This window comes from Melospiza georgiana, chromosome 23 (genome assembly GCF_028018845.1).
Source record: "Melospiza georgiana isolate bMelGeo1 chromosome 23, bMelGeo1.pri, whole genome shotgun sequence".
In the NCBI taxonomy this organism is placed as follows: Eukaryota; Metazoa; Chordata; class Aves; order Passeriformes; family Passerellidae; genus Melospiza; species Melospiza georgiana.
Genome location: NC_080452.1, coordinates 8344161 through 8413121, shown reverse-complemented (window position 1 = coordinate 8413121; position 68961 = coordinate 8344161). Strand labels below are relative to the sequence as shown.

Here is a 68961-nt window from a genome sequence, read left to right as displayed (position 1 = left end):
GCGGGGTAGGCTTTATGGGTGACGTGTGGGGACATTGTGACAGAGGTGGGGGAAAGTTGGGCCAAGAATGAGCAGAAATGGGCAAGGGTGAAGTGAAGATTTGGGGGTTTCTGGGTGTGAAGATTTGGGGTTTTCTGGGTGTGAAGATTTGGGGGTTTCTGGGTGTGAAGATTTGGGGGTTTCTGGGTGTGAAGATTAGGGGTTTTCTGGGTGTTTTTTGCCCCTCTTCTGACCCACCTGAGGTGTCACACACCAGGTCTGAGAGGGGATGCAGGGTGGGCTTGGTTGGTGCCATGTGGGGACATTGTGACACAGATGGGAGGAAGTTGGGCCAAGAATGAGCAGAAATGGGCAAGGGTGAAGTGAAGATTTGGGGTTTTCTGGGTGTGAAGATTTGGGGGTTTTCTGGGAGTGAAGATCTGGGATTTTCTGGGTGTGAAGATTTGGGGTTTTCTGGGTGTGAAGATTTGGGGTTTTCTGGGTGTGAAGATTTGGGGGTTTCTGGGTGTGAAGATTTGGGATTTTCTGGGTATGAAGATTTGGGGTTTTCTGGGTGTGAAGATTTGGGATTTTCTGGGTGTGAAGATTTGGGGTTTTCTGGGTATGAAGATTTGGGGGTTTCTGGGTGTGAAGATTTGGGATTTTCTGGGTGTGAAGATTTGGGATTTTCTGGGTGTTTCTGCCCCTCCTCCAACCCACCTGAGGTGTCACACACCAGGTCTGAGGGGGGATGCAGGGTAGGCTTGGTGACATGTGGGGACATTGTGACAGAGGTGGGGGAAGTTGGGCCAAGAATGAGCAGAAATGAGCAAGGATGAAGTGAGGATTTGGGGTTTTCTGGGTATGAAGATTTGGGGTTTTCTGGGTATGAAGATTTGGGGTTTTCTGGGTGTTTTTTGCCCCTCTTCTGACCCACCTGAGGTGTCACACACCAGGTCTGAGGGGGGATGCAGGGTGGGCTTGGTTGGTGCCATGTGGGGACATTGTGACACAGATGGGGGGAAGTTGGGCCAAGATTGAGCAGAAATGGGCAAATGTGGAAGTGGCAGAGTGGGAAAAGGGCGTTCCCAAGGGGAGGGACTCCCAGCCAGGTGTGAGGGGACCATGGGACAGCAAAGGACATTTTTCACCCCACAGAGCTGCAGATTCTCCAACCCAACATAGGAGCGAGCAGGAGGGAGCTCAGGGAGCCAGGACGGAGAACATTGGCAGGAGAAGAAAGAGAGGAGGGGAGAAAAAAATTCTATCAGAGGGTGAGAAATGACCAACTGTGGACAAAGCAGTGAATGTGGCCTTCCTCCCTCCTTCCTCCAACTTTACACTGTGAGTAATTCCCGACCAGCACCGTGACAGCAGCCACCACGTGTGGGTGAGCATCTCCTGAAGGAGCAGGAGGGGAAAACACGGGGAAAACAGGGAAATGAGTGCTGATCCATAAAGGAACAACTCAGGCAAACCAGGGAGATGGGTGCTGCTCCAGGAGGGAAAAACACAGGAAAATACAGGAGCTGAGTGCTGCTCCACAAAGGAACAACTGAGGAAAATACAGGGAACAACTCAGGCAAACCAGGGAGATGGGTGCTGCTCCAGGAGGGAAAAACACAGGAAAATACAGGAGCTGAGTGCTGCTCTAGGAGGGAAAAATGCAGGAAAATACAGGAGATGAGTGCTGCTCCAGGAGGGAAAAACACAGGAAAATACAGGAGATGAGTGCTGCTCTAGGAGGGAAAAACACAGGAAAATACAGGAGATGAGTGCTGCTCTAGGAGGGAACAGCACAGGAAAATACAGGAGCTGAGTGCTGCTCTAGGAGATAACAAACCAAGGAGAGGAATCCTGCTCTAGGAGGGAACAGCACAGGAAAACACAGGGAACAACTCAGGCAAACCCAGGATCTCAGTGCGGCCCCAGGAGGGAACAGCTCACCCAAACCAGGGAGCTGAATGCTGGAAGCTCTCATCCGGATGAGTAACATTCTTGGGAAAGCTGGGAAATGATAAAAAAAAGAGAAGAAGTGAGGAAATCCCGCAGGCAAAGCACGGCACGTGCTGGCGGGGACGGGGAGCCTCCTGCCCCGTGTGCCCGGGTGCTGGTGGCACAGCCGGGCTTGGCAGGGCTCAGGGAATTCCATCCTGGCTGGGTCATTGCTGCCTGCAGCTCCTTGCTGCCCTGGGACGGGGCTCTGCGGGCACAGAGGGGCGTTGGGGACTGTCTGGGCACCCCCGAACTGCCCAGACATCCCGGTGCCCCTGTGTGGGGGCAGCACTCCCAGGCTCCGGGGGTTTCCCTCCCTCACCCATCCCCTCCAGCTCCACAAAACCTGGCCGAGTCCAGCCCTCAATGGGGGAAACTGAGGCACGGCACAGCCACCAGCCAGGGGCGTGAGGCGGTGAAAGCTCCCTCAAAAGCCACGCTGAGCTCTGAGCTGAGCCCACATTGCCGATGATCCCCTTGCTCCGCGCAGCTCCGGCGCTGTGGGGATGCCCTTGCTCGGGGGGATTCTGCCCGGGGGTGCCGCGGTGCCGCTGGCTGGAGCAGGGGAGCGGTGCCAGCCCCGGGACAGGCAGCAGCCTGCGGCTTTCCCGGGCAGCCAGGAGCCTCTCATCGCTTACAGGAACTCCTGCATCATCCCCTGCCCTTGCGCAAGAGCCCGGCGGGGTCCAAGAGCTGCAGAGCCGGATTGCTCCGTGTGCTCGGCTCCTGGAGCCTCCCCTGCCTGCACCGACCCTCGGGGGGCTCTGTGGGACCCCCCCAGCCTCCCCAGCGCTGGGCTGGCCGGGGGTGCAGCCCCCAGAGCCGTGGGGCTCCCAGGGATGGGCTGGTCCTGCTCCCTGCTCTGCTCGGTGCCCTGGAGGGGCCGGGATGGGTCCTGGGATGGACCCTGGGATGGACTCGGGGATGGACCCGGGGATGGAGCCTGGGATGGAGCCTGGGATGGAGCCGGGGATGGAGCCTGGGATGGGCCCTGGGATGGAGCCTGGGATGGAGCCTGGGATGGAGCCTGGGATGGACCTGGGATGGAGCAGGGATGGACCCGGGGATGGACCCGGGGATGGAGCCCGGGGATGGAGCCTGGGATGGAGCCTGGGATGGAGCCTGGGATGGAGCCTGGGATGGAGCCTGGGATGGAGCCTGGGATGGAGCCTGGGATGGAGCCGGGGATGGAGCCTGGGATGGAGCCTGGGATGGAGCCTGGGATGGACCCGGGGATGGACCCGGGGATGGAGCCTGGGATGGAGCCTGGGATGGAGCCTGGGATGGACATGGGGATGGAGCCTGGGATGGAGCCTGGGATGGACCCTGGGATGGAGCCTGGGATGGAGCCTGGGATGGACATGGGGATGGGCCCTGGGATGGGCCCTGGGATGGAGCCTGGGATGGAGCCTGGGATGGAGCCTGGGATGGACCCAGGATGGAGCCTGGGATGGACCCGGGGATGGAGCCTGGGATGGAGCCTGGGATGGAGCCTGGGATGGAGCCTGGGATGGAGCCTGGGATGGGCCCTGGGATGGACCTGGGATGGACCTGGGATGGAGCCTGGGATGGAGCTTGGGATGGAGCCTGGGATGGACCTGGGATGGACCTGGGATGGAGCCTGGGATGGACCCTGGGATGGAGCCTGGGATGGAGCCTGGGATGGAGCCTGGGATGGAGCCTGGGATGGAGCCTGGGATGGACCCTGGGATGGAGCCTGGGATGGAGCCTGGGATGGACCTGGGATGGAGCCTGGGATGGACCCTGGGATGGAGCCTGGGATGGAGCCTGGGATGGAGCCTGGGATGGAGCCTGGGATGGAGCCTGGGATGGACCCTGGGATGGAGCCTGGGATGGAGCCTGGGATGGGCCCTGGGATGGAGCCTGGGATGGACCCTGGGATGGAGCCTGGGATGGAGCCTGGGATGGAGCCTGGGATGGAGCCTGGGATGGAGCCTGGGATGGACCCGGGGATGGACCCTGGGATGGACCCTGGGATGGACCCTGGGATGCTCAGGAAGGAGAGGAGCAGGCGTGGGGGCATTTCTGGGTATCACGGGGTGCTGGGGTGAAAATGGATGCTGTAATTTGGGTGGAAAGTCAGATTTTGCTGCTTATCAGTTGGAATTTCCTCCGTGGAAGGGATGGGGATTTGGAGTTTAGCTGTGTCAATGCATAACCCCCTCCCCAAAACACTGCTTTCTTCCCTCATTCTCTCCATTTTCCCATCCCTAATTATCTTTTTCTTCATATTTCCAGGTGCTTTTTTTCTTTATTTCGCCTTGGAAGCAGGAGAGAGAGAATCCAGGACGGGGCAGGAAGCAGAGGAGTTCAGGGCGACTTGCTCCCATCACCAAACACTGATTTTTCAAGCGAGCACATTCAGAAAGCTCACATTTTGTTTCTGAAGTTGCTCTTCCCACAGAATAAAAAAGAGAAACCAAAGGAGATGTTCTCCACTACCTGTTTGCCACAAATGCCAGCCCAGGAGCAAACAGGCTTTGGGTTCATCCTGGAGAGAACTTTCCTGGAGGGATGAGGATGCTTCAGGTGAGGTGACTCAGAGCTGCTTTTCCTTAGGTGGGATTCAGGACAAACCCAAATTCACCTTTTCCATGGAAGATTTCAGCTCTCTGTCAGCCTCCCAGCAAACTGGGATTGTTCCCATTCCGGGCAAGCACGGGATCACCTTCCTTTGGCCGAAAATGTTCAGGTTTTAAAGGTTTTCAAAATCCTGGTTGTGAGATCAGACAGTCCCTGGGGGAGAGAAAGCCCAACTTTGTAAGGAAGAGCTTCCCCCAGCTGGGAATTCAGGAGAGGATTGCAGATGCTGAGAGCGAGGATGAGCTGGGAAGAGGAGGAAGGTGGAGTTTTCCTGGAAGAGCTGAAGGGCTCTGGGGCTGGGGCTGATCCCTCACCCTGCTCTGACTTTACATCCACACAAAATGTTTCATCCCACAGCTCCAAATCCTCCTGCCTCTGCTGGACCCTCTGGAGCTGACCCAAGCCCGAGGTGAAGAACCAAAGGAAGGTTTTTTTTTCCCCTTCCTTTTCTCCCTGTAGTCTCTCTTTTGGGAGCTCAGCGCTGCTGCTCTCCTTGCTGGGAATCTCCTCATCCCTGACATCCCCACTGCTTTCCCAGCAGCCAGGTGACCCCTCAGAGACCAAACCCCAGCAGGGAAGGAGCTGAACCAGCCCTGTCTGACCCTGATCCAGCTGTGTCCCCTCTCCCAGACCCCTCATCCCTGCCCTGCCTCATTTCCAGGCTGGCACAAAGAGGGATTTGGGGCCAGGCTGGATTCACAGGCTGCCCACGTGCAGCTCCTTCCCCCTCTGATGATGTTGGATGTCTTCAAAAGGGAAAAGAGGGCAGGCACAGCCTGGACCAGGCTTATCACTCAGAGCTGGTTTTTCACCCAGAAAAGTGCCACTTTGGGGTGGAATAAAAGCGGGCATCGTGTTTGTCGTGCACTGATGGGTGGGGGCAGAAATCACAAAGATCTCAGAGCTTCCAGCACTCCCAGGGTTTGGAGAGTGTCAGGAGGGATCTGGGCTGGACTGGGGGGTTGAAGATGCTGCATTCCCATCTGGGGACCCCCTAAAACGGGGTGGGGTGTCCCACAGCTCTGAGCCCTGAGCACGGAGGGGATTGAACCACCAAGGCTTGGTCCAAGGGCTGCATCTGCCCTGCCATGCTGGGAGAGCTGGGAATGCTCAGCCTGGACAAGTGAAGGTTCCTTAGGCCTGAAGGTGCTCCAGGAGAGCTGGAAAGGGATTTGGACAAGGCCTGGAGTGAAGGAAGTGGCTGCTCCATCCCTGGGAGTGCTCAAGGCCAGGCTGGATGGAGCTGGAGCGGGATGGGATGGGATGGGATGGGATGGGAGGCAGATCCAGGGATATTTCCTAGGGCCATCAGAATGTCGTTGTAGAAAACCAGCTTTCCCATCTCACAGAAATTCCCGAACTTTTCATTCAATACTAGATTATTAAAAAAACAAAACAAAACAAAACAAAAACAAACCGACCATAAACAGTCTTCCTGTAAAAAATTAAATTATAGGGGGAAGAAAAATCCAGGTGGGTTGAAATGCTTTTCATTCCAATTTCACCTCTTAAAATGGAAATTTCAGAAGAGCCACTTTTGAATGTTAAAAAAGAGAACAGAGTGGCCGCTCTTTGGTGCCATCAGGATGTCAGTGGCTTTGGAAAACCTCTGCCTGTGGGAGTGGGATCATCCATCCCCAGTGTGCAGGTGCCTGGGGCAGGTGGGAATTCAGCCCCAAACTGAGGCAGTGGCGAGGCTGGGACGCTGATCCCTGCCCTGCTCCGGCTGTGTCACCCTGACCCGTGTCCCCAGCGCTGGGAGAGGGTTTGGGGGTAGCACCCGCCTGCTGGGCTGGGTCTCGGAGTTTTGGGGCCTCTCTGCAGATGATTGGGTGCAATAACGGGGTGCTGGTTGGGGTGCTGCCCCCTGACACAGCTCTGTTCCCCCAGGGGCTCTGCGGATTCTGTCCCTGCGGTGGGATGGGATGTTGGGGTGTCACGGGGGTGTCACGGGGGTGTCACAGGCCGGATTTGGAGGTGTTGGGGTCACCAGCTCAGCCTCTCGCTGTTCCCACCTAAAAATGGGGCTCAGCGCCCCTGTCCTGCCTCTGCCCCGCGCGTTGAACTCGGCGTTCCGAGCGCCCTTTCCCCACCCGGAGCGCCCCTGTGCGTGTCCCCAATATCCCCCCGTGCCTCAGTTTCCCCGCCGCTCCCCCCCTTTTCCCCAACCCCACAGCTTCGCTGCGCGCCGGGGACCGACCGCGGCAGAAACCAATTAGCGCAGGCATTAATGAGCAAAACGCGGGGGGGCCCAAAGAACGGGGAGGGGGGGGAAGGGAGGAGAGTGTGCACCAACCAGCGAGGGGAGACCCCCCAAAAAACACCAAAAAAAACCAAAACAACTCCGGGGAGCGAGCGGGGGGCGCGGGGGGGGATGCTCGGGCGGGGAAAGCGGCTGCACCTGCTTTAGAGGAACTATGGTAGGGCGGCCGGCGCCCGCCCCGCGCCGCCGCCGCGCCCGCGCCGCCGCCGCGCCGAGCCGGACCTGAGAGCGCGGCCACGGCCCGGCCGGCCCCGGCTGCCCGCGCCCAGCCCCGCTCGGAGCTCCGCGGCACGGAGCCCCCCGGCCCGGCCATGCCGCGCCGCCCCTGAGCCCCGGCCCCGCCGCGCCCGCCCCGTCCAAGTTTGGGGAAGGTGCCGGTGCGGGGAGGGCAGCGCTGGGCTGGCGGGGGAAGCAGCGGCGGCGGCGGCGGCGCGGCTCATGCCCGCCCCGGAGCCCGGCGAGCGGCGCGACCAGGTGGGTGCGAGCGGCGCGGGGTCCCGTCCCGTCCCGTCCCGTCCCATCCCGTCTGTGGGTGTCCCCCCGGGGTGCGACCCCCCGGCAGGTGCGGGGGGCTCGGGCTGTGGTGTGCCCCCTCCCCGGTGTCCCCTCGCTGCCCCCCGGGCGGGCCGTGCCCCGCGCTCGGCCGCGCCGCGCTCGGAAGTTTTGTTGCGGCGCCCGGACAAAGGGAGCGGGGCCGGCGCCGGGGGAGCCGGGGCTCGGCGGGCGCTGAGCGTTCCCCGGGGGGGTCCCGGTGCGTGCGGGGGTCCCGGTGCGTGCGGGGGTCCCGGTGCGTGCGGGGCTGCCCCGCTCCGGGCGGGCGCGGGGGTCGCTGCCGCCCCCGAGGCGTTTTGGGCGGCCGGTAACCGGGAGGGGAAGGGGGGGGGGGTCGCAGCCCCCTCGGTAAGGAGGGGTCGGGCCCCGGGAAAGTTGCGCTGCCGCCGGCACAGCCGCGCTGCCGGTGCCGGATCCGGACCCGCCTCCGCTTCGGGGGTCCCGCACCCCCCGAGGGGGCAGCGCTCCGGGGTAGCGGGGGGGGGGCCCGGCCGCCCCTGCCCTGCAGCCGCCCCAGCGCTGCTCCCTTTGTTGGTGCTTCCCATTTCCTCCCCATCTCTTCCTTTCTCTCCGGCAGTTTTGGTTGAATTCCGGCTGCTGGAGGGGCTCCGGTGGGTTTTTCCCCCCCTTTTTTTTTCCTCCCCCTCCTCCATCACTTTTTAACTCAGCCTCGACCCGCCGCCGCTTGGGCCCGGGGGTGGTGTGATTCCCTCCTCGGAGAGAAATCCGTAAGTCTGCCCCAAGTTTTGCAATTCCTGCGAGAAGCAGCAGCCGCCGCCGTCCCCGACAACCTGCAGCCTGCCCGGCCGTCGCTCCCGCAGCGCCCTGGGAAAAAATCCAGCGTCCAAACCCTAACCCAGAGCGCAAGGTGAGGGAGAGGAGGACGAGGCACGGCTTCGGATGGAGCTGGAGAATATTCCCGAGAAAGCCCCGCAGGTTTGGATTCCGGAGGGGCTGACGGCAGCCGCCTGCCCCGCGGCTCACCCGCGCCTGCCTTTCGCCCGCTTGTAAAGTTTGCGGGGGTTCCGTGCGCCTTTGTTTGGACGGGGAGAGAGGCTGGGGAGGCTTTTCCAAGGATTTTGGGGGGGTCTCTTTAACCGGGACACGATGCCCGGTGCCGCGGGGGCTCAGCGGGGACGCTGCCGGTGATACCGGCAGCGATAACGTGCTCGGGAAGAGTTTTTATTACGGAGCATCGTCTTGTGGGAGTTCCGAAATTCCCGGGCAGGCAGCGTGTGCTGGCTCACCAGGAGCCCTGGATCAGCCTCCGGCAACATCCCCTTCCCAGCGCGGTGTCCGCCGTCGTTGCGATGCTCTCCCGGCGCTGGCAAAGTTCAGGGATTTTCTATTCTCCCCCGCTCCTCCGTGGGATAAACAAACGCGCCTCTGTCTGCTCTGCCCTCTCCCCCTCTCCGGGAGGAAAGGGCACTTCGGGAAGTGCCGAGGGTGGCTCTGGATGTTTCTTTGGGTGTAGGAAATCTGGTTTGAGTTGGCAGGCGCGTTCGGAGGTGTGGATGGGAGAGAACAAGTGGAGCGTAATTGGGTTTTCTTTTTCCGCTCGGGAGCGGTGCTGGTTTCTCTTTCCCCGTTTAAAACGCTAACATGCCAAGGGCCGTGTGTTTTCCCCCTCTCTCCCTCCTGTGCACTTTTTAATACAAATGAAAAATGTGCAGAGGAGAAAGTGGGAATAATTCACCAACCCCACTTTGCCGGGAGTCGTGGTTGGGAAGTGCCCGCTCGGAAAACTTGCGCTGAGATTATTATTTTTTTCTTTCCTGCTGCTCTTAATGTAGTCCTGGAGGAATTCATGTCCGAATTCCTGCCTGGGATCTTTCCTCAGCTTCAGGCAGCTCTTCCCTCCCCATCACTTGATACCCCAAGATTTTCCTTTTCCCACCCTCCACCCCAACTTCCATCGGATTGAGACCTCACTTCTCCGCGAGCGTCGTAAAGCTGCGGGGCAGACAATAAAATTGTTATTAGTTTCTGTATTAAAAGGTTGGGTTGTTTTTAACCCAAACCAGAAGGAGGATTTACTTTTACAAATTTCTGCTGGTGCGTTAAAAATTTACACGGGGAATACGTTCCGTGGAGAGCAGGGATTTGATGTTAAATCAACCCAACATGTGGCTCAGGCAGGCGGCGTGACCCGGTCCCGAGTGTCGGCAGGGATGTGTTCCCTTTCATGCCTCCCCATATCCTCGATTAAAACACAGCAAAGTCTCAGGGTTTTCCAGAATCTTAACTCTAAATTAAGGATTTTAAATTTTTTTTTTTTTAATTGCCGCCCCACCTTAAAGTCCATCAGACATAAATCTAACAAGCTCCAGGAGCGGGTGGGTGGAGGAAATAATCAGGTTTGGAAAAATTACTCTGCTCTCCCCCTTTTTATTTCATTTTTTTTTCTCTTTCAGATTGCTTAAATCAAACTGGAAAAGGGGAAAATGTGGGGGAGAAGGGGCAGAATTCCCCGTGCCAAACCAGGGAGCTTTGTCAGGGCTGTGGAGCCCTGGGAGGCTCCGGCTTCTCCTGCCCTTTGTGGTGTGGGATTGGGGGCAGTGGAGAAGATCCCGGAGCCCTCTGCTCCCAGCATCTCCCAGAAATAACGCTGGGAACTGCTGCTTTGAGCTGCTCCCCGTTTGTTTTCATGTATAATTTTAATTTATTATTTGCTAGGAGTGTTTTTTTTTTTTTGTGGATCTCCCCCATCCCAAAGCCCCTTTTTAACGGGATTCTCACTGTGGGGATGGGGTGCGTCCGTTCCCGGCCGGATCGAGCAGCGCGGGCAGGTAAAATATAAAATCCAAAGTGGCACCAAAGTTGGATTTGGTGGGGGGAAAAGTGCAGAAGAACGGGATCAGTGTGGAAAATGCCCCCCTCTCCATCCCCTGCACCCCGGGATGTGTCGCCCAGCGGGGTCAGGGAAGGAGGAGGTGAGGGGGGAAAGGCTGAGCAAACGGAGCGAGGTGGAATAAAACGGATTAAAGTTGCTGCTGGGGGAGGTGGGGAAGGGGCTGGAGAAACAGATAATATCCAGAATATCTCTAAAATCCGTATCCAGCCCCGCTGTCCTGCCTGGAAACCAAGCAGCTGCAGGTTTTGCATCCCATTTGGAAAGGGAAGAGCAGGGAGCATTTGGAAAAAAACAACAACAACAACAACAACAACAAAAAAAATCAGTGCGATGTATAAAACCAAGTGACACTAAAATATCTCCTCGGGCCCTCGGCCTTTCTCTCCTAATAACCCGGCAGGAATGCGAGTGCACTCAGTTGTGAAGTTGCTGCCCGGAGAGCCCGGCAGCTTTTCTTTTCCGCCGCTGGCTCGGGGGATGCTTTGAGTCTGCTGATGTTTGTGTCTCGCTGTGGGGCTGGGGAGGGGCCGGGGGGCTTTGCCTTTCAGCGTTTTCTCTCCTTTGATATTTTTTTTTTTTTCACCCCCCCTTCCATCCTTTTTTTCTCCTTTCTTGTCGGTCCGGCGGGGAGCGGGGTCGGAGGGGGAGAGTTGTGGGGCTGGGATTGCCTTTGTGGCAGCAAGGTGGGGGGCAACGGGAGCAGGCTCATTCTTCCCACCGGGGAAAGGCGGGAGGAGAAGCCTGGAGGTCCCTGGGTTTGTAACTCATGCACATTTATGGCTCCTTGCCTTCCCCCTCTCTGTGGGCTTTGGGAGCATGAAGGATTTGGGGAAATTCGCTTATTTCGGGAAGGGCTGTGATGGGTTTATTTCCCCTTCATCCCCGTGGGTTTGAAGCCCAGCAGAGCGCTGGGATGGGGCTGGCAAGGTGGGTTTGGGGTCTCCAGGGGTTGTTCCCCATTTCTGGGTGTGGGGAGGGATCCCACCTCCTCCTCCAGTGCCACCCTTGGTTTTGCTCTGCTCCCGAAATCACCCCGCTGCTGCCTCGGTGTCACCTGCCACTTCTGCAAGTGGGAACTTGAAATTTCCTGTCCCTTCCTCTCTGCTTCTGTCCCTTCCTCTGTGTTTCTGTCCCTTCCTCTGTGTTTCTGTCCCTTCCTCTCTGCTTTGCAGCTCCCGCAGCTCAGACAGGGAGATTCTGCAGCGTGGGGAGCTCAGTCCTGCTGCTCCGTGGGCATCTCCCCACACAGGGATGAGCTCTGGTAGCACGAGAGGGAAGGAAAAAGAGAGAAAATAAAACCACTCCGAGCCTGGAATTTCCGTGTGTTTGCCTCGGAAGGTGTAAAAATCCTCAGTGAGCCACTCGTGGATGCACCTGATTGAAACTCAGGGGGAGCAGCTGGCTCTGAAACAAGCCCAGGGGCTGGGACGTGGCCCTGCACGGAGCTGGTGACACTTGGGGTGTCCCCAGAGCCCCCTGAGTGGCCATGGGGCTGTGACCAGCAGCACTGGCTCCTGGGCCAGCTCAGGGCAAGGACTTGCACCCATTTCACCCATTTCATCTCTTACAAAACCTCCTTGTGCTGCACCTTTTCAAGTCAAACAGAACTTGTAGATCAAGATGGGGCCGGGCACAGCTTGAAAAACTTCCTAATCTTTTTTCTTCTTTTTTTTTTTTTTTTTTTTTTTCTCTTTCCTCCCCCCCCCTCTCCAAGTGTTTGGGAGGTGAAATCCAGCCAAGACGCTGCTCGAGGGTTTGTTTTTGTTTTTTACAAACTTTTCCTAATTTAAACGGCTCTTGGCACGGCTCAGCACGAAATGTGTTGTGGTGATCCGGCCGCCCGTGACAGAAACGTGCTTGGAAGTGGAATGGCATCAGGGAAAAGGGAGAGGCAGGAGAATCAGAGGAGGCAAGGAGGGATCCAAAGCCATGATTTATTTTGTGGGGATCGTGCTGGAGCTGCAGGGAAGTCATTGACGGATTCCTGCGCCACGGGCACGGGGTTGGCACCGGGATGCGCAGGGAAAGGAGCCCGGCGTGAGTCTGGATCCTTTCTCCCGGGGTTTATTTGGTTTTTAAGGAGAAGCCGGGCTGTGTTTGCAGCCCGTCGTGCCCAGGTCTCTCTGGGGTGGAGCGCTGTGGCGTTGCCAGCCCCGGTGACACTTTGCCGGCGGCTCCGTGCCCTGGCAGGTTGGCAGCAGCTGTTGGCAGCGCGTTCCTGGGGAAGCTGTGCCTCCTCCTGCATTGTGGAGCCAGGCTGGCAGCAAAACCAGGGGTTTTTCACCTGGGAGGATGAAGGAGCAGAGGGTGGATGTGGAGGAAATCTCGCCTTGCTCCGCTCAGGGCTCCGCGCTGGGTTTGTCGGAGGGAGAAGTCGGGGTGATAAAATGGTTTGGTGGAAGATTCCTTTAAAAACTGTGGGAAAGTGCACAAAATAATTTAAGGGGATAGAGGAGGAAAAAAAATCCCACGGGGCAGGGGTGGTTTGGAGGTGATTTGAAAGTGGATTTTTCTGCCTCATTGGGAAAACTCCGGAGCTGCAATGGGCAGATGGGGCTGGGGAGCACCGGGACAGCCCCGGCTGGAGCAGGAGGAGGAGGAGGAGGAGGAAAGGGAAGAGGAGGAAGGCCCAGGGGGATGGGTTTGTGCTCGGGGTGCTGTCAGGGTGTGTTGGGCAGCTCGGGGAGATGCTGCTCCTGTTGTTCCCACATGGAGCCATGGCCAGGAGGAGCTGCTCACCTGGAGCAGGGGCTCAGGATCGACTCCTTGGAGCAGCCCTTGGCCAGAGCTGGGCTCATCCACGGGGATTTCAGTGCTCCAGGGCTGATAAAGGCACAAAATCAGTGCCATTCCAGGTTCCTGGCTGAGCATCCCAGTGCCAGCTTCCCCCGGGATCTGTCAGCTCTGATCCCAAACCCTTCCCTCGCTTTCTCCGAGCCCTGCTTTATTCCACAACCTGTAGATTTTAGGTGAGTGATTTTCTCTCTGCTGTTTGTTGTGAGTCTGAGAGCTGCATGTGGATGGGACCACCATGGATTGGGAAAAGATGCCTTGGGAAAGAAGAGGGAAGAGTGGAGGAGGGCTGGAGGTTGGAGGCTTAATGCAGAATACAAGGCCAGGGTTGTGCTGTGGAGCCAGGGATGAGCTGTGATCCCGAGTTCCCAGCAGTTCCTTCCATCTGGAGGCCCCTTGGGTTCACATTCCTGCCTCTCCCGAGTGTCTGCCATGCTTGGGAGTGGGGATTTGCCCTTCTGCAGGTGCTCCACGGCCCAGGGAGGGCTCATGGCACATCCCTTGGGATGGGGGTTCCAGCACGGGGCACCCCAGCTTGCCCACACCATCCTGGAGCTGCTGGGAGGATGCTCCTGGAGCAGGGGGGACCCCACAGCCTGCAGGGACCTGGGCCTTCCTCAGCTCCTGGAGAAGGGAATGCCTGGCTGGGATGGCAGGGAATGGCAGGGGACATCCCAGGATGGGGCACAGTGCCCCACTGCAGGCTCAGGAAAAGCTTTTGGGGCTCAGGGTGGGCACAGCGGGGTTGGAGGAGCCACAGCTTGTGGAGGAAATAACCTGGCAGAGCTGAAATTCTTGTTGAGAATCCAGGGTTTTGGGCTGATCTGGGCAGGAATATTGGGCGGAGACAATTCTGGGCAGGGAGAAAAGCTCCCGTGTGTCCCCTCTGTGTCCCTTGTCCCAGCAGTGGGAGGGAAATTCCCTGAGCGTGGGGCAGCTTGGATGGGCAAGAGAAGCTCGGCATCACCAGGCCTGTTAGAAACAGAGGAGCAGCAAATAAAGGCACGGGGGGAAGCGTCCTGTAAGTTTTGAGGCAGGAAATGTTAATTTCGGAAATGAACGAAATGCTGGGCCGGGCAGAGCTGCAAAGCCCTGGGTTTTTAGCGAGGTGGATTCGGGTGGGATTATAAAGTCTCCAGCTTTGCCTTTCTCTGGGATTATTTCCTGAAAATTTACATTTCTCCTTTACACCCCAGCCTGCTTTCCCTGCAGCTTCCTGGGTGGATTTTTGTCCTGCTGGGATGGGGTTGGGTTTGTGGGCAGGGCAGGGTCCCCCATCCCCATCCCCTGCTGCCCTGCCCTGTGCTCAGCCCCTGCAGGGTTTGGGGTGTCAGGCTGCCACAGATGTTCCCCATTAATAAATCAAACCCTCAAAGTCAACAAGAATTCTCAATTTGGAGCACAAAAGGGGCTCTTGTCACCTGCTGGATGGGTAAAGCTGGGGAATGAGGAGGAGGGTGATGCTCCTGTTCATCCCTTTGCTCCCAGCTTGTCTCAGCCTCTTGGAACTCACAGCGTGGGGTTCTCATCCTCAGTTCTGCCTCTCTGGCAGGACCCGTTCTTGCCCCTCTGTCCCCAAGGCACTCAGGGTTTGTAGGGGGTCTGGGTTTGGCAGCAGAGCCCTTGTTGTCCCATGGAGGTGAAGGAGAGGAAGAACTGGGGCAGATCTCTGTAATTTTGGCTTTTTGTGCATGTTGGGGAAGAGAGACTCCCTCAATTTGCTCTCAAGAGAAACAAGTGAAGGGAAATGTCCAAAAATCCATCCTGGGAGAGGTGGGAGCATGAGTGTGTCAGAGAAACCCTGGGAAGGGAATTCTGGCTGAGCTCTGCTCCCGCACACAGCACACCCTTCACTCCATCCCCTTTCCCCAAAGTGACAGCAGTGGGATTTGGGCTGGAACCAGGATTTGACTTTCCCAAAGTCAGACCCAGAGGTGCCGGGGGCTGCAGGGCCCAGCTCAGCCATTCCCATGGGACAGATCTCAGGGCTGGGCTCTGCATCCCGAGGGATGCTCAGGACCCTCTGGATGCAGCCACAGCCCTGTGTGGGCTATTCCCACTTCTCCTTTGAACCCAGGTTTTATTTATAAAATAATACAGGGCAGGGCTGTTCCTAAATCCATTGAAATCTTTCCCTTGATTCTGGTGGGCTCCCACTGAACAAATTCCCTTTTCCCTGGGAAGTGGAGCCGTGGCTCCAAATCTGGGTCAGACTTTGGAGCTGTGGGAGCAGCCCATGGACCAAACCCCTCCTCATCCCTGCACCCATGGACCAAAGCCCTCCTCATCCCTCATCCCACAGGTTTTCCAGCAGCTCCGACACCGGCACTGCTTGGAATCAGGAATGCTGGGGTGATCCCCCTGCTCTGTGGGGCTGGGGGTTTAAAATCCTCCCCGAGGAAGAGTGGGAACGCAGTGGGAGGGGGTTTGGCAGGTGAGGGGGTGGTTTGGGGGCTGCTGCTGGCTCTGGGAGGATCGGTGCTTGCTGCTCCCTCGTGTCCCCACCGTGCCGGAGCAGGGGATGCATTGGGAGCGCTGCATCCTCTGTAAAATTCCAGCTGTAAATTTGGGATGCAGACAGGGCTGTGCCCGTCCCTCTGGGAAAAGGATGGAGGGACACAGCCCTGTCCTCTCGGAGGGGACAAACAGCTCCTTCCTCTGCAGCCTGGGTCCTTCCCAAGCGCTCGGGGAACGAGCACAAATTGCTGGGTTTATCTGGAGGTTTAAATAATAATAGGGGGGTTGAAAACTCCTGGCAGTGGGCAGGAGAGGACATGGGGGACACAGGGATGTGGCTCATGTCCCTGAGGGATTTGGTGTCCCCAGCTGTTGTCTGATTCCCCCACAGTTTGTCTGATTCTGTATCCCGGTATTGTCGCCTTCCCTCACCACAATGTGATGATTTTTGGTTGGGGGACAACAGGAGACATCCCCCGGCTTGGTACCCTGCCTGTGACAGCCCCTGTGACACCATGTCCTGCAGTGGGTGATGTCAGTGCTCTGTGCCCACCCAGGGACAGCCTGGGGACAGTTCTGTGTGCCCACGGGAGATGTGGGCAGAGGATGTGGGCGGATTGTGGAGGAGCGGTGCCAGCGGGGCCTCGGGGGCTGTGCTGTGCCTGCCCGGGGACAAAGGTGACACCCAGAGGGCGGGCACCCAGCCCAAGGTGGGCACCCTCACCTGTGTCCTCATGCCAGAGCCCTCAGCTCTGGGATGTTTTTGGGATCTCCCCTAAAACAGCAGCTTCCAGTTGTGTGGTGGTGAGTCCTGCTCAGGCAGGGGACGCGTTGGGAGCCAGGTGGGCACTGAGGACCTCAAACCTCTCCTTGCCCCAGCACCCCAGGGTGCCCACAGGACTGCAGGAGGGTGACAGCAGTTGGTGAATCATTATTTAATATTTTTAAAGGATGAGGGTTATTTTTAGGAGGGGTGGAGGGAGCCCAATTCCTGGGAATAATCCCTGGGATTTGCAGGGTGCTCTGTGTCCCACGGCTCTGGGAAGGTGCTGGGCTTTCCTTGGCCACCGAGCTGGAGCAGCAGCAGCCACCTGGGGGCCAGGACACCCTAAAGTTTGGCTTCAGGACCTCAGCATTGCCAGGAGGACAAGCAGGGATTGAGGACATGGATTCCCCCTTGCCCAGCTCTGTCCCAGTCCAGCAGGGTGTGCTGGGTTTGAAGACGCCGCTGTCGCTGAGCTCTGGGGATGCTCGGGAGCCTGGATGGATCAGCACGACCTGGGAGTGCTGAGAGTGACCCTGGAGCGATGCTGTGGGACCAGAGCCCTTCCCTGTGTGCCAGGCTGGCATCCAGAGGGACGCTGGAGCTGTGGCAGAGCTTTGCTGCCATCCCTGTGGGATCCATCCACGCTGGGACAGGCCGCGCCTCCCGGATTCCCCATGGAAGAGCCACAGAGGGGGATATTCCTGAAAAGAGGGCATCCTAAAAAGAGGATATTCTTAGGAAGAGGATATTCTTAGGAAGAGGACATTCCTGGGAAGAGGATGTGGTGGCTGGATGTGGCTCATCCAGATGACACCAAGAAGGGCACCACAGTGACCTCCTGATTTCAGCACAGAGTCCTGGTGAAAAGCGCTTCCCGCAGCCAAGGGATGCTCCTTCTTCTGCTGCTCTCTTCCCAAGGCCTCAAATATGGAATGCAGCACCCACTCCCCTCCGTGGGCACCCAGCAGCATTCCCAGATCCCAGCACAGCCCTGCTGAACACGCTGCTAACCCACATTTTAGGGGAGAAATCTGCGGGGTTATTCCGGAGCCGCGTTCGTCTGCGGGGCTGGGTTTGCTCCGTGGGGGTGGCAGGTGCCCAGAGGAACCAGGAGATGCTGAGGCTGGCCGTGGAGAAGCCAGGCTGCGCAGGAATAAAATCAGGGAAGCTGTTTGGAAGTGTGGAACCAGGCTCTGGCAGGGCTGAGAGACGGATCCAGCCTCGGGTCACGCTGCCTCCGACTGGGATGCGAAGAAAAATGGACTTCAGACCAGGAGTTTGAAAATGCCCAAGGACAGTTCTTGCCCCCGTTGCTTTTTTTCTGCTCCCTCCTCATGAGCAGCACAATTTCTGGATGGAAACCAGGCCTCTTCCTGCATAGGAATGGGATTTGCCGTGGAAAGCATCGGGGAGTGCGTTAACCAGAGCGTTTTCCGGATGAGTTTTTGCACAGACACGACGGAGTCTGGGAAAACTTGTGGCATCCGAGTTCCTCCCTCCTGCTCCATAGGTACCATGCCTGTTTTTCCCTCCCCTCTGGATTATTTGAAGGCCAGGAGAGACTTCTAGCAACTTCCAGTCTGACTCCCCACGAACTCAGCTGGAAAATTTCACTCGGGGTAGGACGTGAGAGGCCGAGCCCAAGCCCTGGCATCCAGAGTGTCCCTCACCTGCTCCAGGCCATTTCTTCCTCCCTGGCTCCATCCTTGCCGTTTCCAACCTCTCCTGATGGGATGGGGAGCGGGGAGCCCCTGGAGTTTGGGGTTGATTTTGATTTAAGAGCTTCCCCCTTCGCTCCCCTTTTCCGGGAGCTTTCGCCTTCGCAGGGATCGAGCTGGGACATTTTCCTGTGTCCCTGCTCTTCCTCACTGCCACAGGGCACTCTCCTTGAGCCTCCATCCAAGAGGAAGATGCCTCCTCTTCCTCAGGTGTCCCAGGCTCTGGGAGGCAGGTGTGGGACCATCCTGGCTGGGAACAGAGAAGATTTTGGCCGGAGCTTTCCGTGTGCTCCGGGCGGGATGAGGGCTCTGGTGTCTGCAGCAGGAGTTCCAGGTGGGATTTGCACCAGGGGGATGTGTCCCCAGTGTGTGAATTTTACAAAAAAAGTGTGAGCTGGGCACTGGGCGTGTGGGTGAGGCTTGAACCGAGCTGGGATTTACGGGGAGATGCTGGAAAAACCTTTGGGAAACTGGTGTGGGTGATGCCGTGTTGGTTACAGCTCTATCCCACACCAGCAATGGGAGCTGCTGGCAATTATTGAAATGGGATTTTGGGGGGGATTGTGCTGAAAACCTCATCCCAAATCCTAAACCCCTCATCCCATGTGGAAACACAGAGCGATGGATGGGAGTTGAGCGTGGTGGGAATCTCACTTTATCCTGTGGGTTTGGGATTTTTTTTCCCTGGGAGTTTGGAGGGATTTTTTTTTTTTTTAATTTTGTTCCCTCTGAAATTTTTTCCCCGCCATCTTCATTATCATTTTTGTTAATTAGATTGTGCTGGGAAACAGTCTCTATTGAAAAGCAAAAAAGCTCTGAGATGGGTTTTTCCAAGTGCGGCTGCGTTCCGGGGCTGGGAGAAGGACGGGGAGTGGGGGGAGAGCTTGAAAGAAATATAATTTTTTTTAAAAAAATAATTTCTTCATAAAGCTCTTTAAAAAGAAAACCCCGGGCCCCCTTCCCCCACCACGGCCACCTCCCCTCTTCCCCCACCCTCCCCAATTAAACGATTTGAATTTCCACGTTAACCGCTTGGTGCTTCCTCGGCGCCTCAGATGATTAGAAAGGGATATTCATTTATGCCTTTTAAACGCCGCCCCGATTAAAATCAGAGAGATTTTTTCCTTCATCAAAATCTAACATCCTTGAAAAATTAATTTGATGCCTCTTGTTATCAATTAATTGAATCTCGTTGGGAGAGAGGCTCGTGCGGCGGGTGGTTGGAGCCGGCCCTTCTGTTCTTAGTTGCTTTCCCCCCTCTCCGCTCCCTTCCGCTGCTTCCAAACACTGGGACATTATAAAACTCGGCCTTTTCTCTCTCTTTTTTTTTTTTTTTTAATTTTATTTTAAATATATTATTTTTACTCATCTCATAAAATAAAATAAATGAATAAAACTTGCTCTCGCTCTCTCTGTCTCTCCCCGCCCTCATCCTCCATTCCCCCCGAGTTCCTCTCGGATGAAAGACCCTTTTTTCCCTTCCTTTCTCTCATCCCTCTTTCCTATAACTTCTGAGAAAGAAAAGTTTGGGCTTTCAGCAATTTCTCGGCGGCCAAGGTCCGTCTTTCTTCCTTTCTTTAACGGGGGATATTGGATATTTCATTTGAATCTCCTTTTTTTCAATTAAAAGTGCCCCGTTCCTTCTCTTCCAGCTGCTCCATTCTCCTGCCCTGGCTCGGCAGCAGGAGAAGCGATTTTCCTTTCTTTAATATTTCAGCTCTTCCCCTGAGACGGGCTGCCTGCCTTATTTTTTTTTTTTTTTAATAGACTTTTTCTCCCTCTATTAAACTTTTCCAATCTTCGTCCCTTTATTTTTTTTCCCTTCCCACCTCTTTAAACAAAAAAAAAAAAAAAAAAAGAAAAAAAAAACACTAAAAAAAAAAATCTAGGAAAAGTTATAAAATGGGAAGAACTGGGTCATTCAGGAAGTTATTGAAATAACTTCAAAATTAGGCTTCACTTTCACTCTCCTTGGAGTGGTTCTGCCTTTGGGTGCAGTGTCCTCGCTGGTGGCTCTGTTATTGATGTCCAGGTGGGAATTTGGGGTTGGAGGTGTTGGGGGATCCCCCAGATGAGAGCAGAGAGGTGGTTTTGGGGTTTCTTTGAGGGAATGATGTGGGATTTGGTGGTGGTGTCCCACCCAAGGGCTCCTCAGGGACGGTGAGGGGATGTGTCCCCCCAGCCCGGTGCCCTAAGGGGGGATTTGGTGTCAGGAGCCCGGTGTCACCTCCCCCTGTGCACTGTCCCCTCACTTCTTGTGGCTTTGGGATGTGACAGGTGAGAGGCTCTCCCAGCCCCACCTGTCCTCACTGAGGGCCTCTCCTGCTCCTCTTGGTGGGGTCACCAAGGATTTTGGGGCTGGGGAGAGGGTGACCCTGATCCCTGTGCACGGAAGGGAGTTTTGGGATCTTTAAATTCCCATTTGGATGGTGTTGGGCTGAAGGAAAGCAAGTTTTTAGGGGGATGAGAAATGAGGGGATGCAGGGCTGGACCTGGCACTGTGGTGGCTGATGTGGCTTCATGGGGACGTCCTGGATTTTGGGAAGTTCAGTGGGAATCCTGCAGGATTTGGGCACTGGGCCTGCATCCCACACTGATGGGACAGAGGTGCCAGGCCTGTATCCTGGCATGATGGGACACAGGTGCTGGTCCTGCATCCCAAACTGATGGGACACAGGTACCAAACCTTTATCCTGTCCCACTGGGACACAGAAACTGGTTCTGCATTCCATCCTGATGGGACACAGGTACCAAACCTTTATCCTGTCCCACTGGGACACAGAAACTGGTTCTGCATTCCATCCTGATGGGACACAGGTGTTGGACCTTCAGCCACACCTGATGGGGCACAGATACCAAAACTGCATCCCTGCCTGGTGGGGAGCAGGTTCTGGATCTGCATCCTGACCTGATGGGACACAGGCATTGGACCTACATCCCAACCTAACGGGGCTTTGGTACCAGACCTTCATCCTGACACACTGGGACGTGGATACCAGACCTGCATCCCCACCTGATGGGGCACTGGTACCAGACCTGCATCCTGACCTGTTGGGACACAAGTTCTGGATCTGCGTCCCAGCCTGATGGGGTTTGGGTGCCAAACCTTCATCCTGACCCACTGGGATGGGACACAAGTGCTGGATCTGCATCCTGACCCACTGGGGCATGGATACCAGACCTGCATCCCAGTCAAACGGGACCAAACCTTCATCCTGGCTCAGTGGGACACGGGTACCAAACCTGCATCCCCACCTGATGGGACACAGGTGATGGATCTGCATCCTGGCCTACTGGGACCAGACCTGCATCCCAATCTGATGGGACATGGGTGCCAAAGCTTCATCCTGACCCACTGGGACATGGATACCAGACCTGCATCCCAATCTAATGGGACATGGGTACCAAAGCTTCATCCTGACTCACTGGGATGTGGATACCAGACCTGCATCCCAGTCTAATGGGACATGGGTACCAAACCTTCATCCTGGCCCACTGGGACTTGGATACCAGACCTGCATCCCCACCTGATGGGACACAGGTGGTGGACCTTCATGGTGGCCCACAGGCTGCTCCATCACCCCAGCAGTGATCCAGAGACCTCCAGCACCCACCGAGGGGCTGTCCCCGGGTCCCCACGTGTGGTGGCTCCGGAGCAGCGAGGTGGGAGCCCCGTGCTCCACGTCACTATTTAATTAGACGTCCCTGATTAACAAAACTTGGCGTTAGGCTTCCTCCTGCCCTCATCTTTCCTGGCTCCGAATCAATGGCTTTGATATGCTAATTAGGGAGTAATTTAATTTCAAAAGGCCGCAATTAACAAGGGTGTTGTGGACATGCTGTAGTTAAGCGGCGTAATCTAATTTGCATTAGTAACAAGCAGGGACTAATTAGAAGCTTAATTAGACACTTAGACGGCTCTTGTGTTTACTTTCTTAATGAGATGGAGTGGGGTTCCTTTTTTTTTTTAATCTTTTCAAGAGCACAGCGAGGGAAGCAGGGATGGAGCAGGATGGGGCAGCCGGGCACGTGCTCCAGGATGGAGCAGCAGCCCCACGGTGCCAACACCGGCCAGGCCACCTCCAGCCGGTCCCACACCCACTCTGGGAGAGGTTTTGTGTTCCTGGAAGCTTGGAAGGGAGTGGGAGAGGTGCCAGGCAGGTATTGGTGTCTCTGGGAATGTGTGGGATCTCCTGTGGGGTTGGCTGCACTTGGGGCAGCTCTGGAGAGCAAAGGATGCTCCGGGGGTGACAGGTTCTGGAGAGGCAGGTGGGGCTTGCCAGGAGCACAGGAACCATCCCAGGCTTTCCCACATTGGAGTCCTCACAATTCCAGGTGCTCTCCAGCTCTCTGATCCGACGATCCCCCGTTTTTGGGGGCAGGGGAACCTCGCTGTGGCTCTCAGCAAAGGCTCCTCACTGCCTGCCTGTCCCTGGTGCCCACGAGTGTGGCTGGGCTGGCACCGAGGCAGGTGAGGAGAGCCAGGGGGTGAAGGTGAAGCACCAGAGGTTGGCTCTTCCCAAAGAAGTTGCTGGGAGCGAGATGAAAGTGGGAGATGAAAGTGCCCAGAGGTGAGATCCCATTAAAGCAGTGCCTGGGCTTAGCCGGTCCCTGGTTCCTTAAATATCTTCTAATTTACAGTAATGCTCCGGATTCGTCTCAGCTCCCCCAGACTTTTATTTTAATCCCCTTTCCACATTTCCATGTGTTTATGTGTTAATTAAAGGGTAAAAAGCCACTCTTGGAGCAATGCTGGGCTGCTGCTTCTCTTCAAGCGAAGCCTTTTAGGATTAGCAGCCGCTTCCTAAAGCCTGGTGGTGCAGGATGGGCAGGTTGCTCAACTTTCTGTAGCTGGGAGCAGATCCAGGGCCTGGCATCCAGCTTGCCTGAGTCCTCTTCTCCTTCCAGCTGCGCAGAGGAGCATCCTGCAGATTTCTGAGGGCTTGCTGGCTCTGTGCTCCTTGGGGATCCGCTGGTACCCAAGGCCTGCTCCCCTCTGTGTCCTGGCTAGGCTGGAGAAGGGAGGAGGGCTCTGGAATACTGCTTTGGGACTGGGAAAACTCTGAAATACTGCTTCGGGACTGGGATAACTCTGAAATACTGCTTTGGGACTGGGATAACTCTGAAATTCTACTTTGGGACTGAGATGTGGTGGGAAGAGTGGGAAACAGCCTCTGGAACCTCTCAGTGTCAGTTTGTGTGTCGCCTGTGCTGTCCCAGCTCATAGAAAGTTTTCCCAGTGGTGTTAAATCCTCATCCCTCCCTCGTGGGTAATGGTTTAGGAGCTCTTGGAGTTTGTGGCTGGGGACACTCAGGGCAGGGTAACCCACAGTGGTTGGGGATGGGGGCTCAAGGACAGGGACAGCAGGGTGGAGGTGACACTGGGTCAGTGCATGGCCCACGAAGGGCAGTCCAAAATTACGGAGCTGTCGAGGATAATGAAAAATAGGGAAAGCTGCTGAAATTGGTGTTGGGGCAGTGGTTTGTGAGGAGCTGGTGGTGTGGCTGTGGCTGTTCCAGCAGGTCCTGGAGGCTGGGAAGTGCCACTGAATTTTCCTGTGCTTGGAATCAGGTGGAGCAGTGGCATCGCTTGGAACGGGTCTGGATGGGCCAAAATTCCTTGTGAGTTTTTTTGGGGGGGAAAATCACTGCTTCACCTGCTCTTGCTGCTCCTAAAATCCCACATCCATCGCTTCGAGCCCGTGGTTTTGGTCACCTCCGTGTTCATCCTTCCCTTCTGGAGGGCTCGGTGGCAGTGCCAGCTCCTGGCATGGCACACTCACGGTGTTCCCATGGGAATTGTGGCACAAGCAGTGGGAGCCGCATCCCCAGCCCCTCCCTCCCAGGGAAGCTCCGGGCATCCATCAGCCCGTTAATTGCGCTAATTAGAGAGTGCGGAGGTGTTAATTGGAAAACCCTGGGATCGTGCCTGTTTGCGGGAGGGATGGATGTCAATAAAGCGGGATTGATGGCTGGGATGGAGCGTGCTCCGCGCAGGTTAGCGGCGAGTCGGGGGATGTCAAGGAAATGTTACTGCTCAGATGAAGCAATTGTTAATTAAAAGCCGCGGTAATTAATACACCCTCGTTGCCATATGGTCCTGCCGAAGGCAGGGGGATTCGTTGCTCCGTTTGTAATTCTCCGTTTCCTTCCCTTTGTCCTGCGGAAGGTGCGTGGTTGGATAAAAGGGGGGGAACAAAAAACGCGGAGCGGTGGTTCAGCGAGTCTGAAATGGTAATTAATGGTAATTAACGATCCATTTGTGCAGCTTCTGTTGCTGTTGCCGTTGGAGGGGGGCTCCTCCCTCCCCTTTTAAGCAAACCCACCCTTCCCCTCTGGATGTGGGTGTTGTTGGATCTTCCCGCTGACTGTCTGGGCTCCGTCCCTGCCGCTGTGCCTGGGGGAAGGTCTGATCCTGCCGAGGAGGAGAATCCCTGGAACTCTGCGGGTGTTTGAACTGCGAGGGATGAGCAGCAGGAGCGGGGATGCTGCGGATCCCCCCCGGCTCTGTGCAGGGCTGCACGTGTGCTCTGGCATCGCTCAGCCCAGCTCTGCTCTTCCCACTCATCCCAGATCCGTCCTGGCTGGAAAAGTGCTTGTTGCTAATTTAAATCCACTTTATAACCTCGCAGACACCGGCTTCGTTTTCAGTTTTTCTTCTTCTTTAAGGTTTTGCGAAACTTTTTATAGGAATGGAAATATTTCCATTATTATGGTGATGACTTTCTTTTATGACTTCCCTAGCAGCGTTGTTGGGATCGCAGACACTGCAGCATCCCAGAGGGGTTTGGGAACGGGAAGTGGAGTTTTACAGGACTTGGAGAGGGAGCTCAGCTGGCCCGGTGTCCCCAGCTCCGGGAATCACCCTGGCTGCAGGAATCTGCTCCAGCATCCCGCCTCTGGCAGGGGCTGGAACCACCAGAGCGAGCCCACGGCTCCTCCACCAGCAGAGATTTCCTCCTAATTCCCAACAGTTAAACTCCAGTTTATGCCCGAAGCCAGGAAAGTTTTATATCCTTTCCAAAACTGTCTCTTTTTTTTTTATTATTATTTTTTTCCCCTTTTTTAATACTTCCTGTTGTAACTCTGGATATTCCTGTTCTCCATGTAAAAGTCAAATCCCTGCTGGAATCTTGATGAGTTTCTGACCCTGGTGATGCCGTTCGAGGGTCGGACACGAAGCGTTTCCCGTGGGCCCTCGTGGATTTCAGAGGGAAAACGGGAATAGGAGCAGCAATAATTTCCTATTTCTGAACTTGAAATCCTTGAAATTCAAAGTGGGGAAGGAAATAGTGTAGTTTCAAGGAAAAAGTGAGGGGTTTATTCCAGATTTTTGCTGCTAAGGTTGGAGCAGCTTCCCATCGTTGTGAAGCTGCTCCGACCAAACCCAAATCCCACTAATCCCCTTAACCTTGAGCTGTCCCACAGCCACCGGTGTGTCACCCCCAGAGCCCTGGGACAGTGGGAGGGAGCCAGGAGCTCCCCTTGGGAATGGATGTCACTCATATCCCCTGCGGAAATGACTTTTGAAATGCAGATAATCTCCAACATGCAAATGAGCAGCTCGCTGCTCCCTGTTTAATATGAATGATCAGCCCCTGAATAGCGATTATTACACGCCACATTTCAGCAATTATGTTGTTCCTGGTTTGTCTCGCTGCCTTTTGGGGTGTGGAGGGGGGAAACAGGGAAGAAAAGAGGGTGGAAAGAGAAAGGGGGGTGGTGTTTTTTCATCCCATCCCTCTGGTTTTGTTCCTGTCTTGTTCCAAACTCCGCGAGCGGCGGTGGGTGAGCGCTGAGCCCGTGCTGGTGGGATGGAGGGGTGTGGAAACAAAACTGCTTTTCCATGGAGGAAAACAAGTGTTGGGAAGGAGGGAGAGACCCTCACTCCTGGGTGGATTCTGTGCTGCCAGTTTTGTGTGTCAGGGCTGGATGTGGCAGAGAGCAGTGCTGGGTGTGCTGGTCCCGTTTTCTCCAGTGCCAGCCCAAAACCAGGAGTTTCTCCTAGAAAAAGGCACCTTCAGCTTCACAACCACCAACCTGCCACTCATCCGAGCCCACTGAGCAAAAACTGGGAGAAGGGAAGGATTTTCCAGTCTTGGTTTTGCTGGGCTCTCGTTCCCACATCCCAGCTCTGCCGTTCCTCTGGGTTTCCTCAGCCTGGCACCTCCTGCCCGGTGGTTTTTCCAGCTGGGAAGTGGTGGTTTGCTGGGAGATGAAGCACTTGGAGGGAATGTTTTGACTTTGTTGGGATTTTCAGGGTGGAATATGAGGTGCAGGCTCTCTGTGTCTCGCTGGGGCTTCGGGTGTGCTTCGCCATGAAGTACTTTGCGATTTGGGGAAAAACAAACGGATTCCTGGATCTCTGTGTCTCGCTGGGGCTTCAGGTGTGCTCTCACCATGAAATTTGGGGAAAACAAACGAATTCCTGGAGCTCAGTGCCCTGCACCAGGCTCGGGGAAAGCTGGAATTTTCTAAGGTTTTTTTTTTTCTGTGGGTTTTCCTAAGGACTGGGTCGCACTTGCTTTGCCTAGGGGCGTGCACCGTGTTTGCAGCAGCTCCCCGTTTATTTTTTTGGGGTGCGAACCGAGCACAACTAAAACCCAACGCGGTTTGACACCCATCCCACCGGGATCTCAGCCCCCGTTCTCAGGCTCTTCTCTCCCCTCTCCAGGTCCTGCTAGCGAGTCATGATGGTTGAATCTGCCTCGGAGACGATCCGCTCCACGCCCTCGGCGCAGAACGGGGTGAGCAGCCTGAGCAATCAGCCCGATGCCGGCGGCGGCGGCGGCAGCGGGGGCGGCCCCGGGGGCGGCGGCCGCGATGGAGCCGCCGGAGCCGAGGCCAACGGAGAGATGAGCCCCGTGGAGCTCCTGCACTTCCAGCAGCAGCAGGTAATGCAGGCTGACCTGTTCCTTCAAGCCCCGCTTGCACGGGCAGCGGGGTCCCGCAAGGATGCGGTTTGGGGACGACATTGGGGTTTGCCGCGATTTGTACTCGGGGTTGGGTTCCACCAGGTTTGGCCGTTCGTGGTTGAGGTGCCCCAAAAATCAAGGGGTTTGTCCTTGTCCCACGTGCCTTGGGAAGCAGAGCCCACCCATCCAAACCTGTTCCTTCAAAGCTGGCTTGCACAGGCAGCGGGGTCCTGCAAGGATGCGGTTTGGGGACGGCATTGGGTTTTGCCGTGATTTGTACTCGGGGTTGGGTTCCGCCAGGTTTGGCCATTCGTGGTCGAGTGCCCCAAAAATCAAGGGTTTGTCCCTGTCCTACATGCCTTGGGAAGCAGAGCCCATCCATCCAAACCTGCTGGTTTTTTCCTGCCTGCTCTGCCCGCCATCAATCCGCAGGGCTGGGACACCAAAAACTTTGGCTGTAACACAAGGAGCAGGTCCTGCCTGAGAGGATTTTGGTTTTCCAGGAGCTGCTTTCCCATTCCCAGCACTCCTGGAGATTGAACCTCACCCACAGGACACGTGTGACGGTGACATGTGTGTGCAGCAGCTCTGGATGTGCCCCTGGGGTAGCCCCTGCCACACACGTGTCCCCTCTCAGCCCTGAGGACGTGCCTGCAGCTTACCTTTCCAAACAAACTTTGGCGAAAAAACATCAATTTCCCTGCTCAGCTACTAAATAAGGCAATGATCCCTCTCCTCGTACGGAGATCGCCTCCCTGAGCCATAAATTCCAGCGTGAAAGCTGTAAAAAATTGCTGTGTCTGATACTTTAGTAGGGAGTGCTGTAAATCCATTACCTGGATAACAGGCGTTCCGCACGCCGCTAAGCCCCTGTTCCCCGCATGCAAAGGGTAATCATGCGTGTAATGCTGCTGCCAGTGCCCTCTGAGGAGCTCCCTGCTCTCCCTCCTGGAATTCCAGCGGATAACGGGAGATCTGTGTGTCCCCCCAGCCAAAAAGATGCAAATCGTGGCTGTGAAATGGGGGATCTCCTCCAGAAAATCAGGATTTTCGTCCTTGTGGATTCTCCTGGTTCATGCTGATGTTTCATTTCACCCCTGTGTTGTTTCTCCTGGTGGGGAGCTGGCTGGCCATGTGGGATTGTTAAAGCAGAGGGTTTGGTGTCACTTGGGTTTTTTTTTTTTCCCCAAAAATACCAAGTGACACCTCCAGCAACAGCACCTGGGGAAGGAAGGGGGAGAACCCATCCCGAGGATTATCCATCTTCCTGCTTCAGGGAGCAGGCTGAGCACCAGCTGGGGTCAGGAATAAATGTCCCCACAGCGGAGTTTTGGACAATTAGGTGCTTGATGGAGGCTTTGCTCCATCCCCGGGAGCACCCAGCGTTCTGCCCGGGTGTTTGGATGGCTGGGCTGCTCCGTGTGCTCTCTCCCTCATCCTGGAATGGCAGCTCTTCATCCTGATTCTCTTTGAGCTTTATGAAATCCCTCCAAGAAACCTTGGGAAGCCTGCAGGGGTGGGAGTTTGGTCCTGGTGACCCCAAAGCTCTGTGTCTGTGGGGATTTCTGTGCCCAGATTCCATTTTTGACCTTTTCCAGTGCCTGTCACCTCGCTGTTTTTACAAGTGTGAGGCCAGACGGGTCTTGGCAGGGAATTTTTGGGTCAAAGCTGCTCTCCAAGGGTGCTGCCTCGAGGTGGGTGAGATGTTGAGGCCATGGGGGTGTTTGTGGGGTGCTCAGAGACCTTGTTGTGGGGTGTCCCTGGAGCAAGGATTGCTGAGACGGGGTCCCCCATGTCTCAACATCCATCCGTCCATCCATCCATCCATCCATCCATCCATCCATCCATCCATCCATCCATCCATCCTCATCCCTCCCAATCCATGCCACTTCCCAGAGAGCCTGGAAGGGGAGAGCAGGGTGGAAAGGGCATCGCCTCTCCTTCCTCCCCTTCCTCCCTCCTCCTCCTCCTCCTCTCCCTCCTCTCCCCAGCCCGGGGTGGGAGGGGTTAAATCCCTGCATTTCAATGCTCGGATGGGGCTGAAAAGCCTCAATAGCTCCCGGCAGCTTTGTGCAGGGGCTGGCGGAGGGGAGAGGTCGCCCGGGGGCACCGGGGGCAGCCCCCGGCCCGGGACCCCTCCCCTGTCCCCGCTGTTGCTGTGGGAACGGGGAGGGACCTCCCAAAGGGATCTGCCAGCTTTCCTTCCCTTCCCTTTTTCCTTCCCTTCCCTTTTTCCTGGGAAAGGAGAAGGAAAAAGGGAGAAGGAAAAAGGGAAGGGAAAGGAAAGGAAAAAAGAAAGGAAAGGAAAAAGGAAAGGAAAAAGGAAAGGAAAAAGGAAAGGGGAAAGGAAAGGAAAAAGGAAAAAGGAAAGGAAAAAGGAAAGGAAAAAGGAAAGGAAAGGAAAAAGGAAAGGAAAGGAAAAAGGAAAGGAAAAAGGAAAGGGGAAAGGAAAGGAAAAAGGAAAAAGGAAAGGTAAAAGGAAAAAGGAAAGGGGAAAGGAAAGGAAAAAGGAAAGGAAAGGGGAAAGGAAAAAGGAAAGGGGAAAGGAAAGGGGGCATGGGGTGATGGGGGTGGCACATCCCTGTGGTGGAGGATCCTCTGGAATTTTAGGAGTGGGAATAAACCACTGCTCAGCCACAATTTGGGGTTTTCCTGGGTGTTTTTCTTTTTTTTGCTGAATTGCTGCAAAGAATTCCAGCTTTTGGAATTCTTTGAATCCATGGGGTGCAGAGAGATGGGGTCGCTGCAGGTTTGGGGTGCAGGGAATGGAGGGAAAGGATGGAAAAAGATCCCTGCAGACACAGCAGATTCACGCATGGAGAACCCAAATCCGTGCAAACCTCGTGGAGCAGGGATGTCCTGGGACAAGCAAGGGGACAATCCCTGAGTCTGGCACCCCACAGGAGCTCCTTGCAGCTCTAAATCCATGGAAAAGGAGCCAGCTGGAAAATCCAGCTGCTCTGGTGTTGTTTTATGGCGCAAAAAATACCCAAAAAATTGCAGCTTGCTGCAGACAGACGTCAAAGAAACGGGGAGGAATAAACAAAAATAAGACTTGTTTTGGAGAAGGAGCAAACGGGACTTTTTTGGGAGTTGGGGAAGGGTGTGGAGGGGGAGGAGAGGCACTTTGCTGCCCTGGGAGAGATACCATTCCATAAAACATGTGATCACATCTCAAATATATTGTGTAATCCTCTATTATTAGGGTATTTAAGATAAAAACGAGGCCGGAGCACTTAAGTGAAACTCATCTCTCTCTTCACTTCCCTGATTCATATTTAATATTTCACTGAGGACAAATGCAGGAGCAGTTTTTCCTATTCCCCCCCACCTTTTTTTCCCTCCTTTTTTCCTCCTTTCCCCCTATTTTTTTTCCATTTTTCCCCTTTTTCTCCCCTTTTCCCCCTCCTTTTTGTCCAGTTTTTCTGCCTTTTTCCCCTTTCCTCCCTTCTCCCCCTTTTCCCTCATTTTCCTCCCTTTTTTCCCTTTTTTTCCACGGAATGGGATTGTCAGGAGGCTGTTCCTTGTCCTCTTAATTACTGGGGCTGGGTTTAGCCCCTTTCCTGTGAGGACTGAAGAGTCAGGAGCAGAGGAATAAAATCCAGGCCAGGAGCGTTGGAACAGGGCAGAACAGCTGGGGCTGGGCCACAGACACAGAGCTGGGTGTAAAAAGGGAATTTTTTTTTTTTTTTTTTTCATTTTCCTGTGAGGAATTGTGTCATTTTTTGTTCATTTGGATCTCTTTGGAGCCATTTGGTTCTGGTTAAGCGAGGCCAGGGCTGGGCTGGTGGAAGTGCTCCTCAATATGGCATCATTTACTGTTAATATCCAGCTAAAAATATCCCTGTGTGTTGTTTTAATGGCTCTAATTCTGGAATGTGACGATGTCATTTTTATGAGGTTAGTGTAAAAAATCTTCCCCTTTTTTTTTTTTTTTTTACCATTTTTTTTCATCCCTTCCCAACCTTTCTCCACCCTCCAAAAGGATCAGAGGGAAAAGGGAAGATAAAAATCCCCTTCCTCCTTCATTCCATGCAAAGTTCTTGCTTTAATGGAAATTTTCAGGTGTTTTTATTCTTTCTGGAAGGTAAAACACCATATAAAGCTGTGATCCAGGTGGAAAATCCCTCAGATGATTTTGGGCAGCTCTTCCCAGCTGGAATTAAAAACTCCATCCTCATGAAGTGAAATATCTGGTAATTGAGGCACTTCCAAATCCCCCAAGCAAGCTTCTCCTTTGTCCTGGGATTATTTTGTGTCGATTTTTTGGGGGGAGGCTGTGGCTCCTCCTTTTCTAATGACCATGGATGTCTCCATGCTGTCCAAACTTTTTTTTTTGAGCTCTTGACCCATTTATTCCCAATTAGGCCTCAGAGAGGCTCTGCTGGGGCAGGTTTTGAGGAGGAAAAGGCAAGGATGAGGATTAATCCCACATTAATCCAAGGTGTGGTGTGAGGCAGCTCTCCCTGGGCTATTCCAGGGCTGGAGCCAGGTTTGGCTTTCCTGAGGTTTTTTGTTTCGTTTTTGTTTTTGGTTTTTTTTTTGTTTTGTTTTGTTTTTGGTGGTTTTTTGTTTGTTTTTTTGGGGGGGTTGTTTGTTTTTGTTGGTTTGTTTTTTGTTTTGTTTTCTGGTATTTCCCCATGGCACAAAGGGGAGTTTGTGTTGTTTACCATGGAAAAGGCAAAAATCAGCCAAAATCTGCCCTTGCTGGGGGTCTGGAGAAACATCCAGCACATCCAGGGGTGGAGAGGGAAAAATCAGGATAATCCTCAGGTAGGCTGGGTGGGAGTTGGAAAATGAGGCTGCTCCCCTGCTGGAGGATGTCTGGATTTTGGGATGGTTCAGAGAATTTGGGGATTTGGGGTCTGAGGGGAGGGATGAGCATCCCTGGTGGGATCCTGGGAGCAGGAAAATCTCCAGTGCTGTGGGAGCAGATCCTGGCAGGGTGGGATTGGTCCCAGCATGGCTGGGATGGAAATTTTGGCTGTTCATGGACCCCTTCCCCATGCCAGCACACACCCTCCAGCATCTCCCACCTCTCCCCGCAATCCCAGGTGTGTTCCACACCCCAAGGAAGTTCTGGGCCTCCCCCAGCAATGTCCAGGTGCCCATCCTCTTCCTCATCCTGGAGTGTGCTGCGTTTGGGGAGGGCAGAGCCAAACCAGCCCTATCTGTGTCTGAGACAAACTTTTTCTGGGATCATCTGCAAACTTTTTCTAGAAGCATTTACAAATTTTTTCTGGGATCATTTGGTGATCAGAGGGAGTTTGACACAAGGAATTCATTCCCAATTCTTGCTGATGTGCTGATGGATAACGCCAGGATAACACCCTGGATATGTGTTGATTTTTATTTATAAATCATTTTCCCTCTGGTTCACAGAGGTAAAATCCCATCTACTCCCACAGGAAAAGTCTTCCTTCTGCTTCCCACCTCCTCAGCCCCAAGGAGAGGCTCTGACTGATGGAAATCTTCATTCCCCCCACCATGAGCTGCTCCTCCTGCCTTGTTTGGGCAACAAATGCAGCTGACAGGTGGCTCTGCCTCCTGAAATTCCATCCTGAGTGCTCCACATGCTCTGTCCAGGTTTCCATCCCTGTCTGAGGGACCTGCAGCAGGTTTTATCCCTTTCTGAGGGACCTTGCAGCAGGTTTCATGTTCCATCCCAGTCTGAGGGACCTTGCAGCAGGTTCCATCCCTGTTTAAAGGACCTGCAGCAGGTTCCATCCCTGTTTAAAGGACCTGCAGCAGGTTCCATCCCTGTTTGAGGGACATTGCAGCAGGTTCCATCCCTGTCTGCAGCTGAGCCCAGCTCAGGATGGAGAGGGGACAGAGGCAATGGAGGGAGGGGGCAGCTCCGGGCCCTTGCCAGAGAGGCCCCTGTGTGCAATTGTGAGGCCATGTCGGGTTTTTTTTCCCCTGTAAATCTTTGTAATTTCGTGCTTCAGAGCACACCAAAGTGAGGGAGCCAGCGGGGAGTGAATTAAATTCCCCCCTGAGAGGCGGCGCGGTGGGGCCGAGCCGCCACCCCGGGCCAGCCAGGCCTTGGGAAGAGAAATTTGAACTTTGGGAAGAGAAATTTCAGGAGAAATCCTGTGCAGCACTTTTTGTGTGCTGGAGAAGTTTTGTGCAGCACTTTTTGTGTGCTGGAGTTCTGTTCCTGAGGCTTTTCTCCCTTTATTTTTCATCCTTGCTGCGCTGATTTTTGCTAGGCTGGGGCAGGGCCCTGCCCTCACTGGGTGTCCTCTGTGAGGTGGTGCTTGCAAAAATGGCAGGAATTGCACATGGAGAATCCAAATTCATGGAAAACTCTGCTAAAAGACACTTGGAAAAGCAGCTAAAGCTCAGGGATTTGCTGTGGGGATGTGAGATGCTCCAGCACCCATCCTGATGGGAGCCTCGGGCCCAAGCTGCCATCAAGTGGATTCCTCCACCTTAGCTTTTAACTGGAATTACTGTTTTCATTTCTAAAAGTAATTAAAATATCAGACCTTGAGCTGTCATAACTGTCACAGGGTTTTTGTGCTCGCATTACCGATGCACATCTATCCCCGATAATAACAGGGAAAATAAAATGCCCTGGAGAAAAAGAAAACATTGGGGCTGAGGCAGCTTCGGGATCAGGACCATGGGATTTTTCCAGCAGTGATTCCCAGCGGTGAATTGTGGTGTTTGTCCTCCAGGATCTGAGTTTTGAGTTGTTTGGATAAAGGAAGTTTGGGAGTTATTGCTCAGTGGCCATGGGTCAGCTCTGGGTGCACAATCCTGGGGCACAACTCTGGTAAATTCACCGCAGGAATAGGAAATTAGGATCCATTTACTTATAAAATCCCTCAGGTTTTGATTTTCTTGGGGCTCTCTGGTTCATGGGACGGTGACAAACACAGCCAAGGGTGCCCAGTGTTGTGTCTGGGGTGTTTGGTTTGAGCCTCCTGCTATGAAATTACAATTTTTTTATAAAGTAAGGCTGGGTGTGTTAAACCCTCTGCTCTCAGCCTCCAACTGGAAATTCCCTCTCATTGCTCTCAGCCTCCAACTGGAAATTCCCTCTCATTTTCCACGTGCCCTTGTAGTGCCTGTCCAGCTGCACAGAGTGGGTCAGGTGGATTTGCCACCCAAAGATGTGGTGCAGCTGGGGCATCCTGTGCTCATCCCAAGAGTTCCCTTGTGCACAGGAGCACAGGGAGGACCTGAAATGGGACCTAAAATGCAGGGAATTACTTTTCATGGGTGCTCCATTTGAGGAGGGGCTCTGGGTTAGGGTTTTGTGGGTGCTCCTTGGTTTGGATCAACAGGTGAGGTGTGTGCTGAGCTGTGAGTGGATTTGGGGAGGGAAGGAGGGTGGAGATTTTTTAAAAACATGCAAAAAAAAAACCCAGAAGGAAGGAAAAGAATCCTTGTAAAGCAGAAATAAGGAGCAAACAGGTCTGGGAGCACTGGGTTGTTTTCCTCAGAGCTTTACTCCTTTTCCTGGCTCCCAAGCTCTTTTTCTCAGCTCACGCTTGCTCCTCTCCTCATCTCTTCACAAGATTTTCCTTAATTTCCCATTTTCTCCAGCTGCCTATAGTGCTGGGCATGGCTCTCTTGTACCTGTGTTTTTCACAAGTGCATTTTATCAATTTCTTTTGTTTTCTCCCTATTTTTGTGGGATTCCCGGGGGGATTTTTTTTGTGGGATTCCCTGTAAAAACTTGAAGAACTCTTCACTTTTTCTAGGCAAACCCCCCTAAAAACAATCAGGTTTCATGGTGGTCACTTGTGTGGGTTGCTGAGCACCTCTTGGATCACCATCAAATGCACTCAGACAAATTCCTGGATTGATTCAGGCTGGAATCCTACACTTAGCTTCACCTAAACCTGGCTGGAACTTTCTGCCACAATCCATTTAATAAAATTAAATACCCACGGTGGCTTTGGGCACAAGGGGACAGCTGTGGTGCTGGTGGCTGTGAAATAAATCAACCAGGGGACAGATCTCTGAGTGGCTGTGCCAGAGCTGGGGTTTGAGAATGACCCTTGTGAGGTGGGAATGCTGGAGCTGGTGGGGATTTTTGGCAGAGGACAGGATTGTTTGTCCCCATGGGAACTGGGAAGGTGCTGGTCTCTAATGGGATGTACTGGTGGGGATTTTTGGGAGAGGACAGGATTGTCCCCATGGGCACTGGGAAGGTGCTGGTCTCTAATGGGATGTACTGGTGGGGATTTTGGGGAGAGGACAGGATTGTTTGTCCCCATGGGCACTGGGAAGGTGCTGGTCTCTAATGGGATGTACTGGTGTGGCAGGAGGGAGCACTGGGGAGTGCTGCCCTCTCTGTGTATCAAACCCATCCTGTGAGGGAAATCCATGGAGAAGGAGACAGAGCTGGAGGAGGAGGAGGAGGAGGAGGGAGCCTTGCTCATGCCCACCCCTGTGTCTCTCTTGCAGGCTCTGCAGGTGGCTCGGCAGTTCCTGCTGCAGCAGGCCACGGGGCTCAGCTCCCCCAGCAGCAACGAGGGCAAGCAGCCAGCGGTGCAGGTGAGCCCCAATGTCCCCTGTCACCCCCTCCTGGGGACAGCACAAACCCCTGTCACCTCGTGGCTGGAGCACTCCAGGAGTTAAATCATCTGGGAACCTCCAGAAGTTTCTTGGGAGGTTTATCTGTGTGTGGGGATGGTTGGGGAGGGGATGTCACTGTGTGTCACCACTTCTTGGGACAGTGTTTTGGAGACAGAGTTTCCCAGGGTTGGAGCATCCCAGGATTGATGCTGGGTGCTGTGAGGTGGCACAGGGCTGGAAAAGGGAACAATCCTTTGGGCTGGAGCCAGGGCAGGTCCTCCAGGATGGGACAGAGGCCCAGCTGGGATGGGGATTTGTGGCACTGGCAGGAAAATGAGCTTTGGGTTGGCACATCCTGCTCCTGTAGGGATGGGGCACCTCCCTTTGCTCCCCTTCTCTGCCAGAGGAAAAGGGCAGAAAATGGGCAGGAGAGGGGTGAAATCTGGAGAGAGGGAGAGGCAGGGAGAAGCAAAGCCCAAGCGATGGGAAGTGACAATTTAAATAGCTGTGCGGAGGGGCTCTCCCTTCAGGCTAATTAAATTTATCGGAGAACAGCAGGTTACCTTATTAGAGCCACGTGGGTTTAATTAACAAAGGAAAGTAATTAGCACAAGCGCTCTCGGAGCTGGAGGTCCTGCCTGTGCCAGGCTGAGCCGGGTGGCAGCAGGAGCCAGGCTGGCATGGGCAATCCCTGGATCCTCTGTGCCAGGGCATGGCTGAGCCATCCAGCAGCAAATCCCAGAGCTGCCAAGGGGTCAGGAGAGCCCAGAGCCCCCCGGGCTGGGAAACAGCAGCTGGGTGGGAGCAGTGGGAATTAGTCAGGGCTCTCCTACGGCACAAACAGGCGGCTTTTTCCAGCGGTGCCGGCAGGAAGGAAATGCAGTCACTGCATGGAAAATGTCTGCAGAGGACAAAGGCGGCGAGGGTGAAGTCAGATTCCGGTAACCGGCGCCTCGCTCCCCTCCGTGGGTGTGTGTCCCTGCACTCCTCCTCCTCCTCCTCCTCCTGCTGCTGCTCCTTATCCCTCCTTGCTCTCCCCGGCTGGACGCAGCCGAACATCCCGCGCTGCTCCCCAGCCTCCCCTCCCTGCTGCCCATCTGGCCAGCGGCTTTCGCCGGAGCGAACTGGATCTCCTTCTTCTCCCTCCCTCCCCTCCTCCCTTTTTTCTCTCTCTCTCTCTCTGTGTTGCAAAAAGGACTTGTGAAAGTTGTAGACGTGAGTCAGAAATAGCTCATAACTCAGCAGCGCCCGGCAGTGCCTCCCCCCGCGGCCCCGCCGGCAGCTGGAGCGGGATCTGACCGAGGGGAGATAGGGGATTAAGCAGACTCCTTTGAAAGGAAGTTTATCTAAGGCACCGTGGTGTGGATGAGACTGGCCAGGACGGCTGCAAGAGGAGGAGGAGGAGGAGGAAGGCTGGGTCCCAGCACAGCCCTCCTTGGCTTGGAGGCAGCAGGAAGCGAAGCGGGGTGGGGATGTTGGAGAATTGGGGTGTCCTTGGGGTCGCTGCCTGTGGATGTGCGGCCCCACAACTTTGGGAAGGGATTTCCACATGCGTGGGGAATTTTGTCTCGCCTCAGCTCTGTGCCAGATGGTTCCTGGCCCCCAGTCCTGGAGGAATGAGCAGGAGGGTCCCAGTGCTGGCAGGGAGACCCCCGTGCTTGCCCACACTATGCGCTCTCCTTGTCACCCCACTGATGGGGATGGGGCAGTTTTGGGGCACCGAGCCAGCAGGATTAATGACATTCCCAACAGCCTGAGCTTAAAAACAAGCAGGGAGCTGCTGGACTCAGCAGCATCTTGGATTGGGGTTTGTTTTGAAGTAGGACCCTCTTCCCACATGCCATGAGGTGTGTGTGGACAGTCTCATGTTGTCACTCCACTTACAGCTGCAGGAAAGGGGAAAAAAACCCAAAACCCCATCTCTGGGTGTTGTAAAACATTTAGAAATAAGTTTATTTCTTTACAACTTTAAAACTCTTGAAAACTTGGTGGGCACTGACAAAATGTTGCTTTTGGGGGCTTTTGGTGTTGCAGGGCATTGTCATCCTGGGATGGTGGGAGCAGCAGATCCCCCTGGGACCCAGGAAAACCCAGAAGGTGCTGGAAAAGCAGCACCCCAGCGCTGGCTTGGAGGCACCTGGGAATGATGGGGTGCCCTCTTTGGGTGCTCTCAGAGCTGCCTCTGCTGGGATCAAGTGGCTGGGAAGGGAGAGGGGCTGGAGGGCACCCAGGGAAGGGAGGAAAGAGGAGTTTGGAGCAAACTGCGGGAAATTGCTTTTCTTTTGTCTGCTGCAGCGGGGAGGGCAGCAGAGCGGAAAAGTGTATTTTGTTGATTTGAAACTTGAGTGAAATGGGTAATGAAGACAGATCAATACCAGCCCTTCTGCGTTCCCTCTCCGGGAAAAAAAAAAAAATCCAGCAGCAGCAGCAGCCTGTCCGTCTGTCTTGGCTCGCGCCGAGGTTTTTCCATTTGAGCTTGGAGCATCCCTGTCTGTCCCTGCTCCATCCCAAAGCCCCCAGCTCTGCCAGCCGGGTGCCACTGCCCCCATCCCACCCTGGGATTGGTGTTTTGGGTTCACAGAAGAGCAAAGTCGCTTTAATCCCTGCAGAATCTCGGTGACAGAGCTGTGCCAGCCCCCCGTGCTCATGGAGGGGATATGGGGATCCTGCCCAGCTGGTGCTGGGGGACAGGGCTGGCTGAGGAGGGGGCTCAGTGCTGTCACCTCAGGGCTGCCACTGTCCCCAAGCAGGGACTGGAGCCCAGCCAGGTGTGATTGGGGCCTCCCCAGCAGGAAGGCTGCGCTAACGAGGATGTGCTAATGAGGATGCTCTAACGAGGATACACATTGGGCTGAACATGCCGGGCATTGATTCCTCCTTTTCTTCACAGGAAGCTGAACATCAGGGCCTGGTGTCCTCCACGCTGGTGTCCCCCCACCTGCTCACCCTGCTGCCGCCCCACCCAGGGCACTCACTTGGTTCAGAGTGTTCCTAAAATTGCTCCTAAAACCACCCACGGCCTCAAAACCCAGCCTGGCACGTAGGGCTGAGCTTTATTTCTCCTCTGACCCTGGGCAGATTTCAGTGCATTGTCTCATGCCAACCTGGTGAGGTCTAGAGGTGGCACAGCAGCGTTTGGGTGGCCCTGTGCCACCCCTCAGGGTTTATAAGCCATGGCTGGGGTCACCTCGGTGTCAGTGGCATCACTGCCTGGCACTGGGAGCACTCCCAGACTGTCTGAGCCAGCTGGAACTTGGAGCTCACCCAGGGATGCTGAGTGCAGGAAGGGAGGGCAGGATGTGCCAGGAAGGTTGGTTGGGGTTGCTCTGGTCCTGTGAGAATTGGGTGCTCTGGGGTGGGATTTGTTCATCCCCTGCCCTTACAACAGCACAACTTGAAGCTGCTTTTGGTGGTTGTTCCCTCCCTTCTGTTCCCAGCCTCCTCAATTTGTTTCTGTTTGGTTTGGATTTGAAAGGAGTGGTTAAAATTAGAAAAAACAGCACAAACACGTTCCCTGCTGTTTCTAACTGGGAGTTAAACCCCAGGATTGGATCAGAGCAGGGATGTGCATCCCTGAGCTCTGTGGAAAACCAGGAGAGAGAGAAAGAGGGGTGCTCATCCCCGTGATCCCAGAGCCAGCAGGGATGGGGGGACGAGGTCTGGGCTGTGTGGTTGAGGCGTGGAGCAGGAGCTGCCCCTTCCCGTAGTGGCAGTGACGTGTGGCCCTTGGGGACACGGTGGCTCCTGCAGTGACCTCCCAGCCCGGGTGACAGCAGAGCGGGGATGTTTGGATGCTGATGGAGGATGTCCCCAGGCCGTGCCAAGCCAGCTGTCCCCAGGGTCAGGAGGGCACTGTCCCTCTGATGACAGCACCGTGGCACTGCAAGCCAAGGCTGCCGGGCTGTGGCTTCCCCCGCTCTGCCTTGTGCCTGCGAGTTCAACCCGCTTCCCGTAAAAACAACCCAAAAAAATCCAGGAAAAATTTCTCAACAGCCTCGCTCCCCATCCTGCCTCGTTCCACACGGCCAAGTCCTGCTTCCCTCAGCTGGCTTTGGCTCGGGGAGGGAATATTCCCTGGAATACCTGCCTGCTTTTCCACCCACTGCCTCTGGCACGGGGATTCCAGCCGGGCCCGCCTGGAAAAGCAGCCCCTGGAGATGCTGCTGGCCGGCCCGAGCAGCGCCGGCTGTTTCTGGGAGCAGCCAGAGCTGTTAGTAAGCACTTTTTGCGGGGTGGCAGCCGGCCAAGGCGTGAGTCAAACCCTTCCTGACTCGGTGTCTGGCAGATGCCAGCTCGTGACGCGTCGGGCTGGTCCCCAGCCACCGCTGCTGCTGCTGCCGGGACCTGCTTCCCCAGGGATGTGCTGGCTGCAGGGACATTTCCTGGCTGCTCCCGTGCCTGGGGGTGGGGGCAGCTGGGTGGCACTCACTCCTCACAGCCCCTGTGCTGCTCTGGTGTCCTGGGCTGGTGGCAGCTGGGTGGCACTCACCCCTCAGCTGGGTGGCACTCACCCCTCACAGCCCCTGTGCTGCTCTGCTCTGCCTGGCACCCTTCAGCTCTCGTGTATTCCAGTTTTTGAGGCAGTTGCTGCCCAGATCCCACTGTTCTATCCAGGGATGCCAGGCTGGCCTCATGTCCTGCCGCAGGGAATCTTGTCACTGAGGGCCATGGGTGCAGGTGAGGGGGTGTCCCATCCCTGTGGGGCTTTTGGCCAGGTTGGGATGGACATTTCCATCCCCATTTCCATTCCCATCTCGTTTTGCCAGAGCAGCAGCTTTCCCTGTCCCCACCAGAGGCAGCTGGCAGTGTCACCAGAGCTTGGGACAGAAACCCCCCCAGCACTGGGGTTTGCTGGCCCACACTAGGGTCAAGGCAGTGCTGGAACATTCCCAGCACTGAGGCGTGGGATGAATGGGAGCAAAACCGCCTGGAAGTGGGAATTCCCTCTTTTAGTAAAAGTTGCTGCTTTCCCTGGAAACCTTAACTGGGAGAGGAACGTTTTCCACGCTGTGGGGAAATTCTTCACAGCATCCAAGGAAGCAGCAGAGCTCAGATGCCCCTCTCAAGTTCACCCCATCCCCACCTCACCCCCACACGGATCCGCCACCATTTCTCCGTGTCAGCTCCGCATCCGAGCGGGGGGGAAGGAAAAAAAAAAAAGCCATTTAATGCAGACAAAGGTTGTATGAAAATATAATTCTGCTTTTGTTAGCAGCCATCAAACTCTAAAAAGCGTCACTTTTGTTTTCTTGTAACATTGTGAAAACCTCATGTCGGATCGAGAGCTGGGGCCCTCTCGACTAATCGCCTCTCCTTTGTGTTTTTAGATTATAGGGGCAATTAGTGTTGTCAAAACCTCTGGCAATTCTCTTTGCTCTTGACAGGGTGTCAGTCCGCTGGGCGAGAAATGGAAGGTGTTATAACTCTCCGGTAATTAGGATGCCTCCGATTTGAAAATGCCAGCAAACGTGTTCGAGGGGCCGCGGGAGGGGGCGGGGAGCCCGCCCGGGCTTGGGGGGGATGTGGAGGAGCAATTAATTAGGGGCTCTCATTCCGAGCACGTCGCTGGCTGATGAATTGGCAGAGGGAAATTAGCGGCGCTCCTGGGCGCGCACCTCGCTCTCCTTGCCAGCTTCCCAGATGTTCACCCGGGGCCTGGCACAGCTGGCTGCGAGCACCTGGGTGCCCAGACAGCAGCTCTGCACTGGGTGCTGGTGCTCAGGGCTCTCTGGTGGGTGCTGGAGTTGATGAATTGGCAGAGGGAAATTAGCAATGCTACTGGGCACGCACCTTGCTCTTCTTGCCAGCTTCCCTCCTGCCCAGATGTTCACTCAGGGCTTGGCACAGCTGGCTGCGAGCACCTGGGTGCCCAGACAGCAGCTCTGCGCTGGGTGCTGGTGCTCAGGGCTCTCTGGTGGGTGCTGGAGCCTTGCAGGGTGCTGAGTTCCAGCCCTTGGGTGGGAAGTCAGAGGAGTTTAATCGATAGCTGGGCTGGAGGGGGAAACGCTGGTGACGAACAGAGCTCGCCCCGTGCCTGACGCCTCCCTGCAGCAGAATGCCTGAGTAAATAGATAAGGCTTTGCAATCTCCCTTGAAGGTCACCTGGACACCCATCGCAGATGGGAGGGACTGCACGGGGCCACACTGTGGTGCCATCCCTGCTGGAGTGGCTGCAAGGGCTCCAGGCTGGCATCACTGGGAGGGCTGGCAGGAGCCGGGCTCTCCATGGGATTTTGCTGGGTTTCTCTGCTCTTTGAGGTCCTGAGATCCTGAGGAGCTGTTTAGTTTGGGTCAGAGCTGGCTCCTTGGCGTGCAGCTGGATCCTGGCTCATGCTCTGCCCCATCCCACATGCCAAGGAGCTGCTGCTTCTTCCTGGGATCCCCTGGAAGAGCTCGTGGCTGCTGGTGGCTCCTGACCAGCAATTCTTATTTGCTTTCCCAGGAATATGAGGCATCCAGGGGGGTCATTCAATTACAATGAAGCCCTGACCCTGCCCAGAGCCTCGGGAAGGGCTTTGGGCTGGTGGGATTGGTGGGAGGCCAGGACAAGGCAGCTCCTGATGGCTCCATCCGGGCATTGCTCCACCTGGGCAGGACCCAGCAGGGCTGGGATCCATCACTGACACCTTCCCAGCAGCTTTGCCCGGGGTGTGGAGCCGTGTTTTGATAACCAAAGGCAGGGGCTGGCAGGTTCCCTCGGCCCTCCCTCCTCCTGGCACAGGAATTACAGGAGTTACTGGTGTCAGCTGGAGGTAAAGCTTTGATGTGCCTGGAGAACCCCGTAACCTCTTCCTCAGTGCTCTGCACTGCAGAGTTATTTGGGTGATCGGTATCTTCCCACTTCCCTGGCGTTTCCCTCCACCCTTCCCATGCTCCCAGCAGGGGAGGGAGCTGTGGTTTGATCCTCCAGCTAAATTGCGATTAAAAAAGAGCTCTCAGCTTGTTCAGAGCTCTCGTGGTTCAGGAAGCTTCATTTGGTGCCAGCCAGCACCATGGGACATCCAGAGGTGACACAGACATGGGGGACATGGAGGATTCTCTGGGAGAGGCACTGCTGGCGTTTGGGGAGGTCGGGGTTGGGAGTGGTGACGTGTCCTTGCTGTCACAGGTCCCCGTGTCCGTGGCCATGATGTCCCCACAGATGATCACGCCGCAGCAGATGCAGCAGATCCTGTCCCCACCCCAGCTCCAGGCCCTCCTGCAGCAGCAGCAGGCAATAATGCTGCAACAGGTAACACTGAACCCAGCCAGGCAATTCCCACCGGCCTCTGGGAGTGCTGGGGTTGGTTGGAGGCACAAAAATGGGTCCTTTCCTCCTTCTGCTTTCCACACCTTTCCTTTGGGATTCCCAGCACGTCCAGGGATGGAAAGAGCTGCAGGTGCTGACAGTGCTGCCACCCTGAGCCAGGGTCTCAAAACCTGCAAAATCCCTGCTCGAGGCTGATTTGGGGCTGCCCAGCTCCGGGGAGAAGCTGGGCTCAGGGTGGATGCCCTTGATTCAGTGTGCCCCAAGCAGAGCCCCCGTGGCCACTGCTGGGCTTTGGGCAGGTGCCTGTGTCCAGCTCCAGAGCTGAGCTTTGTTTCTCATGGCCCTGCTCGGCCTTTCCAGAGATTTTAGTCAGATGGGGAGGGAAGAGAAAGGAGGAGAAGGAAAAAAAAAAAAAAACAAACCCAAAAAAAAGCAGATTTCCACTCTGAAACAAAATCTGTCTGCTTGGGTAAACAGCTCCCGGCAGCGGGAAGGAGGGAGAGAGGGAGAAACCCCACAAGCATCCTCCACACCCTTCTTCCTGCCTCCAGTACCTGTTTACTCCAAACAGCCCGATAAGGATTCAAGGTTGGCCCCGGGGAAAGAACAAAGGGTAAACACTACCCAGGGTGGGTCCTTCCACAAGCCTCTTTGGAGCCGGATAAAGAAACACGTTTGACTGCAAATTAAACAACCCAGGCCGGAATAGCTCACATTCTCCACCGGCAGCAAACCAAACATCACACCTCTCACCCCTGACCCAATGTTCCTGCTCCCAGCCCGGCCACTCTGCAGCTCCCTGGCTCGGGGGTAAACACCCAGCCCCTCCAAACCTGTTCCCAGACACAAACAGCCGCCGGCTGCTGCCAGCCCTGGGGCTGATAAAGGCATCCCGGCATCCCCAGGGACATTCCTGAGCCCCTGAAGGGGCTGGGGGGGTCTCACTGACCTCCCCGTGCCTTCCTCCCCCTCCCTGCACGCAGCAAATCCATCACCCACGGTTTATTCAGGGGCCAGGGTGGCAGCTGGTGGCGATGCTGGCAGGTGCCAGCGCTGCCTGTGGGCACTGGGACCCTCTCTGGAGGCTCCCTGGGGATCCAGGGGGGGTTAAACAGCTCTGCTTTGATTTGTGGGGCTGTTTTGGCTGCCCCCAGCTCTCACAGGCCAGGGGTGGTGGATGCTCCTGGTCCTCCCCAGCTGGGACTCTCACAGCACTTGTCAGGGGGGTTTTGGGGTCCCATCACACCAAAACTGAGGTTTCCCCACCCTGAAGCACTCTGTGATGTGCCAGAGCACCCCAGCCTGCTTTTCTGTCGAGGTTGGCATTAAAATAAACATGAGGGTGGGCATTGGGAGGGGGTTCAGGGGCCATGGGCATCCAGACCCCTTGGCAATGCGTGCCCAGAGTTCCTCTGCTGCTTTCCCTCCTGCCCTGCACTGGGTGACACAGGGAGCCCTGGTGACAGTGCCAGGAGCTGGAGTGGCTCTGGCAAAGTCTTGGCACTGGGGTGGTGAGGTGGGCACGGGGTGGTGAGGTGGCACAGGACGGTGAGGTGGGCACAGGGTGGTGAGGTGGGCACGGGGTGGTGAGGTGGGCACAGGGTGGTGAGGTGGGCACAGGGTGGTGAGGTGGGCACAGGGTGGTTCCCCTGCTGATCCCGTTGCTCTCTGCCCTCCCCAGCTGCAGGAATACTACAAGAAGCAGCAGGAGCAGCTTCACCTGCAGCTGCTGACCCAGCAGCAAGCCGGAAAGCAGCAACCCAAAGAGGTGAGCTCACCTGGAGGGCAGCAGCACACAGCAGGGTGTGGGACAGCCCCCAGGGTGCCCATGGCACTGGGACATGGGACATGCTGCTCTGGTGTCTCCCAGTCCAGTCACTGGCAGTTGTTGTTCTTCCTCTTTTTCCTCCTCCTCTTCCTCCTGTCTGTGATCTGGTGTGGGTGTGGGGAGTGTGGGGCAGCACTGGAGAGGCGCTGGACCCTCCCTGGTGACAGGGACAGGTGCCATCCCCCCAGCACAGAGCGAGGGCTCCCCAAATCCCCCCGTGGTGGCATCAGAGCCTGCCCTGCCCTGCCCTGCCCTGCCAGGCTCAGCTTGGGCAGCCCAGTCCTGGCACAGCGGTGCCCTGGTGAGTGGGCAGGGCTGGGCAGGTGGCAACAGAGCTGGGCTATGCCCACCAGGAAGGAAAAGGGTGGCTCTCCAAAGCCCAGGGAATGTGGCAAACAGCAGGGATCCCAGGAAAGGGCTTTTCCAGCAGGAGACTCTGAGATGGGCAGGGCACTAGCCCCCCAGAATCACACTGGCAGTGCCTGCTGGAGACTCATTTTGTGCCCCTGTGGTTGCAGCAATCTTGCAGAACCCCCTTTACACAGCAGGTTGTGCCCCAAGGGCACAGTGATGCTCCCCAAGGGGTTGTGGCTCTGTTTTGGGGTCACACAGAGGCTGGGCCAGCAGACAGGTCTGCTCTCTTCCTTTCCCTTGGGTGCTTTTGCCCTTCTCTCTTGCCAAAATGCTTCACATGGAGATTTTTGCTGTGGAGAATTCTGCAATTTCACATGGAGAATTCTGCAATTTTGCAGAATTCACGTCTGGCGTTGCTGCCCCTCCCCTGAGTGTCCTTCCATGGGCTCCAAGTGACAAGGGACCTGTTCCTGAGCCACTCCCTCCACGTCCCTGCAACTCTGGGGCTCTTTGTGGCCATCACTCCTCCCAAAATCCAGCACCCTGGTGCACACCCAGCACTTGAAACTCAATTTTTTGGCAAGGAGGGAAGATTTTAAGCCCAGGCTGTGTGTTGGGGTGGCACAACTGGCAAAGCCACGCTGGCATCAGGGCACCAGGGTGGCTGCAGTGGCTCAGGGTCACCTGCTCCAGGCTCTCACCGTGGGCTGTGGGTGAATTTCCAGGTCAGGGTTATCAGGACCATCTCCAGGAGCTGCTGGTGCTCGGGGAAATGGGGGAGGTGTAAATGTGAGCTTCCTCAAGGACTTTCCTGCTGGCCCTGGTGATGTTCTCTTGCAGCACCGAGCAGGGATATAATTAAGCTCTAACAAAGCGCTTGCTTAGCGGGCTCTGCTTTAAAAAGCTCGTGTTAACTTTTAATTAAATGGTACAGAGGAGATGGGAAATTTATCCAACAAGAAAGGGTGTAGCAGGGGAGGGAAGGGGTGTTGGATGCTGCTGGAGGGGTGTGTGTCCAGCTCTCCTGCTGGGAAAAGCACTGAGGGGATCTCAGCAAGGGGATGTCAGTGTTTCCCTTCCTCAAAATCCTTGCATGAGCTTTGGTTTCACCCCAAAAATTTGCGTGGGTGGTGTTCCTAAAGTTTGATGTTTGCCTGCTGGAAATGGTGATGCTGTGGCTTCCCTGACACTCAGGGAAGAGCTGGAGTGCCTGGGATGCCTCCACAGAGCCGCCCTTGGATCTTTCCTGGAAACCCATGGCTGGATTTAATTCCGGTCCTGCTGCAGGATTTGTAAACCAAACACCTTCTGCTTCCCCTCTGCCTGATTCCAAGGGCTCCTCTCCGTTAGTCAGCAGCTCAGAGTGGGATCTGCAGGTGGGGAGGACACCAGGAAGGAGCTGGGAGCAGGGGCAGCATCTCTGGGAGGAACAGCTCTGATATCCCCAGGAGCAGGGGCAGAATCTCCAGGGGGAGCAGCTCTGTTCTCCCCAGGAGCAGGGGCAGCATCTCGGGAGGAACAGCTCTGATTCTGTGGGAGGAACAGCTCTGATATCCCTGGGAGCAGGGGCAGAATCTCCAGGGAGAGCAGCTCTGTTCTCCCCAGGAGCAGAATTTCCAGGAGGAACAGCTGTGTTCTCCCCAGGAGCAGGGGCAGAATTTCCAGGAGGAGCAGCTCTGATGTCCCAGGGAGCAGGGACAGAATCTCTGAGGGGAGCAGCTCTGGTCTCACCACGATCAGGGGCAGAATCTTTGGGAGGAGCAGCTCTATTCTCCCCAGGAGCAGGGGCAGAATCTTCAGGGAGAGCAGCTCTGATATCCCCAGGAGCAGGGGCAGAATTTCCAGGAGGAACAACTCTGATGTTCCTGGGAACAGGGGCAGCATGTCCAGGGGGAGCAGCTCTGCTGTTCCTGGGAGCAGGGGCAGAATCTCTGAGGGGAGCAGCTCTGGTCTCACCACGATCAGGGCAGAATCTTTGGGAGGAACAGCTCTGATATCCCAGGGAGCAGGGGTAGAATCTCCAAGAGGAGCAGCTCTGATATTCCCTGGGGAGTGCCCCAGAGAAGAAAAGGACAGACAAGAGGATGGAAACGGGTGGGAAGAGCCTGTCAGCAGCACCCTGTCCCTAAGGATGCTCCGTGTCCATGGGTGCTGTGCCACACTGGGGCCATGAGGAAGGGCCAGAGCAGCTGATCCATGAATCCATGCATCCCACCAGGATGGGGCTGAGCTCTGGCACATCCCAGCCCTTCCTACAGCATTTTCTTGTACTGAGGTGTGAGGGCCACCCCCCATGCTCCAGCAGCATCCTGGAGTGTGGGATAAACAAGGAGCTGTGCTCGTGTCTCCCATCCTACTCCTCCCAGGATGCTTGGAGGAGCCACGGGGTGCAGAGACCCCCCAAATCCCCTGGGAAGGTCCCAGTGTGTCCCCAGAGCTGCCGAGGGCAGGGGTTGTCCCTGTGCTGAGGCAGGCAGGGCGGGGAGGGGGAGCTGCTGCCTCCTAACCCCGGTGTCAGCTTAATGAAGTGCTGCTGTCAGTCCCGCGTGTCACGGCGCAAACTCCTCCTGATGTGCTCATAAATCAAAGTGACGGCGCCTCCTGCCCCGCTGGCTGCACCCGCTCAGCTGCGGCTAATGCACGGGGATGCTGCAGACCCCCACCCCACGCCGGGAGTGGGCTGGGAATGGGCTGGAAATGAGCTGGGAATGAGCTGGGAGAGCCAGGCCTTGGATTTGAATGGGCTGGGAATGAGCTGGGGGAGCCAAGCCTCAGAGATGCTGCAGACCCCCAGCCCTAAGCCGGGAATGGGCTGGGAATGAGCTGGGAATGGGCTGGGAATGAGCTGGGGGAGCCAAGCCCAGGATTTGGCCCCAGCTCCTCTAGGAGTGTTTTTTCCAATGGGAAATGAGAGTTATGAGGATCAGCAGAGTGTGAGGTTTTGGGAGTGCTGGCGCTGTCACCCAGGCTCTCCCCAGCCTGGTTTCTCCAGGGAAGGCTTGGCTTGGAGTCCATGTGCTGGTGGATGGCTCTGCATCCCTTCACCCATCACTCAGGGCTTTGGGGGTCTGTGGTGTTCCCTAGGGGTGGCAGATTGGCTTCCCCTTGGATCAGCCCTTGCTTTGGCTGGGATTTGTGTTCCTGGGGCTGCTCCTCCTGTTCCTGGTCTGTGGAAGCTGGAGGGACGTGGATTTGAGGCACGTGAAGGTTCAACCTTCACATCACCAGGCTCAACAGCGTCCCTGCCAGAGCCAGGAGTGGCCCAGGGGTCTGAATCCAGCCAGGCCAGGTCAGAGAAGCCTGGCTGGGCTGTGGGATGCAGGCAGCGTGCCCAGGGATCCTCCTGACCTCATCCCCTCGCAGCAGCTCAGCCTGGAAGTGACGTGGATGAGGCTGTGCTGGAGCAGAGCTCGGGCTTGCCCCGGGGCCCTCGGGGAGGGCGGTGGTGCAGCCGGGAAGAGGAGGAGAATCCTGTCCCGTCCCATCCCATCCCTTTCCATGCCAGCTGCTGTTCCTAAGCAAGACAAGCACAGTGTGTCCATCCCACACTGTGGCAGAGCTCCCCCCTCGCCAGGAGGGGACACCCTGGGGGGACAGAGAAGCTGTTAAAGCTCTCAGGCTGCAGCCTGGCCCTGCCCTTCTCCCTCCATCCTGCTGATCCCATGGCCTGCAGCCCTCGTGGCTCAGCAGTCGGGGATTTCTCTTCGCTGAGCAGGAATTGCTTTGATTTGTGCCTTGATCTTTAAGCCTCAGAGGTGCAGGGCTGAGACAGAGCCAGGGAGGATCCAGGTGTGACTCTGGGGAGGCAATTCCACCGTGGCCAAGAGGTGGAGAGGACAGGGAGAGCCCACACATCTCCCTGAGGCTGAGAAACTGGAATTAAACTCAGCCTGTGCCCTAGACAGGACTGGTGGTGGTGCCTGGTGTTGCAGAGAGGGGTTTGGCTCAGCCTTGGATTCACAAATCCCAGGCTGAGCACCAACAACATCCACAGGGGATCCACCTGCATGCAGTGAGACCCTGGGTGTGACCCCAAACTCACTCAGGGACTGGGATGGCCCCAAATTCAGTCAGGGACTGGGATGGCGCCAAATTCAGGGACTGGGATGGTCCCAAACTCACTCAGGGACTGGGATGGCCCCAAACTCACTCAGGGACTGGGATGGCCCCAAATTCAGTCAGGGACTGGGATGGCCCCAAACTCACTCAGGGACTGGGATGGCCCCAAATTCAGGGACTGGGATGGCCCCAGATTCAGTCAGGGACTGGGATGGCCCCAAATTCAGGGACTGGGATAGCCCCAAACTCACTCAGGGACTGGGATGGCCACAAACTCACTCAGGGACTGGGATGGCGCCAAATTCAGGGACTGGGTTGGCCCCAAACTCACTCAGGGATTGCCACAGAGAGTCTGGCTGCTGCTCCCTGCTGATGCAGCCTCAGGGATCACCAGTTCCCTGGAATTCCCAGTGCCGGGGGGGCCCGAATCCCCTGGTGCTCACAAAACAAGGCCAATCCTGCCTGCAGAGCTCTCTGTGCTGCTCAGTCAGAGCACGAACATGGCAATGCTGCTTTGGGGGGTGCAGAGCGCAGCGAGGGGGGGGACATGCCCCAGCCTGGCTCCCCGCCGGCACCGTCTGCCCAAGCAGGGGGGTTTGGGGGGGTTCACGGGGTCACGGAGCCGCCTGCCCCACTAATGAGGCCGGGCAGCCCCGGGGCAGCTCCCCTCTCCCGGCCAGCTCGGATTAGCAGCTGCCTGTCCCCAGCCCTAATTGAATTCTCTCCCCTTCACTTAATTCTCATGGATTTCTCGGCGCCTCCCCAGGGACCCATCCTGCCTAACTAGTTTAGGGCCAGCGCTGCTGGTCAGAGCCTGGCCAGCTCTGGGGGGTGACGGAGGGTCACCTCCTTAGGGGGTGGCTGTGGCTGGGGTGGGGACACCAGTACTGCCACTGGGCAGCCCCTTCCCTGCACCAGTTGCAGCCCCTCACCGAGAAAGGGCTCACAACAGTCATTTTTGACAAACAGGGCTAAATTTCTGCCTTACAGGAGGGTTCTGTGCCCGTTGCCTGCTGTGATCCCCCCTTTTTTTCTTTTTTTACACCAACCCCACAGCTGAGCCTCCCCCTTGGGGACCCCCCCAGCCGAGCTTTGTGCGTTCCTCCGAGCAAACCCCCAGCTCCTCTCTCTCCCTTTCCTTCCAGCGCTTTATTTTTCCCTTCCCCTTTTCCCTTTCCTTCCCCTCCTCTTCCGATAGATCAAAGCCTCTGAGCCGAGCAGGCCCCGCAGCAGGATGGAGGCACGGCCGGGCTCGGCGTCCCCAGCGCTGCCACCCCTCGCTGCCAGCGCCCCTCACCGCCACCTCCAACGCCCTCCTGCCCTGCCAGGCCGCCAATAAAGCTGGGATTTGTCCCTCCTTTTGTCTCAGCAGCCGTTGGGGAACAAGCAGCTGGCCTTCCAGCAGCAGCTCCTGCAGATGCAGCAGCTCCAGCAGCAGCACCTGTTAAACCTGCAGCGCCAGGGCCTGGTGAGCCTCCCGCCGGGGCAGGGCACGGTGCCCCTGCAGAGCCTGCCCCAAGGTAAGGATCACAGCCTGGGGGGGTCCCTGGCGTGCAGCTTGCCCAGATCTGCCTGAGGGGGGCTGGGGAGGGGCGCTGCTGTTGGGTTTTGTGGTGCCCCCAAAGTTTGGGGGGTGGTGGTGTCAGTAGCTGGAGACGTGCGGGGTTGGGGTGTGGGTTCCAGAGGGGTGCAGGGTTGGGGCACGTCTTCTCTAGCAGAGGAATGTCAAGATTTGGGGTGCCTTTTCCTCTGGCAGGGAAGCGTCAGGATTTGGGACAGGATTTGGGTATCTCTTCCTCTGGCAGAAGGGTGCTGGGATTTGGGGTAGCTCTCTTGAGGAGTGTCAGGATTTGGGGCACCTCTTCCTCTAGCAGAGGAGTGTCAGGATTTGGGGTATCTCTTCCTCTGGCAGAAGGGTGCCAGGATTTGGGGTACCTCTTCCTCTGGCAGGGAAGTGTCAGGATTTGGGGTACCCTGGCAAGGGGGTGCCAGGATTTGGGACACCTTTTCCTCTGGCAGAGGATTGTCAGGATTTGGGGTACCTCTCTTCCTCTGGCAGAGGAGTGTCAGGATTTGGGACAGGATTTGGGACACCTCTCTTCCTCTGACAGGAGAGTGTCAGGATTTGGGACACCTCTCTTCCTCTGACAGGAGAGTGTCAGGATTTGGGACACTTCTTCCTCTGGCAGAGGGGTGCCAGGATTTGGGAAATCAGGCTCTTCTCCCTTCTGAGAACAGCTCTGTGAGTGCTGCAGGTGCCTTGATCTGTGTTTCCCAATGGGGCCCTGCAGCCTCTGCTTGCTGTGCCCAGCTCCAGGTGATGCTCTCCCAGTGCTGGGTGAGATTTGGGGAGTCAGGGAGCAGGAAAGAAGCCCTGGGTGCTGTCTCTTGTCCCTGCTGACATTGCTCTCCTGTGCCTCAGCTGTTTGTCCCTCAGACCTCCAGCAGCTCTGGAAGGAGGTCACGGCCACCCAGCCCGTGGAGGACAGCATTAAGCAGGAAGGTCTTGACCTCACCACCAACACCTCCAACTCTACCTCGTTTTCGGCCGCCAAGGTCTCGCCTCCCATTTCCCACCACCCTCTGCCCAATGGACAGAGCACCATGCACACGCCCAGAAGGGACAGGTAGAGCCGGGTCGGGCCCTGGCACTTTGTGGTTTTATTCCTGGGCAGGTGGAAGGGGCTGGGATCCATCACCCACAGGGCTGGGAGGGATGGGGCGTTCTGCCCACCCCATAAAAGAGGCCTGGCACTGTTTTGCTGCACCCACAGAGGACAGGCAGCTGTCACTGTGGGGTGTCCCATGGGTGCCCTGGGAATGCTGGAGCATCCCAGCTGCCCCACCTGAAGGCCCCTTTCCCTCTTGTGCAGCTCTTCCCACGAAGAGACCCCCGGCTCCCACCCGCTCTACGGCCACGGAGAGTGCAAGTGGCCTGGCTGCGAAACCCTCTGTGAGGACTTGGGGCAGTTTGTCAAGTAAGTGTCACCTCTTTGGGGCAAGTTTTTCTGTCCCAGCTGGGATAAAATGCACCTGGTGGAGGGGAAGATCTTGGGAATTGATCCAGGCATCCCAAAGTGTGTACCCTGAGCTGGGTGACCTCATGGAGAAGGAGAAAAGAGGAGAACAGGCATCCCAAAGAGGATGATTCTGTCCCTGCATTCCATCAGGGACAGAATTGATGGAGGGGAAGATCTTGGGAGTTGATCCATGCATCCCAGAGTGTGTACCCTGAGCTGAGTGACCTCATGGAGAAGGAGAAAACAGGAGACCAGGCATCCTAAAATGTGCACCCTGAACTAGGTGACCACATGGAGGAGGAGAAAACAGGAGAACAGGCATCCCAAAGAGGATGATTCTGTCCCTGAATTTCTCCATTCCATGGAGGGGAAGATCTTGGGAATTGATCCAGGCGTCCCAAAGTGTGTGCCCTGAGCTGAGTGACCTCATGGAGAAGGAGAAAACCCAGCAGGAATTGCTGCTGGTGTTGTCCCATCCTTGGAAATATCCAAGTCTGGGCTGGCTGGGAGTGGAAGGTGACCCTGCACGGGGCAAAGGTGCAATGGGATGAGCTTTATGAGCACTTCCAAGCCAAGCCATGGGATGAGTGAATGATGTGGAGGAGGCCAGAGCCCGGCAGCAGGCGAGGGGGGCTGGCAGCCCTGCTGGGGACACGGGGGGGAGGCAGCAGATGGCAGATGGCACCGCTGACACCGCTTGTGGGCTCCGGCGCTGACTGATTAACTCTGCTGTCTGAGAGCCCTCTGCTAGCGTCAGGGTCAAACAAATTGTTTTCACGCTTCGTCAGAGGTTTACTTAATTAGTTCATTTGCAATTAGATCTCTTTGTAGCCGGGATTTTTAGCAAAGACATCAGAAGGAGCTGACGGGGCTCCTTCCCCCGCCTCCCCGGCTGTCTGCTGGCCGAGCACCGCGCTCTGCAGCAGGCAGGATTTGGGGCTTTCCACACTCACCCTCTGTCCTCTGCCACCCTCTGAGGGCTGCCTCTGGGTGGGAACATCCCTTGGACTGTGCCAAGCCTTGCCCAGGAGGATGAGGAGGTGTGAAGGCAGCCGGGGGATGAGTGAAGGATGATTCAGCCTCCTGTGTGCTCCTTCCTCTGAGTCATGGGGTGAAGCCAGATAAGGCATCTCCTCCTGCCTGGCAGGGCATGTTCCAGTGGCACGGGCCAGATGAGCAAGCTCCGGGCTGGGAGGTGGAGCTGGAGCTGGCAGGGAATGCCCAGAGCTGGGTCAGGGGGCTGGCAGAGCTGTGCTGTGCCAGGCAGGGTCCCCTCCTTGCCAACATGGGCACGAGGGAAGGGGTTCTGTCCCTCTTTGCCACCATGGGCACCAGGGCAGCCCCCCAGCAGCACTGGGGAAGGGGTTCTGTCCCCTCCGTGCCAACATGGGCATGTGTTGAGGTGTGGGACAGATAGACAGAAAATTTGCAGCTCCCAAAAGCCAAGCCCAACTGGAGCTGGAGCCTGCCTTGAGTTTGGACATCTCCTGGGCATCCCCTGGGCATCCCCTCCATGGGCAGCTGTGCTGGGCTGGAGGGGCAGCGTGACCTTGCAGCTGTGCTGGGTTGGGGTCAGTGGGAATTGGCTCCATTCCCAGCTGGCTTTGTTCCCCTGCAGAAGGCAGCTGTGCCCTGGCAGTGCCAGGCAGGCAGAGGGGCAGGGCTGGGGCTCTGGGGGCTTTGCTCAGGGATGGGTTTGGCAGCAGGGCCCGGCTCCCTGACGTGTCTGTGCACGCTGGGGCTGGGAGGCTCCCGCAGGCAGCAGGGTGAGACTCCTCTGTGCTCCAGAGCCAGCCTGGGAGGCTGAGGCGCCTTCTCTGGGGTGTCTCAGCTTTAATCCTGGGGAACATCTGGCACACGGCCCCTGGGACCCCCCAGCATCACCTCTTGGGGTGTTCCCAGGGTGGCATTTCCCCAGAATCCCTCTCCAAACCATCCTGCTCCTCTAGTGAGGCTCCCTGGCAAGGACAGGACCCGGCCTTGTGACATCCCCAGGGCTGGCTGTGTCCCTGGGCTGCTGCTTTGGTGGGTTTGGGGGTGAGGTGATGCCAGGCTGTCCCTGGCTCTGTCACTCTGTCACCAGGAGCCTTCCTCTCCCTGAGGAGGAGGAGGGAGGGCAGTGAGGACCAAAGGTGCTGGTGCTTCCTTCAACAAAGCACCTCATGAACACGAGGCAGGAAGGGGAGCGGCCTGGAAATGGCACCGTGTGCCCTCAGGGCTTTCCTCAGAGCGTGGAAGGCACCCTGCCATGGGAACCTGCTCCTCAGGTCCTGCTGGCACCTCCTGCCTGCTCCAGGAACCTCCACGGGGCTTCCCCTGTGCCAGAGGCTGCTCCTGAGCCCCCTGGGGCTGCCTGGGCTGGGGCTGAGCGTCCTCCAGCCCGGGTTTGTTTGGGCTGCTGCCACAGCCTGCTTTGCTCAGTCACCTCCGCGCCTCAGTTTCCCTGGTGCTCGCCCCGCTTTGGAGCATCCCTGAGCAATCTGCAGGTCAGGGCTGCTCCCAGGTGTGGCCCCAGCAGAGGGGGCCGAGCTTTGGGCATGCCCAGGCCTAAGCAAACCTCCGTGTTCTCCTCACAGACACCTCAACACAGAACATGCACTTGATGACCGGAGCACGGCCCAGTGTCGAGTCCAGATGCAAGTGGTACAGCAGCTGGAGATACAGGTGGGTGTCCCCATGGAAACAGGGACAAAAGGCCACCTCTCTGTCACCCTGTGCTCCCCTCAGGAGAGGGTGACAGGGCTGGGGACTGTAACTTGTTTTAAACACCCTTCCCAAAGAGGAATTCTGCATCCAGGTGAAATTCAAGCCCTCAAACTCGTTCCCCTCTCATCCCAAAGTGTCCCAGGTGAAATTCAAGCCCTCAAACTCATTCCCCTCTCATCCCAAAGTGTCCCAGGTGAAATTCAAGCCTTCAAACTCATTCCCCTCTCATCCCAAAGTGTCCCAGGTGAAATTCAAGCCTTCAAACTCATTCCCCTCTCATCCCAAAGTGTCCCAGGTGAATTTCACACCCTCAAACTCGTTCCCCTCATCCCAAAGTGTCCCTGTGGGTAAAAGGAGATGCCACACATGTGGAAAATGGGAGGGTTTGTCCCCATGTGGGCTGTGCCACCTCTTTGTCACCCTGTGCTCCCCTCAGGAGAGGGTGACAGGGTTGGGGACTGTAACCACCCAAGTGGGGACTTGTTTTAAACTCCCTTCCCAAACACTTTCCCTGCATCCAGGTGGAAATCAAGCCCTCAAACTCATTCCTGTCTCATCCCAAAGTGTCCTGTGGGTAAAGGGAGATGCCACAGATGTGGAAAATGGGAGGTTTTGTCCCCTCATGGGCTGTGCCACCTCCCTGGGAGCCACGGGGCTGCATGAAAACCAGGCCACTTATTTTTTGTGGTCTTTGGAGCCCAACTTTGGGCTGCTATTTTTGGCCAGGCAGTTCTTTAAATAGTGCCTTTGCCAGCCTCTCTGAGCCCCCAGCATGCTCTGAAATAATTCTGTTAATGGAGAAGGGAGGGGAGGGAAAAAGGGGGAGGAAATGGGGAGGTTGGAAAATGGGATGGGGCAGGGGGGGCACCCCCATGGTGGGACAATGCTTGGGGTGGCAGGGGCTCAGCGTGGTGTGTGTGACACCACAGGGGTCACATCACGACAAGATCTGCAGCACCCTTGGGATCCCCCCGCCCAGAATTAGGGTCCTTACAGGGTCTGTGGGATGGGGGGACACAGCCAGACCCGGGTGGCTCTGGAGGCTGTGTCCCCTCAGACCATCCCTGCCGTCCATCCCGCTCCCCACGCCTCGCCAAAGCTTGAAAGCAATTACTGGGGCTTAAAGAGGGGAGGGAAAGGAAAAGGGGAGGAGGGAAAAAATAATAATAATATAAAAAAAAAAGAAGCTGAAGGGCGAGAGCAGAGCCGTGTGTGTGCAGAGAGGAACCTGCCACGGAGCCACCAATTAGAAAGTTTGGAGCTCGGAGCTCCCGCTGTGCCGGCTGCATCACGAGGGGAGAGCTGTCAGCTCTAATGAGCGCCGCGGCACAGAAAGCACCGAGCTGCTCCAAACTTGCTGCAAACTCCTGCTTTTAACCCCTTCCTCGCCCAGCTCTGCCAGGGGGCTTGGCTGGAGCGTGGGGACTCCCCCTGAGCTTGAGGGGTCCCCGTGGAAAGGGAAGGTGACGGGAGGGGAGTGGGGTGTCAGATCCCATCGGCTGCGCCGGGTTCAAAATCTCTCCTGGTGCCACAGTGAATATTTCAGCCTCTGCTCAGTGCAGGGAGTAAACAGGCAGGGAGAGCAATTACAGCGATGTGGGAAGGCTGGGGGATGGATGGACCGATGGACAGGGAGCTGCTGGGGAGGCAGAGGGGACAGGACAGCGACAGCAAGCACAGGGACAAGAGCACCCAGGGCTGCTGTGGGTGGCCCTGCTGGTGGGTGGCAGCTTGGGGGCTCTGGGAATGGCTCTGTGGATCTTTCCCCCAGTGCACACACGGAGCTGGAGTGGCCCCTGTGCCCTCCATGGTGGCTGCAGCAGCCCCCACAGGCCACAGCCCCACTGGGGCTCTCGGGAGGTGGCACCTGGGGGACACCCTGGGGGTTGCTGCATGTCCAGATCGGGTCTGGGGGCTCATGGCAGCTCCTCCATGGTGACTTTGGCACTGTGTGACCGTCCCTGTCCTGCTTCCTGCCTCCCCCAGCTGGCCAAGGAGAGCGAGCGTCTCCAAGCAATGATGGCCCATCTCCACATGAGACCTTCAGAGCCAAAGCCTTTCAGCCAGCCTGTAAGCGTGAGTCCCCTCCTGCCCTCTTTGTCCCCTCCCCGATGGCTGCTGTCCCCTCCTTGCCCTGTGCACGCTCACCTGGGTGGGCTCTGGGGGGTGGATGTGCCCTGGCCACCCTCTGGGAGATGCAGCTGCTCCACCAGCTCTGGCATGGAGTGGGTGCATCCTCATCCCATGGGTTCATCCCTGTCCCACGGGTTCATCCCCTTCCCATTAACTCATCCCCATCCCATGGGTTCATCCCCATCCCATGGGTTAATTCCCATCCCATGAATTCATCCACATTGCATAAATTCATCCCCATCCCATGGGTTAATTCCCATCCCAGGGAGTCACCCCCATTCCACCGGTTTATCCCATCCCACTCTTGCACCCCCATCCCACAAATTCACCCCCATCCCATGAGTCAATTCCCATCCTAACAAATTCACCCCCATCCCAAAAATTCATCCCCATCCCATGGGTTAGTTCCCATCCCACAGACTCATCCCCATCCCATGAGTTAATTCCCATCCCATGGGTCCATCCCCATCTCATGGGGTCCATCCCCATCCCACGAATTCACCCCAATCCCACAGATTCATCCCAGTCCCATGGGTTAATTCCCATCCCATGAATTCACCACCATCCCATGGGTGCATCCCCATCCCAGGGTTAATCCCCAATCTCATGGGTGCATCCCCATGCCATGGGTTAATCCCCAATCTCATGGGTTCATTCCCATCCCATGAATTCACCCCCAATCTCATGGGTGCATCCCCATCCCATGGGTTAATCCCCAATCTCATGGGTTCATTCCCATCCCATGGCTTAATCGCCAATCTCATGGGTCCATCCCCATCCCCTGGGTCCATCCCCACCCCCTGGCTGCATCCCACCCTTCCCAAGCCCACCAAGCCCCCCCTGCCATCCCCTCCCCACCTCCTCTGGCACCGCCGCCGCCGCTCCCGATGCTCTCCCAGCCTTCCCAACCCCTTCCCTCCCTGCCTGTCCGTGCAGCTGAACCTGGTCTCCAGCGCCAGCCTCTCCAAGAGCACTTCTGACACGTTTCCTGACGGTTTACCTCATCCCCCCACCTCGGCCACGGCGCCCATCACCCCCCTGCGGCAGGGCCCCTCTGTCATCAGCTCTTCCACTTTACACAACGTGGGGCCCATCCGCAGGAGGAACTCGGACAAGTTCTGCACCCCAATCTCTTCAGGTGAGCTCTGGGCTGGGGCTCAGCGCCCTCCTGAGGGGCTCAGAGTGTTCCTTCACTGCAGCCCTCCCCTCTGTTTGTTGTGTCTTTGCAGAGCTTGCACAGAACCACGAGTTTTACAAAAACGCCGACGTCCGGCCGCCCTTCACGTACGCCTCGCTCATCCGGCAGGTGAGAGCCCCAGGGACCAGCTCTGCACCCCAAAACCCTCCCTCATCCCCCTCCCCACCTGCTGAACCCCTTGGGATGGGTGTCCAACCCCACAAGTGACAGCCTTGTCCCCTCTCTGGCTGCCCAGGCCATCCTGGAGACCCCCGACAGGCAGCTAACGTTGAATGAAATCTATAACTGGTTCACGCGGATGTTCGCCTACTTCCGGAGGAACACGGCCACCTGGAAGGTGAGAGCAGCTCTGCCTGGCACCCTGGGCTCTCCCTGACCCAGCTTGGGCTCACCCCATTAACCCCAGGCTCACCCCATTAACCCCAGGCTCACCCCATTAACCCCAGGCTCACCCCATTTCCCCCAGGCTCACCCCAACCCTCTCTGGGCTCAGCCCATCTCAGCCCAGGCTCACTCCATCCTATCCTGGGCTCACCCCAGCCCACCCTGGGCTCACCCCATCCCACCCCGGGCTCACCCCATCCCACCCTGGGCTCACCCCATCCCACCCTGGGCTCACCCCAGCCCACCCTGGGCTCACCCCATTAACCCCAGGCTCACCCCAGCCCAGCTCAGGCTCACTCCATCCTATCCTGGCTCACCCAATCCCACCTTGGGCTCACCCCAGCTCACCTAGACCTCACCTCAACCCACCCTGGGCTCATTTCGACCCACCCCAGGCTCTCCTCACCCCATCCTGGGCTCACCCCATTAACCCCAGGCTCACCCCATTTCCCCCAGGCTCACCCCAACCCATTCTGAGCTCACCCCAGCCCAGCTCAGGCTCACTCCATCCTATCCTGGCTCACCAAACCCACCCAAACCTCACCTCAACCCACCCTGGACTCACCTCATCCCACCCCAGGCTCACCCCATTCTCCCCTAAGCCTCACCCCATTCCCCTCATGCCTCACCCCGTCCCACCCAGGCCTGGCTGCTGCAGGAGATTCTCCTGTGCCAAAGGACCACTTCATTGCCCAGCCCTAAAATGCTGTAAGAAATTATTTTAGGACCAAATCCCACTTTTTTTTGCCCCCCAAAACGCCTCGCTGGGCTGTGGGGATGCATCATCCCTGCAGTGGGATACAGCAAAAGGCTGTGTGTTGAAATCCAGGGATTTTCTGTGGAGAGCAAGGGCAGAGGCAGGAGAGGAGGAGAGACTGGAAATAGCAAATGAGGTTAATGATAACCTGGGGGCAGGTGACACTGCTGGTTTGGGGAGTGAATTCTCCCCAAAATTGGAGTGAATTTTGGGGTGAATTCACTGCTGGAGTGAATTTTGGAGCAGCACACGAGTGCTGGGGCTGCTCCCTCTTTGTTTTTTGTAGAAATTAAAGCTGAGAAAAGCCATCTGAGAGGAGCAGGGGGGTGTGGAAGGAGCAGTTCTGTGATTCTGTGATTCACTTCTTGCCTCAACCAAGAGGGGAGATTTATTTATTTATTGTTTCCTGCTGCCCATATTTACTGAGAGGCAGCTTCAGCTCCCTCCTGCTCAGGGCAGCAAGGAGTGAAGTGGCAGAGGGAAACCTGCTAGTTCAAATAAAAATAATTAAAATCAGCAAGGTGCAAGTGAGATGGAGCTTTTGGAGAGGCTTGGGGAGGAGGAATCCATTCTCCAGGAGCTCAGGGCCCCCGTGTGTCGCTGCTGCAGAGCCAGGCTTTGCTTCCATGGGAAGCTTTTGGGTGGAAATCAGGCATTTGGGCAAAGCCCTGGAATGGGGACAGGGTGGCAGCAATGGGGCAGAGCCCTCTGTGGCATCACTGTCCCCAGAGCCTCAGTTTCCCCCTCTGCAATGAGATGAAATTGCCTTTTTTCTGTCATTTTGTTGCTGAAAGGAATAAATATTTTGGGTTTTTTTTGCATTTTCCACATAACCCGTGTTAACAAGGGCAGAGGTAGAGAAGGGCATCCCTCACTTTTCTGCTTCTCTTTTTTTTTATTCTTTATTTTTTTCCTGTTCTACCCCCAAAAAGGGATTAAAAAGAGCTTGGGGGAAGGAAGGACAATTCCCTTCACAACTTGCAGTGCCCAAGGCCAGGCTTCTTCTGGAAAGGGATACACAGGAAAAAATAACATATTTCCTCTTCTTGAAAACCACTTTTCTGGGGTTTTTCCCTCCTTTCCTGCAGCTCCCCCCTGGGATGGGACAGGAGTGCTGGAACCAAGGTGGGGAAGCCACGGGGAGACCCCAGCAGGGCCCAGGGAGTGGGTGGAGGGTGCAGAGCAAACATCATTAGAGGAGAGAGATGAGAAGCAAACAGAGCAGCTGGGCTGGCTCTGAGCAAACACTGCCTGGAAACACAAAACCACCTCAGGCTGAGGCAGGGGACACGTCCCCTCTGTCCCCAAAGCAGGGGCTGGCCTGGGACCTCCTCTGTGACCGGGGAGCAGCACAGGGATGGGGCAAGCCAGGCACCAGGGATGCAGCATCACATTTTATTTTATTTTATTTTATTTTATTTTATTTTATTTTATTTTATTTTATTTTATTTTATTTTATTTTATTTTATTTTATTTTATTTTATTTTATTTTATTTTTTATTCTATTTTTTTTAATTTTTTTTTTAAATTTTATATTTTTTATTTTATTTTTTATTTTATATTTTATTTTATATTTTATTTTATTTACTTTATTTTACTTTATTTCATTTTTTATTTTATTTTAGTTATTTTATTTTATTTTAGTTATTTTATTTTATTTTAGTTATTTTATTGTATTTCATTTATTTAATTTATTTTCTATTTTATTTTACTTTATTTTACTGTATTAATTTTCTTTAATTTATTATTTTATTTTATTTTATTTCATTTTATTTCATTTCATTTCATTTTATTTTATATTTTATTTTATTTTATCCCCCCCCGAGCCTTCCCAGGCCCATCCTCACCGTGCCTCAGAGCAGGGGATGTCACCAGGGCAAAAAGGGGACACAGGACAGGGGGGGTTCTGGCTTTGCCACACTCCTGGCTGCAGTTTGCTGGAGTTTGGCAAATCCAGGGATTTGTTTGGACAAAAGGAAGGAGGGAGTGTGGGCAGGACCCAGCCTGGCAGGGAGGGACATCCTGTGTGTGCTCCCAGGGACAGTGACAGTGACAGTGACAGTGGACAGTGACAGTGACAGTGACAGGACAGTCCTGGGGTGAGGACAGAGTGGGGGATGAGGGCTTGTCCTGCACCCTGAGGTCCCTCTTGCAATTCCAGGGATGCCCCTCTGGGTGATGGCAGTGCAGAGTTTGGGGCCGAGGGGTGCCAGAGCCCTGTGCCAGGGCATGGCTCAGATGGAGCATGTCCCTCTGGTGACAGTGACACAAGGCTGGGACACAGGGCCAGGCTTCAGCCACACCAAGTGTCCCCCGAGGAGCTGAATCAGGGGTGACCCAGGGGGTTCCCCCAAAATCCCATCAGGCAGCCCTGGCTGGGCCTGGAGCTCCCTCCCCAGGGACCCTGGGAGATGCTCACAAAGTGTCCCCAAAGGGTCAGGGGAGCCTGTCCTGCCGCTTGTCACCGTGTCACCCTGGCACCACGGATGGAGGGATGGATCCATGGATCCATGGATGGATAGATGGATGGAGGATGATGGATTGGTGGACAATGGATGGATGGATCCATGGATGGATAGATGGATGGAGGATGATGGATTGGTGGACAATGGATGGATGGATCCATGGATGGATAGATGGATGGAGGATGATGGATTGGTGGACAATGGATGGATGGATCTGTGGATGGATCCATGGATGGATCCATGAAGGGATGGACGGACACATGGATGACAAGGGACGATCCCAGCTTTGTTTTCTCCTCAAATTCCAATCCAAAGGGGCGATGCTGGTGCCCTTGCTGAGTTCTGGGCACTCTGGCACTCCAAGGCACGGAGGGGGCTCAGTCCTTGTGTCTCCTTTTGCCTTGTTGTGCTGGCCAGGCTCCTTTGTTTATACAGCCCCCGTTCGACCTTTTAAATTGCTGTTAATGTTTTAGCGTAACGAATTAGTCTCTCATCACGAATCAGGACTCGAAATAAAAAAAAAAAAGGAGAGAAAAAAAAAACCCTCCGAGGCCAACTTCCTGAAATTGGGGTCATTCTCATTTGCAAGGCAGAGAATCTGAGAACCTTAATGCAAGGAAATTTATTCAAAGGCAGAGCCCCGGCGTGATTAGGCCCTTTGTAATTATAGCTCGGAGAGATTCCACTCCAGCCTCCTGCCTCCCTCATGGATTAGCAAGTGAGTCGGAAAAATACACAGGATTTAATTAGAGGCAAATTAAAATTGGTAATGAAATAGGGGCAGTAGCAAATGGCAGGGAGTTGGAAGGGGAAAAGGGAGCTGGTATCTCTCGGGGCTGCGCTGTCTGCCTACGTGTGTGTCTCTTTATTTTACATTTAGAAATGTAAAGATGGTCGATGTAAAGAAGAAAGGGAGGGAAAGGACCAAAACGACAGGGGAGGGGTTGGGGTGGGGGGGAAAGAAAAAGGGAAGGAAAGAGGAGCTGGCTTTGCTGAGCATCGCCAGAGCTGCAGTGGAGCTGCTGTCCCTTGTCCCACCCTGTCCCCACCTTCCTCAGCATCCTCCAAGCCGGGTCGTGACCACTCGGTGCCAGTGGGGTCAGGGAGCACCCAGCGGGGTTTTGGGGGGGCAGGACACCCCCAGGAGGTGTGGGGCCGGGCAGGGGGGAGGCTGGCAAGGCTGCGGCACCGAGGCCGTGCCCGTGTGCCCGCAGAACGCCGTGCGCCACAACCTGAGCCTGCACAAGTGCTTCGTGCGCGTGGAGAACGTCAAGGGCGCCGTGTGGACCGTGGACGAGCACGAGTACCAAAAGAGAAGGCCACCAAAGATGACAGGGTGGGTGCTCCTTCCCCCGTGGGACACAGCCCCAGAGCTGCCGCCAGCCCCTTGCCCAGGCTGGGAATGCTCAGCCCTGCATCCCTCTGTTTTCTCTCTGTTTCCTGCAGGAGTCCCACCTTAGTCAAAAATATGATTTCAGGACTCGGTTATGGAGCACTTAATGCAAGTTACCAGGTAAGGACCCAGCCCTGGCCCTGGCAGGGACACGGGGACACTCTCAACCCTCCACAGTCCTGTTCTCCACTGGGGCTTTGCATCTCATCAGGAAATGAGGGTCAAGGGATTGGGTTCAAGTTGAAAGAGGGAAATTTAGGTTTGATATATGGAAGAGATCATTCCCTGTGAGGGTGGGCAGGCCCTGGCACCGACTCCATCCCTGGGAGTCTGCACGGCCAGGCTGGAACAACCTGGGACAGTGGAAGGTGTCCCTGCCCACAACAGGGGGTGGGATGAGGTGTGATTTAAGGCCCTTCCAACCCAAATCCCACATCCCTCCATGCTCCCTGTCGCAGGCTGCACTGGCAGAGAGCAGCTTCCCCCTGCTCAACAGCCCCACCATGATCAACACCAGCTCGGCCAGTGCCATGCTGCACGTGGGCCACGACGACGTCAGCAGCACCGTGGAGCAGGTCAACAGCAACGGCAGCAACAGCCCCCGCCTGTCCCCGCAGCAGTACAGGTCAGCCTGGCCCTGCCCGGGCACGGGGGTGCCCAGGGAGGCTGGCACGTGGGGCACGGGCAGCCCCCGGCACCAGGGTGAGGGGGTTTGGGCTCCTGTCCCCAAGGCAAGGGTGTTCTGGACCAGAAAACTCAGGGAGTTTTGGGTTATGAGATCGAGTCCCTGAGGGTGAAGGTTCCCTCTTCCCAAAGCCACCAGGAGCTGCTTGTGGGCGGCTCTCAGGGCAAAGGGGGTTTTGGCTTCTGCTCACAGGGTGAGGGAGGTTCTGGACCAAAAACTTTGGGGAGTTTGGAGTGGTAGGACACAATCCCTGAGGCTGAAGGCTCCCCACAGGCACCAGGAGCTGCTGGTGGGCTCTCATCCCCAGGTGAAGGGGTTCTGGAACGAAAACCTTGGGGAGTTTTGGGTTATGAGATCAGCTCCCTGAGGTTGAAGGCTCCCCTTCCCCAAAACCACCAGGGGCTGCTTGTGGGCACCTCTCAGAGCAAATGGGATTTTGGCTCCCTCTCCAAGGGTGAGGGGGCTCTGGACCAGAAAATTTGGGGAGTTCTGGGTGGTGGCACCCACTCCCCGAGGCTGAAGGCTCCCCCTCCCCACAGCCACCCCGTGCACGTGAAGGAGGAGCCAGCTGAGGCCGAGGAGGACAGCAGACCCGTGTCACTGATGGCCACCACCAACCAGAACGTGACGATCGCCGACGACAGGGACCTGGAGGAGGAGCTGCCGGTGGAGGACTTGTCCTAAGGACTCCTTCCTCCTCCCCCAGCCCGGGGCAGACCCTTCCCACCCTCCTGGACGGAGACCACGCCACGCTCCCACCTCCCCAAGGTGACCTTGGCGCTCTCCTGGTTCTTTCGAGGCACTTCCACAAAGCAAAAGGGTTTTCCTTGGGACGATGACAATGACAATGGCACCGACCTGTTGCTGCTGGCGTGTCCCTCACGCTGCCACTGCCTGGGGACGGACTGGCCCCACCACGACATGGAAGCAAAACCCCAAGAGCTGGACTTTTCCTGCCCTCCTCCCTTGGTTAGTGACTGGTGGACGAGGATGGTGGGTTGGTTGTTCCTGTCCAAAGCGGTCCCTCCTTCCTTCCTTCCTGCAGGGAAGGCACCTCTGTCCCCTGAGCCCTGGGGAGCCATGGCAGGGCCCTGCTGTCACCTCTGTGTCCCCCAGTGGGCTTTGCACTACGGAGGGATCGTGGACCCTGCCCACGTGCTGCCTCCACCCAGCTTTGGGGGAAGAAACAGCAGAAACGGGGCTGAGTCCTGTGCAGGGTGTGGGGGTTGGCACGGAGCTGGGATGGACACCAAGCAGCACTGGGGACCGTGTCCCCTTGTCACCTCTGCGGGGCAAGCAGAGCAGCCTCCAGGCTTGGCCACCCTCCCTGAGCCCCAGCTGGAGAGGGGCTGCTGGCCACAGCAGTGCTGACCACCCCAATAGTGCTGACCAGCAGTGCTGACCATTCCCATCACTGCTGACCATTCCCATCACTGCTGACCATCCCCAGCAGCACTGACCATCCCCAGGAGCACTGACCATCAGTGCTGACCATTCCCATCACTGCTGACCATCCCCAGGAGCACTGACCATCACTGCTGACCATCAGTGCTGACCATCTCCAGCAGTACTGACCATGCCCAGGAGCACTGACCATCAGTGCTGACCATGCCCAGGAGCACTGACCATCAGTGCTGACCACTCCAGCAGTGCTGACCATCAGTGCTGACCATCCCCAGCAGGGCTGGCCATCCCCAGGAGCACTGACCAATAGTGCTGACCATTCCCATCACTGCTGACCATTCCCATCAGTGCTGACCATCCCCAGCAGCACTGACCATCCCCAGCAGCACTGACCATCCCCAGGAGCACTGACCATCAGTGCTGACCATCAGTGCTGACCATCCCCAGCAGCACTGACCATCAGTGCTGACCATTCCCATCACTGCTGACCATCCCCAGCAGTACTGACCATCCCCAGCAGCACTGACCATCAGTGCTGACCATCAGTGCTGACCATCCCCAGCAGCACTGACCATCAGTGCTGACCATCCCCAGCAGCACTGACCAATAGTGCTGACCATTCCCATCACTGCTGACCATCCCCAGGAGCACTGACCATCCCCACTGACCATCAGTGCTGACCATCCCCAGCAGTGCTGGCAGCAGGGTCACAGCTCCCTTTGTCCTGCTGGCCATCAGCCACAGTGCTGCCACCTCCCAGCCAGCAGGGATGGCCACTGCTCCCACGTCACTCCAGGCACTCCCAGTGCCCCCCATCGCACCCCCAAAGCTGGGCCAGGGCAGCAAAGGGGCACCATCCCCACAGCTGAGCACCTGCAGGGGACCTGGGGGTCATCAAAGCTGGCCCTGGAGGATCCCTGTGGTGGCCAAGTCCTGCTGCTGCTGCTGGTGGGGTGTGGGGGGAGGAAATTCTGCTTTTCATCTTTTCTTTTCCTCATCCTTTTGTTTGCGTCCAGATGGGAAGATACCAAAAGATTTCTTAGAGACAGAAGGTCCGTAGTTCAGGTGAACAGATGGTATTCATGCCAAAAAAAAAAAACCCAACAAAAAACACGGAAAAATATTAATAATAACGAGAACAACACAACCAAACACCCCTCTTCTCCCTGCTCTTTCTTTCTGGGGTGGTGATGTGGGCACCCAGTGCCAGGGAGGCAGTGTGGCATTTCCAGTGTCCCGTGGTGGCTTTGGGGAGCATCACCTTCCCTCAGGAGCATCCCCTTCCTTGGAATCCTCTCCTTCCCCTGGAATCCTCCCCTTCCCTGGCACAGCCGGGCTGGCTCTGGCTGTCCTGGCACCCAGCAGGATCTGCTGTGATGGATCTGGAGCTGCTCTGGGTTTTTTTGGCCATCTCTGGGCCCTCCAAAGTGACCCCGAGGTCTCCTCCGTCCCTCTCTGTCCCGTTTTCCTGGGATGTGACATTCCCGGGGGTTGTGTCACCGTTGGCATCACAGGAGCTGTGTTTGGGGCTGCAAGTGCCACACCCGGAGCCGTGGGTCGGGGCAAGGTGTCGCCTGTCCCCGTGTGCCACCTCTGTCACCCCCTGTGCTGGTTTGAAGAGGAAGTGAGGTTTTTTGGGGATGCTGTGGTCAAACAGCACCCAAATGCTGTGAGCAGAGCATCCCAAAAAATCCTCACTTGGTTTTCAAACCAGGGCACCCCCCCCGAGGGGCTCCTGGGGCTGTGGGGTGAGCCTGGACTACCCTCATCCTTTTCCTTTTCCCCTCATCCTTTTCCTTTTCCCCTTTTCCTTTTCCCCTCATCCTTTTCCTTTTCCCCTCATCCTTTTTCTTTTCCCCTTTTCCTTTTCCCCTCATCCTTTTCCTTTTCCCCTCATCCTTTCCCCCTCATCCTTTTCTTTTTATCCTTTTCCTTTTCCCCTCATCCTTTTCCTTTTCCCCTCGTCCTTTCCCCCTCATCCTTTTCCTTTCATCCTTTTCCTTTCCCCCTCATCCTTTTCCTTTTCCCCTCATCCTTTTCCCCTCATCCTTTTCCTTTTCCCTTCATCCTTTTCCTTTCCCCTCATCCTTTTCCTTTTCCCCTTTTCCTTTTCCCCTCATCCTTTTCCTTTCCCCTTCATCCTTTTCCCCTCATCCTTTTCCTTTCATCCTTTTCCTTTTCCCCTCATCCTTTTCCTTTTCCCCTCATCCTTTTCCCTTGATCCTTTTCCTTTCCACCTCATCCTTTTCCTTTCCCCCTCATCCTTTTCCTTTCCTCTTCATCCTTTCCCCCTCATCCTTTTCCCCTTCATCCCTTTCCTTTCATCCTCTTCCTTGCCCGGCGCATCCTCCATGCCCAGCCGGCTGCAGGGACTGGGGTGTCCCTGTGTCCCCCCCTGTGTCCCCCTCTGTGTCCCGCTCGCTGGGGCGGTGCCCGGGGGTCTCTCCCGTGCCCGGATCCCCGCATTTCCATATTGCCCCCGACACCCCTCTAGGTGTCACCCGTGCCCGCGGCTGCCGTGCGAGCGCCGCCACTGCGCTTCCTTCATTCCTTCCTTCATTCCTTCCCGGAGTGTTCCCGGCTCATTCCCGGAGTGTTCCTGGCTCATTCCCGGCTCATTCCAGGCTCATTCCCGGAGCATCCCCGGCTCCGGGACAGGCTTTCCTTCCCGAGCATCCTCGGACCGTTCCCGACTCATCCCCGGCTCATTCCCGGCTCACTCCCGGTTCATTCCCGGCTCATTCCCAGCCCATTCCCGGTTCATTCCCGGTTCATTCCCGGTTAATTCCCAGCCCATTCCCGGTGCATTCCCCGTGCCCGGCCCCTTCCCGGGCTCTGCCGGGCACCAGAGCCCCTTTTGCTGTGCCCATCCCACTCCATCCCACCCCATCCCACTCCTGCCCAAGGAGCTGCGAGGCGCCGTGGATTTTCCCCATCTACTTTACTTTTTCCTCTTTTGTTCTTTTTTATTTAGTTTTTTTCCCCTTTTTTTCTCTCCATTTTCTCCTTTTTTCTTCATTTTTCTTTATTCCCCTTATTTTCCTCTTTTCTTTTTGCCCTCACCTTTTTTTATTCCTGTTTTCCCCTCTTTGCTTTTTCCATTTCCTTTCCTCTTTTTCCTCTTTTTCCTCTTTTTTCTCATTTTTCTTCTTTTTTTCTTCTTCTCCCTATTTCCCCCCTTTTCCCTCTATTTTTCTTCCTACTTTCCCCTCTTTCCTTTCCTTTTTTCCCCCTTTTTTCCATTTTTCCCCTTTTTTCTTCATTTTTTTCCCCTTTTTCCCCCCACTCTTTAATTTAAATCATTGTTGGTTCACGTTTACAGCTGCCATGGGGGTTTTTCTCGCCTTTTGCTGCTTTATTCCCGGGAAGGAGCAGGAACATTCCAGACTTTGGGATGCTGGGCCACCCCTCACCACCCTCCACAGGGAACCTCTGTCCCCATCCAGGCTTTTGGGATTTTGGGGATTTTTATCCCTCTTTGCCAGCTCTTCAGCTGATTTTTGGGGGGTTCTGTAGCTGCTCCCCTTTTTTCCCATTTCTCACCCTTTTCCTTTACCTTCCCTTTTTTTTTCCAGCCTCCTCGGGGTGTGATTTTTTTTTTTTTTTTTTTAATTTTTCCAGAGGTACAAACACCCCCAAAATGCCTCCCAAGGCCTGCAGATCCCCATGGATTCAGCCCAAGAGCACTCCCTATATATTAAATATATAAAAATAAATCTATCCATAGAAAAGAGGATTTTTTTTCCCCTTAAAACACAATGCACAGATTTGGAAAAGCCCAGTGGCTCCAGGTGATGCCTTTTCCCCCCCGCCCTGGGAATTCCACGATTCCAAAGGGAAACGTGCCTGGTTTGATACTCAATTTAATTTAAATTAAATTGGGTAAATCGAATTC

General features: G+C 55.9%; 1 protein-coding gene across 7 annotated transcripts; it reads left to right on the top strand.

The window, feature by feature from the left end:
• Positions 1 to 26671: 26671 nt before the first annotated feature.
• On the top strand, positions 26672 to 64346 carry FOXP4 (forkhead box P4). 7 transcript variants are annotated; one of them, XM_058039711.1, is made up of 16 exons: positions 26672 to 26875; positions 35321 to 35410; positions 42540 to 42662; positions 44368 to 44448; positions 50294 to 50441; positions 51344 to 51548; positions 51795 to 51899; positions 54518 to 54605; positions 56634 to 56746; positions 57734 to 57918; positions 58010 to 58086; positions 58214 to 58315; positions 62799 to 62920; positions 63031 to 63097; positions 63436 to 63602; positions 64202 to 64346. In XM_058039711.1, exons 1-16 carry the CDS (start codon positions 26672 to 26674, stop codon positions 64344 to 64346), a joined length of 2022 nt encoding a protein of 673 aa, XP_057895694.1. The 7 variants fall into 7 exon arrangements, with proteins under 7 accessions (XP_057895694.1, XP_057895692.1, XP_057895695.1 ...); XM_058039709.1 differs by having other exon boundaries at positions 44362 to 44448; positions 56634 to 56717; positions 57717 to 57918; XM_058039712.1 differs by having other exon boundaries at positions 44362 to 44448; positions 56634 to 56723; positions 57750 to 57918.
• Positions 64347 to 68961: the final 4615 nt, after the last annotated feature.

Bases quoted from the DNA above. Each gene is read 5' to 3' on its own strand.
- FOXP4 (XM_058039710.1), top strand. From the start codon at position 26,672: ATGATGGTTGAATCTGCCTCGGAGACGATCCGCTCCACGCCCTCGGCG. The intron at 26,876-35,320 runs GTAATGCAGGCT...TCTCTCTTGCAG, and splicing joins TGCACTTCCAGCAGCAGCAG to GCTCTGCAGGTGGCTCGGCA. The intron at 58,316-62,798 runs GTGAGAGCAGCT...GTGTGCCCGCAG, and splicing joins GGAACACGGCCACCTGGAAG to AACGCCGTGCGCCACAACCT.